This window comes from Petromyzon marinus, unplaced genomic scaffold, assembly GCF_048934315.1.
Source record: "Petromyzon marinus isolate PM22_M1 ecotype Great Lakes invasive population unplaced genomic scaffold, UKy_Petmar_22M1.pri1.0 PM_Scaffold_162, whole genome shotgun sequence".
NCBI classification, from domain to species: domain Eukaryota; kingdom Metazoa; phylum Chordata; class Hyperoartia; order Petromyzontiformes; family Petromyzontidae; genus Petromyzon; species Petromyzon marinus.
This window is the reverse complement of record NW_027423127.1, coordinates 132,772-203,285: the sequence shown is the minus strand read 5'-3', so window position 1 is coordinate 203,285 and position 70,514 is coordinate 132,772. Positions and strand designations below refer to the sequence as shown.

The 70,514-nt window shown below is 48.6% G+C and overlaps 4 protein-coding genes and 1 long non-coding RNA gene across 5 annotated transcripts in view; 4 read left to right on the top strand and 1 right to left on the bottom strand.

Annotated features, from left to right (window-relative positions):
* LOC116958497 (zona pellucida sperm-binding protein 4-like) overlaps positions 1-6,222 on the top strand; it is a 10,491-nt gene extending 4,269 nt beyond the window's left edge. Inside the window, exons 6-13 of the mRNA XM_032981119.2 lie at positions 378-512; positions 705-883; positions 2,941-3,038; positions 3,425-3,552; positions 4,562-4,751; positions 5,234-5,369; positions 5,509-5,602; positions 5,891-6,222. Coding sequence (XP_032837010.2) covers positions 378-512; positions 705-883; positions 2,941-3,038; positions 3,425-3,552; positions 4,562-4,751; positions 5,234-5,369; positions 5,509-5,602; positions 5,891-6,150 — 1,220 coding nt within the window. The 3' untranslated portion in view covers positions 6,151-6,222. The remainder of the gene's footprint in view (positions 1-377; positions 513-704; positions 884-2,940; positions 3,039-3,424; positions 3,553-4,561; positions 4,752-5,233; positions 5,370-5,508; positions 5,603-5,890) is intronic.
* A 12,998-nt stretch (positions 6,223-19,220) lies between these two features.
* On the top strand, positions 19,221-21,145 carry LOC142922754 (uncharacterized). Its single transcript, XR_012940270.1, has 2 exons — positions 19,221-19,541; positions 20,095-21,145. It is a non-coding gene; the product is annotated as an uncharacterized LOC142922754 (long non-coding RNA).
* An 11,380-nt stretch (positions 21,146-32,525) lies between these two features.
* On the bottom strand, positions 32,526-39,037 carry LOC142922760 (zona pellucida sperm-binding protein 3-like). Its single transcript, XM_076063607.1, has 10 exons — positions 38,917-39,037; positions 38,227-38,438; positions 37,683-37,799; positions 36,999-37,098; positions 36,313-36,490; positions 35,789-35,924; positions 35,597-35,691; positions 34,848-34,942; positions 33,603-33,731; positions 32,526-32,699 (listed from the first exon to the last, which is right to left on the bottom strand). Exons 1-10 carry the CDS (start codon positions 38,969-38,971, stop codon positions 32,569-32,571), a joined length of 1,248 nt encoding a protein of 415 aa, XP_075919722.1. The 5' UTR covers positions 38,972-39,037; the 3' UTR covers positions 32,526-32,568.
* A 365-nt stretch (positions 39,038-39,402) lies between these two features.
* On the top strand, positions 39,403-49,198 carry LOC142922761 (zona pellucida sperm-binding protein 4-like). Its single transcript, XM_076063608.1, has 10 exons — positions 39,403-39,500; positions 40,619-40,692; positions 41,548-41,637; positions 42,461-42,582; positions 43,989-44,103; positions 44,695-44,829; positions 45,148-45,326; positions 47,517-47,614; positions 47,979-48,106; positions 49,086-49,198. The coding sequence occupies exons 1-10, from the start codon at positions 39,463-39,465 to the stop codon at positions 49,130-49,132; spliced, it is 1,026 nt and encodes a 341-aa protein (XP_075919723.1). The 5' UTR covers positions 39,403-39,462; the 3' UTR covers positions 49,133-49,198.
* A 13,568-nt stretch (positions 49,199-62,766) lies between these two features.
* Positions 62,767-66,062, top strand: LOC142922752 (zona pellucida sperm-binding protein 2-like). The gene is made up of 6 exons (XM_076063600.1): positions 62,767-62,869; positions 63,257-63,384; positions 64,397-64,586; positions 65,073-65,208; positions 65,350-65,443; positions 65,733-66,062. Exons 2-6 carry the CDS (start codon positions 63,258-63,260, stop codon positions 65,990-65,992), a joined length of 807 nt encoding a protein of 268 aa, XP_075919715.1. The 5' UTR covers positions 62,767-62,869; position 63,257; the 3' UTR covers positions 65,993-66,062.
* The last annotated feature ends 4,452 nt before the right edge of the window (positions 66,063-70,514 follow it).

The following is a 70,514-nucleotide window of genomic DNA, read 5'->3' as shown; positions in this document are numbered from 1 at the left end:
AATGGGTAATTGCAATGGTTACACCATAGGAACGCGTTTGCCTAATGCACTGCTGGTTGGTACTGCCCCTGGGTCTTGAGGGTTAATTTGGCCATGCTTCACGACGCTGCTCCTCGTTGGCAAAAGTTGAGTGGCACTGACCTGCAATGCAACAAACTGTGCTGCACTGCTATAACCTTTACAGCCAGTGAGCACGGTCTTTGCCTATCTTTGCTGTACACTCAACCCTGCTCTGCTTCCGAGATTGGGTGCATTGCCCGAGTGATTTGGTCATGTACCAAGTAACCCTCATTCACATACTTGACACGTGGCTCAAACGATGACTTATTTAAGTACGTGGGTTTTTGTACGATCACCTGTTGTGCTCCTGCTGTTAGAGATCGCCACGTGCTCTGGTCAGAGCAGGAACTTCCCATGCAACGCTGTGCAGAGTGTCCCGAGCGCGGACGTCTGTGCACAGAGTGGCTGCTGCTACGACACCACTCTACGCCGCTGCTTCTACAGTGAAGCTGGTACGTAGCCGACTCGACGGAGGTTCCAGAATTCACTACATGAATTAGGCTCTTGCTGTGAGGTTCTATGTTGGTGCACAGTAGCATCCTGCTGTGCTGGTTCCCTGAACTTGTTGCATCACCACGGGCTACATGGGGCATCTTTCGTGATTCACCGAACTCTCACATACCCTCCCACTATGCACCACCCAGTGTGCACCACAGATGGGCGCTTTGTGGTGCCTGTGTCTCGGAACCTAACGTCTCCACCGCTGGACTTGAGCACCGTGCACCTGACTGGCGGGAGCGGTGCGCAGTGCAGCCCTGTGCTGGTGTCTGCAGACCTTGCAGTCTTTGACGTACCCATGGCAGCGTGTGGTGCCACTGTGCAGGTACTGCGCTCCTGTACTCTGCTTTGCCCTGCCCCCATCCTGATGTAGTTAAATGGGTAACTTGTGGTGCAGTGACCATGATGAAACCCAGCGACTGGTTCAGTATACTCCTAAATCGTGAAAGCAATTGACGTACCTTCATGCCAATTGGAAAATGGGATTAAATGCACCACAGGGGAACGTGTACAGTATCACTGGCGTGTGCCAATTTTGTGCAGTCATTAAGGTTGCTCTTTAACGCAATTTATTTCATGACTATGGGATCCGGAAATCGATTCGGACACTTGCGGTTGACAATCCCAACGCCTTCACTCGTAGTCGAGTGGACTTGGGCCTGGTGCAGTAGTGTACTCGCTGCCATATTTCCTTCGTCGTGGCTTGCACATTTTGCTAATTGCATAGGATTTGACTTGCGTAAATGAGGTAACAATCAATTCTTGCACAGACATAATTTGTTCTGGTTGATGGTCGTGCTTATGGTAGCCACGGGAGAACATCGCAAAAGACCATAAATTAATCGAATATAACTTCACCTATTAACCGATAGGCACTACACCACGACAAGCACTGGACGGATTTGGTTGGATTTTGCAGTACCATAACGACACGTACCAAAGCGTTTTGTACATTTTGCAGCGTGTTACTGTTTCTACCAGATGACCTGTAAGATGGATAATTGCAATAGTCATGCCTTGTCGATACGATGCTATATGCCACTTGGCTGTGACGACTCAATGATGGTCTACTATCTTGTAGAGCCCTGATATGCAAATGTCAGGCACTAACTATGTTTTGCATAAGGTGGTCGATTGAACTATTCGGGTTGTGTGGTGCCCGAGCCTCTAAAAGAGTAGCAAACAATCTTGGAGTTTGCGAGTGCCACGCCTGATCATACCACAAATGGTTTTCCTATGCCAACCAGCAGAACCTCCGATAGTTTTCTAGATTCATCTGTTTCGTGCACGGCAAGTGTATCTACGATGTTCCTGAGGCTCCGTCATCAAATATTGACTTCACTGCAGTATATCGTCGGCATATTGATGGCACTTTGTCATGCGATAATATGATATTGGAACACAAAAACCTATGCTTTAAAATGGGAGGGGCCTGAGGATGGATTTTTGTAGTACGCCAACTAGGTGATGGCCGTCATCCAGCTTGATGAATTGATCGACCATAGAGGTATGAGACGATCCACCCCAGTGCCGTACTGGATAAACCGAACCTTGGCTGCCCGATTTTGGTAGTCCTCGTTCAATGGTGTCAAAATATCGTGTGTGATCCAGTCATACAAGCTCTTGGAGCGCTAACTGGGGTTCTTTATTTAAGCTCCCTCTGTTCTATAGAACTTCGGGCAGATCAAAACTGCAATGGGTTGACTGCCTGTTGCAGCAACATTGCCAAGTAACCGCTTCACAGGCACTCTGACCCTCTACGCTATTAACCTGTGGGATGTGGCAATAGTTAGTGGGATCACTATGGCTCAAGCCAACATTTAAGGGGTGTTGCCTTCATCATTTTAAACTGGTCTGGGAAACGGCCCTCGCCGAACGCAATATTTTCCAGGTGGACAATCCGTTGCACTAGTGCGTCCACTTTCGATTTGGGAATGGACATGTCGAGATGGTTTTTGGCAAATTTACAAAAAATATCGAAACCTCTACCACCATAACGTTGGTCTGGTTTTGCGTTGTCCAGGTTCCTCAAACTCGGATGTCGGACCAGGAAAATGTGGTCCGTTCAAGTTAAATGCAGCCATCAATCATAGCTATTTTATTGTTAAACTCTCGCAAGTACTTTGCATAGGTCTTGGTGAAGTGCAGCATCAGCCCCTTCGCGATGATCAACTCCTTGATGTGCTTGGCACAATCATGCACGAGTTTATAAAGAACAGCAGGGTCCCTTTTATTATTGAGTGTCAAATGAATCGAGCGCCAAAGCAGAATTTAAGGGGATCATAATATCAAATTTTGAGCCATCTTGGCTAGTACCAGGTATCATTCTTCTGCTTGATCACTCGATGGCATTATCGTGTGTGACCTACTTGGTGTGTCCAGTGGAGTGGGCAAGAGCTCGTGTACGAGTTACTGTTGGCCTCTGAGCGGGAGCTCTGCGTCGATGGAAACGTCGCAATCACCAAGTCGTCCACATACAAGTAAGCACTGCCACCACCCCTCAGCAAGTGCTCTGCTCATGAGGGTCAAGCACGAGTCTTGCAGAGGAGACCCACCCCAATCAATGGCCACTGTCCCTGCGACATTAAATATTTGCAGCATTCGCCTGCAGAACCATGGCCAATCTGCTTCCATAATCTACGATTTAATTTTCAAATTGGGACATTCAACGCACAAGGGAGACTTATCTTCGTCTCACGTGATTTTAACATCTCCTGAAGTAGTATAAATATGATTTATAGCTAATGTAAACACGGTGTTAATCAAGGTGGTCCCTTGACTGGTACGTCTGCAAAACACCCTGCAAGCTCTTTCTGCCGTGAGGGCGTGGTGCATACCTTTATGGCGGGTGGTGTCTGTTTACCAGGATGGTTCTTCAATGCCGCTTCCTTGGAAGTGGCGACCTGCAGCTTGGAGTGCAGGTGAGCACTCTCCCACCGCCACCTCCAGCCACGGCCACTGGACCCCTCTCCCTGCTGCTCCAGGTCTTCACTGGTGAGTACTGCCCTCCTACAACGTGCACATCTGAGTGGCCAAATGCCACCTTAGGGGAACACAGGTTGTGGTGTCGCTCTACCCAGGGAAGACTTGGGTCTGTATTCTCCGTATTACCTCTGGCTGGATGCCAGCTGTAAGTCGTGCTTATTTTATCCAGCACTGAGATAGAGCTCAACCCTGCTTTAATTTCCACTTATTCGGGCTGCATGAGATTTTGATGCATCTGCAGCATTAATCGGCATGGCTGCTGGACTTGAACTGCAAACCACTGCAACAAACGGACAACGTGCTAGGCTGTGCTGCCAGAGTATTGTGAACCTGCAAACATAGTTCTTAGTTAGCCATAAGTTAACTAGACCGACTTGCACATTCTCCATTGTACGACGTTTAACTTCAAATGCTAATTTCTGCTGAGATCTTGAATCTATCAGCTACCAGCTGAAACCATATTGTTAGTGTGGGGCAATCATTGATCGGGATGACAATACCCCGAATTCCCATGGCTCTACCAAATGGGTCTTTGCACACCCTATCAACCAAAACGGTCTCCTTGACGGCATTATTTAAAGGAAAATGGGACTGCTTTCTTGGCCTCATTTGTCTAGGTCACCTTTGCTTAAACGAATGGGTGTCAATAGCTTCATTGGTTACTAATTGGCTAAATGGGACTAGAGCTTGGCCAACTTTTAGCACCTGATTCCCACCCCTCCGTGTGAAACCGTGCCCCTTACAACATCTACAGACATTTAGAGATGCTGTTGTATAAACCCTATTTTGCCAACCATGCTAAACGGAGGTGAGGGTGACGATGTATTCTGAAAATACAAATGACATATCAACCACGGTTTCTATGCCAGGAAAATGTTGACCTTGTGCCCTGGTTCAATTCAAAAGTAATACACACGTTTTGGAGGATTTGTACTTTGCCTTGTCCAATGTGCTTTCTAAACAGGACTTTTACGCCTCTAATCCAAATTCCTTGTGAACCATGTCCGCACTCTGCCAGACAACTCCTACACCACGCCGTACCAGCCCTGGCAGTACCCGCTGGTAACGCTTCTGGGAACGCCGCTCTACGTGCAGGCATCACTGCTGCACCGCTCTGACCCCACACTGGTGCTCTTCCTGAAGGACTGCTGGGCCACGCCCACGGCAGTTGACACCGACCCCACGCAGTGGAAGCTTGTGACGAATGGGTGAGGCTGGGCGGGGTAGTTCGCGCTAAACCCTCACTGCCACAGCAGGGCCTGCAGAGGTAACCTGGTTCGAGGCATTGGTTGTCTTTTTTATTCCCCCACGTAAGCACAGTTGTGCTAATTACGTCCTTTTTTAAATGACAGGTTTGTGGACTGGCGTCGTTTAAACAAGATTGCAGTGCCATCCCCAAATGTCGATAGCCACAATGCTCCTTGGGTTGATGTTCTGGATGTTAACACAGCCACCCTCTGCCTCCTCAGAGCTGGTGGTTTGTACAAGGCCGACTACATGCAGTGATGGTTGCATCGCACAGATGCACAGAAAATTGGCATTTGGGCTGCCTGGCTCATCGTGAACATGTCTTGACTGTAAAGCTGACCTTAATCCTCGCGTGCAGATTTAAATGAAGATGTGTGCATTCAATCCAATGCATGACACTTGCGTTGGCTTAAGGGTAAACGGCACTTTTTTGCATGTGCAGCTGCCCCGTGCAGTCTCCTTGTTGCAGTGTGTTCTTCCCTGGTGTCGCTGACCTGCCACTGCCTTCTCACTACAAGCGTCTGGCACTCCAGGCCTTCGCCTTCATGAACTCTGACCGCAGCACCACCCGTGACCTCGTGAGTGCCTGATTATTTCCACTTTAAAACCAGGTTCTCATGGAGGGATGACGTGCTTTGTACAACTGAAGAGGGCAGAAGGACTACCTAATACATGTGAAACTTTACTTACTGGCGCGATGCATTCTGTCTGCCACAGGTGTACCTACACTGCTCTATCCTGGTGTGCGACAGCTCCAGCCCCAACTTCGTCACCGAGTGCAATCGGCAGTGTGGACAGACCAGGCGCTACAGTGAGCACCACCACAACCTCTATTTAATATCTTGCGCTTGTTTTCCTAGAAAAGACTCGCAGAGTAACCCTTTGCCAAGATGACAAAGGGGTTTTCATTGTTGGTCGTAATGTTGCTATGTTTTCCTTATTTAGATCACGTTCACTGACTTTGAAGACTGGTTTTTGACAAGCTGTGGCATGCCAATAATAACCTACTCGTTTGATTTTCTGAGGAACTTGATCTGAAGCAAATGGTGTCCTTTTGTATGGGCCAGTGGTCATCAACCGATTGTTCTTGTTTCTCCAGAGCGCAACGCTGTCTCTGACGCTTCCAGCGTGGTAGGAAAGCACGTGGTGTCGCTGCAGGGCCCCGTGCTCTTTGAAGAAGCTCCTGTTAACGACGCTGCTCTGCTTTTGCTGGAGACTCCCTCCTCATCGTGGGCCAACGCTGGGACTCTGTCCGTTCTCCTCGTCATTGGCACGGCAGTCGTTGCGCTCCTGTCTGCTGCCATTGCCGTCAGGAGGCGCAGGAGCCGGGCTGTGGTGCTCGACGGGAGTGGCTATTGATGACGGCTTGTGATTGCTGGAACTTGCATAGCTTGCTGACCATTGTCAAAAATAAAATTCTGACATACGCTACTGCTGTTCTGACCATTTACTAGGATTGAATGCATGCAATATGTAGGAAGTATTAGTGCTGCATTTGACCACATTTCTTCCCAAAGGAAAGTCCCTCAATGGCAGCAACTTGTACTAACGTTTCGGCCATTGGCTTCTTTAAACAAGAGCACCTTGCGATGCATAAATAATCTGAATGTAGATTTATTTTATTTAATATGTAATAAAAAAAATTCCCTTAACATACAAATGTGAACATTATGTTCCAGGGACCTTTCCCATCACATTAACAAACTATATCAAAGGTCAATCAATGTGGGGCAAGGGGGGGGAAACGAAATCTTAACTTTAACTAGCATCAAGATAAGGTTAGGTTGTGACATTACAAAGCATGTCCACATTGTCACAAGTGCTCGCCTCCTGGAAAAGACGACCACCCCACCACGCTATGGAGGCTTGACTAGATATTCTTTGTGGCCTTGTGCACGCGTGGCTTGGTGCTTCAGACCCCTGGGTGCTGATGCAGTGGCGACACGTCCATCTCTAGCAGCATTAGGGTAATTGCTGGAGAAACTCTGCCTCAACGCGGTTCCTCATGGTTAATTCCTTGGGCATGGCCACCACAAATGCTAATAGCCAGGAGTCTCCCGTCTACACCTGCTTGAACTCTGGGACCTGTGTTAAACCATCTGCCTGGAAAACTCGGCTGTTAGGAAGACCGTTTGCATCCAAACAGCCTGGAAATCGGACCCCCTCACAGAACATGGTCTCCCTTCCTGAAAAGTAAACCTGAATAGCGTTTCTCCAAAACTCCTTCGCACTGTATGAAGAACGGACAACCTGTGAAGACCATTTCTCATGGACTCAATCCTGCATAATAACAGACGTATGATGACGCATGAACCAGTACTCTATTTTGTCGGGAAGATTTGAATGTTCCTTCTCGGTCATACCTGTTACTATAAAAAATGCAGTAACTACTTCACCTATTCTTGGTTCTTTCGGTAAAGTCACGTTGAAGGGAACTAATAAAATGTATATATAAAATTCTCACGACGTTTCGACTAACACACAGTTTGCTATAGTCGAAACGTCGTGAAAATTGTATTGTTTTATACATTTTATTTCCCTTCAACGTGACTTTACCGAAAGAACCAAGAATATGAATTACTGCAGTCACGAAAGCTTTAAATCAAAATACTTGACCTATAGCTTTAAATATCTTAGTATAAAATTACTTTATCCTGAACTGATAACATTTGTAATATTAATGCCTGGCACACACATACGCACTGCTCTGCCTATGAACGTCATTTTGTCTGCCTTGTAACGCTTTAAAATGAAACTGGGTTTACATTGCAATAAGGTACACTAAGCCAACAAATTAAGCCCCCGAATGAACACTCGCTGTTAGTTTGTATTGGACCAAGGATATAAACAAACTTAATTCAAAATACAATGTACGCTGATCTTGATAACTGAGCCACGACGCATCCGCACATGTGTGATTTCCTCGAGCAATGCAAACGGTTGTTTAGTGTTGACGGGAGGTTCTGGCGCTAAAGACTCGGTGGTCATTTTGTTAACAAAAAAAAATGCCAAGAAATAAACTCGACAAACGAGTGGAACCATTGTGACGTGCAAAACAAAGGGAGGATCTGCCGCGCTCAACAGCAAAAAAACAATGAAAGCATTTTGGCAGCACGCGCTTTGTAAATAGCAGAGCAGCCTGCATCAAGACAAGTCAGAGACTGCACCATTAATGTTGCAAGAGCACGCGCTGAGGATAATCCTGGACGGCGTGCATGGAGACAAGCCAGACTGCACAATCTTCTGCAGCACAGGCTAAAAAACCACTTTAGCTCGTTGGAAGGCTTTTTGCTGCTGTGTGCATCGCCTGTCGCCCCCACTGATGTCCTCTTCCCACCCCCACTCCCCCCGTTGAAATGTGTAGTTACTGCTATCGTCGGTAGAAACTACTATAGTTACTAGACCTCTCTCTTGGCTGTCCATCGAAAAAGACGACGATTGCTCCTCTTGTGGGTGGGTTAGCACTTTCGGCGTTTGTGCCACGTCATGTGGCTGTGGATGCCGATGCGACAACCGCACTCTGCTGCAGATCGGACACGTGTGTTAGATCTCGAATGGCCTTGTCCCAGTTTTGCGTTGGTGTCTGGGGGTGTCTCTGGGTGCATCTCTCGCATCTCCACAGTGAGATGGCATCTTCCATGTGCTGAACCCCTTTGGCACAGGTGGACCACCAAGTGAACCTGTACAGCGCCAGGGGTTCCAGGCTGGAGGGATTGATGTTACAGCGCTTCAGCAGGTGTGGTCCTCGAAGCACTTTTTCTGTCCTTTAGTTGAGCGTTTGGCTGAGGTGAGTTGGCGTTAGAGAACTCGACGGGGGAGCAGGTGATCAGGCATGCGGATCACATGGTCAAGCCAGTGGAGATGTCATGCAGCCATGCTTACCTCAATGCAGGAAGACTTGGTGCACGTAGGGGAGAGGACAGAACCGAGATAGGTGAAATGGGGTAACCAATTTGATGTGAACACCACCGATATTGAAGATAGGCAGTGAGGCGCATGTGTATGAGAGTTGAGCAATTATTTCTGTCTTCTAAGTATTGATTTGGAGGCCCACAGAGTGGTCGGAGGAGACACGGTTGAGGGCGTGTTGCATGGATTCTGGGGTATGAAGCATGGGTGCACAGTCATCTGCATATTGCAGTTCAAATAACTGTTGGCGTCTGGTTTTTGTTTGGGCTTGGAGGCGTTTTAGGTTGAAGAGATTTCCATCCAGATGGTACTGTAGCTGGATTCTGTCGATTGAGTTGAGGGAGTTGTGTGCAAGGTTTGTGATGGCAGCAAGGAGCATGTTAAATATTACCCGAGCCAGAACACAGCCTTGCTTGACCTCGACCTCCACGTTGAAGGGCCCTAATTGAAGTCCATTAAGCACCACTCTGGCAGGCATTCGTTTATTGAACCGTTTTAGAATGCTTTGACACTTGCAAAGCACCCCAAGTTTGATTAGCTGCTGCAAAAGTATCTCGCTGTTTATGGTGTCGGATGCTTTGGTGAGGTCGATGAAAGCTATTAAAGTCTTTGTTTTGATCCTGACATTTTTCCTGCAGTTGATGTGGCACAAAGATCTGCCTTTCCTGAAGCCCCACTGGGATTCTGGTAAGATGTTTTCGGATAGCTGCTCTGCGAGCCAGTAGTGCATTTTCCTGGCAAGGACCTTCCCGTCGACTGAAATAAGTGAGATACCTCTGCTGTTGCCGCAGCCTCTTTGTCACCTTCTTCTTGTAGATAACTACAATATTCACGTCCTTCAATTCCTGTGGGATGGTTTTGGACAGCCAGATGAACTTGATGAGAAGTTGCAAGCAGTGATGGAGGAGTTATCCCCGTGCTTCAGCATCTCAGCTTGGAGGCCGTTGGGTCCAGCACTTGTATTGTTTTCCAGGCCTTTGACTGCCTGGTCGACCTCAGAAAATCGTGGTGGAGTGTCGAGTTCATGAATGGGCGGGATATCATGCAGTCTCGAGGATGAGCGGGTCTGTGGAGTTTATGTTGTTGAGGAGATTATAAAAGTGCTCTGCCATCTCTCCAAGATCTCTTGGTGGTCCTTGAAAAGCGCGTTGCCATCAGCAGACCTGACCGGGGTGATTACTTGTGTTGAGGAGTTCCAGACGCCTCACTCGGAGGCTAAGGTAAGGTAGGGGCTTCCGCCAAGGTTTTATTACAAATCTTTAACAATACACAGGGGTGAACAACTCCCCAGGGGTTAGGGGTTCCGGGCTAGGTCCCGACACAGCCGGCTGCCCTGTGCTGTCTCCTCTGCCCCGGCCGTGGGATAAACCAACACGGCCGATCGAGGAGCACAGCCACGTCTAGCCTGGCGCTGTGCTCTCCCCTATCCCTACCCTCTTGCCCCTTGCTCCCCGTTTCACCCTTCTCAGACCCTACTCTCCCGCTACGACCCCTCTTACGTCACGGGGTCCCCTTTTTATCCTTCAGGAGCCGTGACGTCACTCTGTTGCACCGAGCGCATGACGTCACGTCATCGCCCTGGACAGCACAAGTGATGCCACTTCCCCATCCTACTCTTCTACTTTACCCCCCCTGTGAAAAAAAAACAGCCGACCCGGCTGCAAGAAAACCCCAACCTTAAGGCAGCACGGCATCCCAGGCATCACAATAACAACAACCAAATGAACGGGAAAAAAAAAGTAAGACGGCTTCTTCCGGCCGGCAGTGCCGAGCGGGCGCTGGGGCTGGGTCCGACGAACGGCCGCCCAGACCATCACCGGAGCCGCATCCCCCTTGAACGGGTATGCGCTGCCGGCCCGCTTCCCCGTGTGGCGTCCGCCGCCGGTGCAGGTGGGCTGTCCGCAGGCAACAGGCCCACCGCCGTAGCCTCCGGTGGCCGGGGGGTCCCCGCCGGCGCTACTTGGAAGGGCCCTGGGGGCACACAAACAGGGCGAACGCTGCCCCCGTCAACAGGACCCGGCCGGACAGGCACGACGGACGCATCACCCGCCGGCCGCCCCGGAGTTGGGGATGGATCCCCCAGGGTAGATGGAATATAGCGTTTGAGCCGGGATGGGTGCACTATCCACCGCCGGCGTCCGAACCGAATCCGGACGCACTGCGGCCGGGGGACTTCCACGACCTCAACGGAACCCTGCCAAGGGCGGCGCAATTTGGCAGATGTGCCAACAGGGACCTGGAGACAATACAGCCACGCTTTCTGGCCCGCTACCCACGGGAGGCCCGCTGCCTGGTGTTTGGGCAGCTGCTCATTAGCCGCCTGCCGGCCAGCGGAATTCTCGACAGCGGCCTGCCATGCCTCGCGCAGCCGGTCAAGCGCGACTTTCAAAGGGACCAGCACAGCCGACCCCTTCCTGGAGGACCCCACGTCCAGTTGGACGTGCACCGGGGGCTCCGGCTCCCTCCCGTACATTAAATAAAAAGGCGAAAATCCCATTGAGGCATGAGGAGCCAACCGATACGCTGCCAAGACCCCCGGGACGAACAGGTCCCAGTCCGATTGAGACGTGTTCACATGGTGGCACAGCATGGAAGTGAGGGTGCGGTTCAAGCGCTCTACCATCCCGTCCGTTTGGGGGTGGTAGGGCGAGGTGCGGATTTTCTTGGTGCCACGGAGGTCACACACCTCCTTGAGCAGCTTAGACAAGAAATTCCGCCCCTGATCCGTCAACAATTGTTCCGGCGCACCCTTGTCCAACACGTACCCCTGGACGAACGCCTCGGTGATAGAAGAGGCCAACTGATCGACCAAAGGCCACGCCACAGGCCAACGTGTGAGGTACTCAACGCCCACCAAGAGGTATTTATGGCCCCGTTGGGATGCAGGGAATGGGCCCAAGATGTCGAGCACCACGAGTTCATTAACGCGAGAAACCCGGATGGACTGCAGCGGGCCCGATCCTGGACAACTGGGGCCTTCCTCCGCGCGCAGTCGTGGCAACCCTTCAAAATCAGTGCCACGTCACCCTCCACACCTGGCCAGTAATAGTCCCGCTTAAGGGTCAATAGGGTCTTGTGGTAGCCAAGGTGCATAAGCCTCTCGTGAATGGCTCGGGTTAATTGACCACGTAGGCTAGTGGGCACAACCACGCAATAGCGTTCCAATTGGGCATCCCAACGCATGAGGAGTCCGTCATGCACGGCGATCGCTGGGGCCGCCGACGAAGCTGAACCCCGGGCTGTACGTCCGACGCATCGCTGTTGCTTCAGCAGGGAAGAATCATCCATCTGCAAGCTGGACCATACCTCCCGGGGGAGTCCCAGGCCGAAATCTGTGGATGTCGCCGCACCCGGGGGGGTGGCCGTCGCTGCCGATGCGACCAACTGGGCCGCGACGTCCCCTGGGGCCTTGCTACGGCTAGAGCCCAGGGCGCAAGCACACCCGCCGCCTGCCGGCAATCTGGACAAACCGTCCGCATTTCCATGCAGTGCCCCCTTTCTGTGGATTACGTCAAAGGGGTAATCCTGGAGCACCTCGAGCCAGCGGGACAGCTGACCCGAGGGCTGACCAATCCTCAGCGAATATTGCAGGGCCGCGTGGTCGGTTCAGACTGTAAACCGCCTACCGTACAAATAGGGCCTATACAATTGAACAAAAAAAACTATGGCCAAAAGCTCCCTCCGAGTCACGCAGTATCGCTGTTCCGTCGCAGACAGAACCCGACTGCCGTAGGCTACCACCCTCTCCACCCCGTCGACCACCTTGGCCAGGACTGCCCCAATGCCCATGTCGCTGGCATCGGTGTCAAGCAGAAAGGGCTTCGAGAAATCGGGGTACCCCAAGGGCGGCGCATCCGCCAAGCCCGTGCGAAGCGTCGCAAAAGCAGCCTCCTTGCCCCAGTAAAACCTTTGGCCTTTGGCGGAGAGCGTGTGCAGCGGCTTCGCAATCGTCGCAAAATCGCGGACAAACCGGCGATAGTACGATGTGAAGCCGACGAAGCTACGCACCTCCGTGACAGATGTGGGAGTCGGCCACGTCCGGACACAAGCCGTTTTCTCCGGGTCCGTGGCGACACCTGACGCACTAACAATGTGTCCCAAATATTTCACCGATGGTTGTAGCAAATGGCATTTCTGGGGTTTAAATTTCAAGCCCGCAGTGCGCACTTTAACGAACACAGCCTCGAGGCGTTGCAAATGCTCGTCAAACGTACGCCCAAAAACAATAACGTCGTCCAAGTAGATTAAACTAGACTCCCACTGCAGCCCCGCCAAAACCATCTCCATGAGACGCTGGAAGGTGGCTGGGGCCGAATGAAGACCCATAGGAAGCCGATTGAACTCGAACAGCCCCTGGGGCGTGAGGAACGCTGTCTTGGGTCTAGAGGCTTCGTCCAGCGGCAATTGCCAGAAGCCGGAGAGCAAATCTAGAGTCGAAAAGAACCACGCGCCCAAGAGGCCGTCCAGGGAATCATCCATGCGAGGCAATGGATATGCGTCAGCCACCGAGATCTTGTTAAATTTACGGAAATCAACGCATAACCGGAGACTCCCGTCCCGTTTCTTGACTAGCACAATAGGGGCACCCCAAGGGTTAGTGGAAGGGGAGACGATATCCGCCGCCAACATTTCGTCGACAGCCAAGCGGACATGCTCCTTTTCCGCAGGGCTAAAGCGGTGGGAATTAAGCCGAATAGGGGCTGAGTCGCCCGTATCTATGTGGTGTTCTAAAAGAGTAGTGCGACCCAGATCAAACTTACTTTGGCTAAACACATCCGTTAAGCTCTCGATGAGTTCGCGGAGTTGCTGACGCTCCCCGGTGGACAACGAGGCATTCTCGTCACACAACGTGGCGATCCACGATGCGTCGGAGTCCCTCGCACGCATCACGCCCGCCACGACTCCTCCATCCGGGGTAGCGCTCTCGGGTGGGGGAGCCGGGGTCACGTGTGCCAGGACGGCACCGGCCGGGATTAGGATTGGCGTGGGCCCCGAATTGAGGACCTGTAGAAAAAGGTCCTGGCCCCCCGACACGGCCGTCAAGGTGCCCACCAATCCCATCGTCCTTGAAAAGTAACTCGACGGGGACAGGAGGTTACCTGTCTCCGTGGAGCCCCCCTTCGAGCGGTCTGCACAACCTAAGGGGTAGCAAGATTTGTGATGCCGGCGGCATGGTCACCGCCGCCCTATTCAAGGCCCGCACACTGGCAACCAAGGGAGACAGGATGGTAGGCGATTGTAGGAATTGCAGCCGCCTCCCTGACGGCAATTCCACACAGCCCTGGTCAACGAGAATTCGAATGGGCATTCTAGACAAAAAGTCGGTCCCCAAGAGGCATGGAACTGCCAAGGTCTTGGAGACCAAAATAGGCCCGGCCAACTCAATCTCGTTCACCCGAACCGACGCTATAACTTGGCCCAATATGCCCAAACTGCTGCCGTTCGCGGCGCCACAAGCCCCACAAACCGGCCCTAACGGACCGACGCTGCGGGGTAGGAGCATGAAAATGGCCTCTGAAATAATGGTGGCAGACGCCCCCGTATTCACCAAGAGGCGAACTCGCACCCCCTGCACGCAACCCGCCAACGCTGAGGAGCCAGCAGCTGCCGCCACCATCCGATGCGCCAGCGCGTTCCAATGGCGGGTCAGCCTGGGCCATCCAGTGGGTGACAATGGTGGTGCACCCGACCCCTCGAGGACAACCAACTGATGATGAACCCTAGCCCCGCTAGATGCATGAGGTGAGGGGGGCGGCCGCGCGGGTGATGCGTCGCGACTCGCCTGGGGCCCTGGGCTCGATGCTGATGAAGGTCCGGCAGGAGTTGGAGCCCCCTTGCTGAAGGCCCCCGGGGCATTCCTACAACCCCGCTCAATGTGGCCCTGCTGACCACAGCGGAAGCAGGTCACCGTGGCAGTGTCCTGCTGCCGGGAAGGTCCCGGCTGCCCCCGCTGCTCCGGACAGCGACCACCCGCCCCCCTCCCGCGACGACCGGGCATCACCAGGGCCGCGAGGGTGTCCATCCCCTGAGAGGCGGCCTCCTCTTCTGGCGCCGGGATCCCCGCACACGCCGCCATCCAGGGCTGTTGGCGGAGGGAGAGGTGCGCCTGGATGTTTTCGGCCACCGCCAACGACGTGATCTGGCGATCGCTATTTATGGATAAAGCGATCCCCAGCTCACATGCCAGGTCGAGTAGCCGTTCCAGGGCCATCGAGTCCAGCGCCCTGCCCTGTATATCAGGGTATGTGGCCTGTGCCAAGGCCAGGAGCGAGCAGCGGAAAACCAATGGAGATTCCCCCTCCTCCTGCCGCCGTAGTGAAAACTTCTGGCGTGCCCTGGACGGCGGCTCGAGTACATCGGCCATCCGGAGGTACACTGTCGGAAGCGTAGCTTTATCGGCCGGGGGAATGGACTTGAAGACCTGCATCGTCTTCTCGTCCAGGTAGGTCGGAAGGGCCCCCAATGCCTCCTCCATGGACCAGCCGACCGACATATAGGCCGCATCGAACCGGTCCTGAAAGGCCAACCAGTCGCCCACTTTCGTGACAAACGGCGCGATGTGGGGTAACCGGCGCAGCCCCTGGCCACGCGGTGCGGCGAGGTATGGAAGCCCCCCGACTCCCGCGGGCCACCCTGCAACCACGGCGTGGTGTGGCAGCGTTGCGGCTCCCATAGGTCACGCCAAAGACGCGGTGGGTGGCGGCGGAGTTGCGGCCCCCGTAGGCCACGCCGGAGACGCAGCGGTATAACATGGCCCCGCGGTGGCCCCTGCGGGTCACCCCGCAGGCGCGGCGACGGATCGATCTGCAGCCGCAGCCACAGCAACCTCCCGCGATGCGGCGAGGGGCGGCGGCGTTGTGGCCTCCCCGGGCCACGCCATAGACGCGGCGAGGTGTGGAGGCGCCACAGCACCCGCAACCCAGCTGTCCGCGGCGCCGTACGGAGCCGCGGTGCCGGCGTGCGTGCCTGCCGCGGCCTCCGCATTTGCGGCATCCTCCCGCGTCGCGGCGTGGTTGCGGCAGCGTTGCGGCCCCCGTGGGCCACGCCGGAGATGCGGCAAGGTGAGGAGGCGCAGTAGCTCCTGGGAGCCACCTCGCAAATGCGGCGGCATATAGATCCGCGACCCCTCCCGCAATTGCGGCGGAATCCGCGGCCCGGCTCGCCGGTACGGCGAGGTGCGGAGCCGCGGCAGCGACATCCGCGGCAGCGACATCTGCGGCAGCCTCCGCGGCTAAGCTCGCAGCCACGGTGAGGTGCGAGTCCGCGGCCGCTACGGCCGCAACAATGGCTGCCGCTTCCGGCGTCGCAGCGGAAATAACGTCCGCTTGCGGCTCCCCCACCAACATGGCCGCCACCTCCAGCGGCGCATGAAAAATGGCGCCAACTTCCAAATTGGCGGGTGGCAAAGCGGCGGGAATCCGCCGGTGCCACGCGGAGTGTGGGCTGGGTGGGTGCGTCTGCGCTCCCACCTCTGTAAGGGCGGCGGTGAGCTGCTCGATCGCCCGCAGGAGCAGCTGCGACTGCTCCTCGGCATCGCCCCCCACCACTGGCGGTGGTGCGCTGGGACCCCCAGCCGCCGACACCACCTGCCCCGCCGAGTCCATCTCCATGGCGACGGACTGCCCCCGGGTTGCAGCCGGAGCCTCCCCGACGTCGTCAGCACTCTCCCGGCGTCCCGCCGGTGGATTCTTACGCCGCCTGCCCGATTTAGGCATAGCGACGGCAGCGTAACCACTCCTGACACCAGTTGTTGAGGAGTTCCCGACGACTCACTCGGAGGCTAAGGTAAGTTAGGGGCTTCCGCCAAGGTTTTATTACAAATCTTTAACAATACACAGGGGTGAACAACTCCCCAGGGGTTAGGGGTCCCGTTCTAGGTCCCGACACAGCCGGCTGCCCTGTGCTGTCTCCTCTGCCCCGGCCGTGGGATCAACCAACACGGCCGAGCGAGGAGCACAGCCACGTCTCGCCTGGCACTGTGCTCTCCCCTATCCCTACCCTCTTGCCCCTCGCTCCCCGTTTCACCCTTCTTAGACCCTACTCTCCGGCTACAACCCCTCTTAGATTACGGGGTCCCCTTTTTATCCTTTAGGAGCCGTGACGTCACTCTGCTGCCCCGAGCACATGACGTCACGTCATCGCCCTGGACAGCACAAGTGATGCCACTTCCCCATCCTACTCATCTACACTTGTTTTGGTGGCATCATAAACCCCTTGGGTGTTGTTTGCGTCTGCGAGGTGTCTTTGGATCTAATCTGCTGTTTGGGCCGACCAGGTGTCCTCCAAGGCATGGAGAGCACACTGGCACTCTGCATTGACCTTAGAGAGGGAGGATTGGAGAGTGGCAGAGTCTTGGTCGGAAAGGACGGCTTTGTGGACTTGGAATTTGGTCTGTAGTAGTGTGTGGATGTTGGAAACATTCTCCTCAAATCAGTCTATGTGATGCTTTTTTGTGTTCCCGGTCTGAGTCGGAGGCCGCCTCTAGGATGAATGAATTCAACTCAGTCCATGTGTTGTTTGGGTCGAGGACGTTTGGGGGGAGTTTTTTTGTGACAACTGGATGCTTGAGAGCATTGCAAGTTCAGTCTCTTATTTGGGGCCTTCCTTGGATGGCTTGAACGGATCTCAACGCAAACTTGGCTCTGATCATACGGTGATCAGTCCAATATTCCACCACGCATGGCTCGGGTTACTAGCACCTCCTTATTGTCGCATTGACGGATGATGATGTCATCAAGCAGGTGCCAGTGTTTATAGCGGGAGTATTGCAATGGGTTCTTGTGTTTGTGCTTCAACTGGAACAGGATGTTGTTCGGAGCATAGGGAGAGTAGCCACAGCCCGTTGCTGTTCTGCTTACCCAGCCCATGTCGGGCTAGTACATGGTCACAGATCTCGTGTTCCGAGCCCACCCTGGCATTAAAGTCTCCCATGAGGAGTAGCTTGTCGGTTCGCAGTGTGTTTTTAATGGCAGTGACGAGAGCTTTATTGAAAGCCTCCTTGGCACCATTGTCTGCGTCCAGTGTAGGCCTATAAGCACTGATGAGTGTGGCAGAGCGCCGCCCGGCCAAGGGAATGCGCCACCTCCTCAGCCACTCACTAATACCAACAGTGAATTCAGCGACGCATTGGATGATTGAGGTTTGCATAGCAAAACCCACACCTGGGAGGTGGCGAGCATCTTCTGGATCACCCTTACAGAAGAAGGTGTAGCCCTCACAAGCATCTGTCAGAGTCTTCTCCATGTAAGAGGGTTTCATTAAGCGCTACAATGTCAATGTTGAATTATCTGAATTAATGGGCCATGAGGGCTGTCCTTCTGTGTGGTCTGTCGTTTTTTTTCGTCAGAGTCCAGGATTGTGCTGACGTTCCATGAAGCATCTTTAAGGGGTAAACAAGTCTTGGATTTCCTTGAGTTTCAGACACTGAATGGAATGCTCTGGTGGTAGTGGATAACCACCCGGAGTGAGTGGAACAGATAATTTTAGATCACCTTTTTTCGGTCCTTCCCCATCAGGGATGAGCAGTGCGGGGCTGTTCAGAAACGATGGAAGTTGTCAAGGAGACATGCTGGCCCTCCCCGCATCTGTGCAGAGTTTGGATAGATATTCCAGTCACATCCTTGACCTGCATCTTCCGCTATTTGCTGTCACCACAGCGCTTAAAAAAACGGGGTGGGGGGGATCAAGAAGCCTGCACTAGAAGTGGATTAAGGTGAGGGGAGGGGAGCGAAGTCCCGACGCCCACCACCTTCAGTCAAGCCAAACAGACTCAGGTGGCCTGAGGAACTCACGACGATATTCATCTGGCCAGAGCTATAGGGGACAATCGGACATTTGATTTGCTGAATACCGCCGTTGCAGGTCCCCACCACAGATTTGGAGTCAGAGTTTTTTACACTAGCCAAAGCTTACCCCATAAGGCAGTGGGGCAGTGCTTCGCAAGTTATAGATGCCTCTTGGGACCACTGCAGCTCCACGATCCCCTACTGGTTTGGCCTGGTGTCGTGGGACACCAGTTTCCATGAGCTGCCAATGTGGAGGCATAGTAGGAGTCTTGGTGATGGAAAGGCTCTGTACTGGCAGGGAAAACTTACGCACTTGGTTTCCTGTTTCACTATGATGGCTAGCCATCGGCAGCATTTTACAGCATGGGTAGAAAACACAGCAAGCAAGCGAGCATGCAAGCAAGCAAGTGGGCGTGCACCTACACTCATGATTACTGCACGAGGTGCATCACATCACCCTGGTGTTTTAGACAACCACCAACCCAAAGGCAGTAGATACGACTGTAGAGTAAGTAGATACTGCTGTGGAATCAGTAGATACCAATATATTCAGTAGATACTACTGTAGAGTCAGGAAATACGACTCTAGAGTCAGTAGATGCTACTATAGAGTCAAGGAGTTACTACTATAGAGTCATTAAATAGTACTGATCCTACTGATCCTATTGCATCTTTTTACCCCCACTTTCTATAACTTTTTTCATTCAGGCCTTGTGGAAGGCTCTCATAGTTTTGTTGACGGACAAATGTCCAGATAAACTGAACACTTTCATATTAGCTTAGTGTTTGCATGTATATGTTATGTTTTTTGAGAGACGACAAGTTTTCAAATATATTTTCTATTTTCCCAAGGCAAAGAAGGAGTACTTAATACTAGTATAAAATAAAGACGTTTGAAACCGGCTCCTGGAAGATGGCGCCTCGCTTGCGTTTTTCAGGCGAGGTCGGGCTTCCATTTGGCGTCAGGCCGCAGCTCCCGCCCAGCTGCAGCCAGCCCAGCGTCGCACTCCTCGAGTGCACTGCGGTACCGGCAGCACGTGACGAGGGTGGATTGAGGTGCCTGCCCTTTGACATTAAATTTGTGACTACCACGCGGGCGTGCCACACTGCCAGAAAACCCATCTCTATCATTCCTGTAGTCTTGTTAAAACTGCAGAAAAAGTAATAAGCTTTTGTTTGCTTATGTTTTTGTGCTAACTGACCAAGAATGGGCAAAATGTAGGCCCATCGTTTGACCTAAGCAAGTTGAGACCCCAGATTGAGTGTTTCTGATGCAACATTAAACGTAACAATAATATATTTTGGAATCATAGTTAAGAGACAAACTACATATATATGAATAAAAATAATTAACATGTTTTCAAACGTAAAATGCTATCAATGGTCTTTAACAGCGGGCAATCAGGCTGCTTAAAATACTACGTGCAGTGAGGAAAAGTATCGCAATTAAAAGTAGTACTTGAACTTCATCAAGCTGGAGGAGTACAGAATGTATTTTTTGACTCATGATAATTTAGAACACATTTTTATCGTGTTAAATCTTGTGTGTAAACAGGATGTTTACTTTGTCTTCGATCTGTTGAGATTTTATATATTGTGCTTTTTTAAGGTGCTTTGGTGGAGTGAAGTACCTGGCATCTGAGATGAAATGGAGGCAATAAAATGTAACATCAAGACTGCAAGGTCCTCACTGCGTTGCATTGATATAATTTATTGGAATAGTCAAAGATGGGGAGTATCACTGCCTTAAATCAATTATGCATCGCTGTACGTTTTATTGCCAACTTGTGATTATATCAAATACCCAGATACTGCCTTCACTTAAGATGAATGCGTTCAATGCGGCTTAAAATGTACCTTCTCATCAATCCATAGACCAAGGAATTTAAATGCATTAACGATGTAATTCTTAAGCAAAGTTTGAACACGTTCATATTATCATGCCAATTAGAAAAAAAATATGTATACTGCTTGTATAGCGTTCTATATCAGTTTGACAATTAAACCAATCGTTAAATGAGGAAAAAATGACTGAAGGCATGCTCTACACTCGGCTTTGCAATCTGCAATGATAGCCTGATTCACGAGCCTTGAAGTCCTCAAACAAATGTCATGCCTCTTGCCTGGATCACCAGTAAACTGCATAATGTGGTGCCTGATTTTAATCGGTTATCCACTGATAAAGGGCAGTCAATATCTACCTCTGCAAAAGCGGCATACAACTTCTAATTTGGTTTGCAAAGTGATCACCTTACTACACTTCTTGGCGATTGAAGCAGAAGCAAAACATTTTGGTCATTTAGCACTCGTTATGATGCAGTGAAAAAATACGTTTGCAAATTAAAACAAAGACAGCATACAAAGAACATATGAGGGTATGCCCCGACGTACACGATCATCACACGTATTGTATTGTGCCGCTCAGCCAAGCATCTCAATAAATCGGGGACTTACCATACATTATGCTTGCATACACTGCGAACGGAAGGAGCATTGCCTCGCAACGCTCCTGCTGGCAGTGACGTTATAGCGATACCTCGCGATGTTAAATGTATGGCGACATTGTGCATGACACTGGCATTTGATGCCCGAGGACTCTGCAGAGGTGCGTTGAATATTTCAGTTTCCACCTGGCTGAGAATAAAGTGCCTCTGTTTGGGTTCATGTGTCGTGCTGTAATTGGGCTGCGGGCACTTACCTGCTGTGGCATAAAGGGCCCATCAGGGGCAGTACCTTGCACCGGCAGCGTGGCGACAGACGGACACACCTGGAAGGTGTAATAAAGCCGGACCTCTCAACGGGTCCTGGCCAATTCCAAGACAGAAGCCAGAAGACCAGCTAGCCAGGGCCCTGGGACCCTTAGCCCCGCTGTCTATGTAAGGAACGGGATTCTGTGGGCCAGTGGCGAGACCCTGGGAACCCCAGGCCCGACGTTCTTGGAAGGGCCGGGTCCGAGTGGGCCAGTGGTTGGGACCCGTACCTTGGCTGGGTCGGGTCAGAATAGCCTCACCTAGGTGACTCATAGCCGGAGGACCTGAGAGCGGTAGCCCGGTTTTAATATGCGCTAGTCCGGATGCTGTACCTCCCCAGGTAATAAATAAAAAGGGCTGTAGCCTTAGTGAAGGCTGAGACTGTTGCTGTTAAGCGTTTATTGAATAAACGCGTTGCCTCTACAAGTCGTCTCCGAGAACTCAACACCAATGTGCCAGGTAAACAAACGAATTCATAAATAACGAGAGAAAAAAAATTACGCAAATGTGTTTTTTTCAGATGAATTTAATAAAATAAATCCAATCAGTCTCCATACCCCAGGCCACAATCCCCCGATTTTGGATAACTTTCATTGGAGGGGTGGTCGAGAGGCCAAAATGTTACAAGCCATTTGGATCATGTAAATTCTTATATTCCAGCATATGCCACGACAAATAGGACTTTTGATTTAAAGCTTTCGTGACTGCAGGGATTCATATTCTTGTTTTTTTAATGCTCGTCTAGCAATTGACTTGTTTAAGTTGTGGGGTGGACAGCAAACATAGTGAAGCAGAGTGGAGAACCCGACGTGGGGAATAAACTAAAATGCGATGTGAATTAAGATTATTTAAAAACAGTAAGTGCAATCTTAAAATGTATTTTGGACTGAATAGGTAGTCAGTGGCGGGATCGTAAGATGGGTGTAATATAATGACGAATACGGATATGAGCAAGTACTCTTACAGCTGCATTCTGCACATATATGTGTAATGAGTTCAACTGAGTCGCAGACGTCCTCTTGGAGCCAACACATTTATTTAACACCAACACACGGTCACCAAAAAAAATCCTTCATGGAACCCAGCTTTCATGGGTGCTCCGCCAGGCCTCAAGTTGGTTCAGTGAAGGTCCGAGGTGGTATCTCGGGCGACACATATTCATCCGGGATTGCTGTTGGGCGTAGCTCCTGCATAGGCGAGGTGATCAAGGTCCGCGATGCAGCTTGTAGAAGCGGCCAGAAAGATCGGTCGATTCCTGCATGATGTGCTGCGAGCAGGAGCGGTAGCTGCATCCCCGGTGCTCTAGCTGACTGTGTATCAAGTGGCGGCAGCGGCTGTTGCTCTGGTGTCTCTGTCCACTGCGTCCGATGGAAGACAATGGCTCCATCCTCGGAGCTCCAGCTCTCCACATGGCGAGTGCAGGTGGTGGCTCTGTCTATGCGAGCTACACTTCCCGTGTGCCAAGGAGAATCGACAGCTCCGTCTCCAGGCCAACGCTGTCGACTCGGCACTCCACGTGAAATTGCGGTTGTTCTGGCTTGTCCACCTCGGCTCCTAGAACTGCGGGGATCGGCAGCTGCTCAAGTTGCACAGTATCTACTCTTTCCCCTCTCTCTCCTCGACGATCGCCGTCAGAAACCAATCAATGGCGGAGGTATGGCGGTCCAGTCTCTTAATTATGTGTTGCCATTATTTTTGTATTGGCGATACTGCTTCTCTGGTTCGTGGCGGGGCCTCCACCTCTTTCGGGAATTTAGCTATCATCGGGTTCCGGTTCCTGATGAATTCCAGTTTTCGGGTACCCGGGGCACTTCGGGATGACACCTCTTCCTCTAAGGGAGCTCACCTCCGGGTCTTCATTCTGGATACCCTAGACTGAATCCCACCTCTGCCACAAGTGTAAAGAAGCTCTTTGGATCTTTCGGTAAAGTCACGTAGAATGAGACTAAAGTAATACATTGATAAAATAAAATAACACAATAATATTCTCACGACGTTTCGGCCACAACACAAGCGGCCTTCATCAGGTGAAGTGGACGAGCCTGTCTGGAGGACAGCGCTGGATTGACAAAGCCATGCTGAGATCACGACCTTTAAAATGTGTGAGAAGAAACAAAGCACCTTGACAAAGGAATTAGCATATAATTTAGCATTGAAGTGGCTGAGTGATTAGCTTGTGACTGGTCACAGAAAAGGCTATGTTAAAGTTAAAGCATAAACATTCGCAAAAGTACCCCTTGACAAAGGAATTAGCATAGAATTTAGCATTTAAATAGCTAAGTTAAAGTATACACATCCGCAGAGGCACTTCTTGACAAAGGAATTAGCATAGAATTTAGCATTGAAATAGCTGAGTGATTAGCTTGTAACTGGTCACAGAAATAGCTATGTTAAAGTCAGAGCATATACATTCACCGAGGCAACTAGTACAAATAAAACAGGAGAATTTAGCATTGGAATAACTAGGCGAATTTAGCATTGAAATAACTGAGTGATTAGCTTGTGACTGGTCACAGAAATGTCTTTGTTGAAGTTAAGGCAAACTACCCTTTTTGGATGTCTTAATTAAAATTAATTAAAAGGAGACATGATGAATTTTTTAATGATCTATATGGCACAAACATCTCGTCCGTAGGAGACACCCTTGGGGGGTCTAAACGTGGCACGGTAACGAGACCTCAACATTCCCTCCTCCAGACTTTCACATCATAGCACGAAATACTGCAAAGTGACAAAGAACACTCCAAGCACATGCAGTCTCTCCAGTGTTGCCGCTTGTTCGAAGTGGAGAGAAAAAGTACTAGGAAAGCACTTGCAAATGGAAACATCACACCTCGCACTTTCTTGTTTTATCGCCAGTCAGCCCAGGCCTCCCAGCATACTCGAGCTGGCTTCTCATTATTGCTGAGGATGTCGAATTGAATCCAGGCCCGTTTTCCCTTGTGGTGGCTGCGGCAAAAAACGTCAATGCAAATTCTATACAATGCAACGGTTGTAAAGTTTGGTACCACAAACACTGCGCTACTTTAGCCCGCATCCCCAGTTCAGATTCCGGCTGGTTCTGCAAATGTTGTACATCATCCACTTCAACAACTTCACCTTGCACAACCACACTCGCACCACCACCTCAACCACAACAAAACGTCCACAACTTAAACGACCTAAAAATCCATTAACTAAACATTAACGGCATCAACAACAAATCTCTTGAACTTAGCACCTTCCGACAACAAAATTCCATTAATATAAGCCGCCATCCAAGAAACAAAATGAAAATCCACTTCTCGCCCACCCAACTTTCAAAATTTAACTCTCCTCGGTCGAGACTGACAAACAGCTGGTGGCGGTCTAGCTTTCCTCATCCATAACTGCATTCAATTTTAAGAAATTAAAATCCCAATGCCTCCTTCTGATATCACCACAGAAGTCTTAAGCGTCCGTATCAAAACCCATCTAGGCCCATTCACTATAATCAATGTCTACATTCCACCGACCGGTTCTTGCCCTCGCAACTATCAGTTCAATATAAATCAACTTTTACCAAACAACGACCCAATTGTTATTGGAGATTTCAACGCCCACAACAAACTTTGGCATTCTCCCCATTCAGATACACGTGGCGACCTCATTGCCAATATCTTGAACGGCTCCCTCTATGGGGTACTCAATGAAAAGAACCAAACCATAACTCCGTCATCTGGCCCTTCATCCTCACCAGATATCTCAATTGCGTTAGGAAACCTCCTTTTATCAATCGACTGGCAAGTCTTTACTTCCCTTGGATCCGACCACCTACCTATTGTGTTGATCCTCAATGTCACCAAGCCTTTGCAAACTATTAAAAACCGCTTGTATTACAACTTTTAAAAAGCCAACTGGCTATTTATTACATCAGAAATCAGAAGCATTAATCGCCCAAAATATCAACCATATCTACAGATCCGCACATAACTCTGAAAAATTTTCAGAAACATCATCGCAACTACCATCAAGCACACCATCCCGGCGGGTTGCTACAAGCAACACCTTCCTTGCCTCCCTAAAGAAGCCTCAACGCTAATAAGCCAACGAAACACTTTTGCTATGTATTGCAGCGTGATGATTTTGATTGGAGTTTCAGGTGGTTGTTTCTGTATAGTGGGAGAAACAGCTTTGCGGATAGTATGGTCTGAGTATCCGTTCATCTTGAGGGTCAGATGTACATGTTTCAATTCACTGGCCAAGTGGTTTTGGTCAGATATGCAATGAGTCCTATGGTATAGTGTTTTGATGAGATAATTATTTTGAGCCGGGTGGTGGTGGGAATCAGGTTTCAAGTAGGAATCTGTGTGGGTGACCTTCCTGTAAACAGAATGTCCCAAAGAGCCATCAGGCCTCCTCTTAAAAAGAACATCCAAGAATGGCAACTTGCCATCTTTCTCCACTTCCATGGTGAATTTGATGGATGGGTGTCTGGAATTGATGTGGTCTAGGAAATGGTTCAATGCTGGGAGGCCATGTGGCCAAATGACAAAAGTATCATCCACATATCTCTTCCACAGGGAAGGACGAAGGGTGGATGTCTGGATGGCGTCTGATTCAAAATTCTCCATGAAAACATTGGCTATCACTGGTGATAAGGGGGGACCCATAGGGGTACCCTCATTTTGTTTGTAGAAGGTACCATTCCAGGTAAAGTAAGTGTTGGTGAGGCAGTGCCTAACCAGCGAAGGTACATCAGGGTTCAGTCCATGTTGGACCAAATCTTCAATTATTGTTATGGTGTCAGGCACGGGGACCTTGGTGACCAGAGAGACCACATCAAAGCTGACGAGGATATTGCCAGGAGACAGTACAATACCCTTGATCATAGAAACCAATTGGGTTGAGTTAAGTACTGCTGAGGTGGTCTTTCCAGTGAAGGGAAGCAGAGCATCCAATAAAAAAAAACCAAGCTGGCTTGTAGGTAGGAAAGTTGATCGTGGACACGATGGGCCGTAGTGGGGTACCTTCTTCAGGGAATTTGGGAAGATCATATAATCTGGCAGGTCTTGCAGCCGAGGGTTTTAGGGAGGGACGTTTGGTTGGTTCGATTAGAGAAGTCGAACTAGTGATGATTTTGTTGTTTTTGTCTATAGGCTGTAGTAGGATCACTTTGAATTTTAGTGTAACTGCCATCATTGAGTTTGACTAGTTTTTGTTGTTGCTGTATGACTTTTTATCCATGATAACAGTAGCATTGCCCTTGTCGGCCGAGAGGATGACTATATCTTCCCTCTTTTTCAAATTCGCGAGTTCAGAGCGTTTGTTTTTGCTAATTTTGCAAATGGGTGTCTTAGCATTCTTGAGAAAAGTAGCTATTTCAGCTCTCGCAACGTCCGCTTGGATGTGTCCTATGCCCTTGAGGGCTAGAGATCACATCCTCTACTGGAGAGATCACATCCTCTACTGGTATATGTTTAGGGGTGACAGTGAAATTTATCCCTTTAGCCAGCACCGTTTTCTAATTACGATCTTGTTAACATCCAGCTTTTTGATGTGTGGTTCTGGCTTCTTCTTTGATAGGAGGTTGAATTTAGCGATCAGGTTAGCTTTGCAATTGGCTGACAGTGAATCAGCAGAGGCAGCAGTCATGTTGTCAACATGATGCTTCTGTGGACAAGATGGCGCCGATGATGGCAGCCTCGGCCGGTTGGTGCGCCCTGTTTTGTCCAGTTTTGTCTTGAGAGGGGCCTACTGTTCAGCACACCCGTGCTGGTGAGAGTGTTGTATATGTGGGTGTGTGAAAATTGATGAAAAAGGATTAAAATTAAATGAAATTCGAAATTTGCATAATTAATCCAAAATTATGTTAATTCGTGTAATTATGCGTATAACTATGCTAATTAGAGAGGTGATCGTTTTAATTTATACGAGTGGGTGTGGTTGTGTTAATGATAGCCTTTATGATAATCAGGCCCCGCCTCGTTGACGAGGTGGGGTTATCAATCAGTATAACGCAATCAATCGTGTGCAGTTACGCTAGTGTCAATTCGGCCTCGTTGTCTAACTTCGTATTATTGATCAGCTTAATACAGTGATTCTCGCTTTAACACTCCCCGAGTGTTCATATTTTAGGTCCCAAGTTCATATCATTCGCTTTAAAGTTTAATGAGTGTGGATTGGTGTGTTTATAGTTTAGGTTCCCGAGTTCATATCTCGTCGCAGGATACAGATCTTACGCAAAAATTTCAGGAAAGAATCACACGACCACTTCTGTATTAATCAATTTATTTCTAATTAAACCTTAACTATAATATGTATGTGAACTCTCAATCTCGGAACTTCAACACGGTATCCACACGGTATCAAGACAGTATCATCAACGACTGTACGATTTCACTTTGATAGCACATGCACCCCGCATAAAGCGATTGTTGTTAGAGAAGGAGAGAGTTATTAGAACATGCAAATGCTATCTAAACAAAAACCGTAACTTATAATGAATGATTATACTTGAATTATTCCCGCAGTATCGCACTCGTTATTGATCATCGATCATATGCAACCCTTATCACGTTGTTAGCACACTGGGTCTCAGAACAGGTGATTATTCTGTAGAGTACGCGAGTACGTGCGGCGATTACGAACGAAAGGTACTTTAAAGATTATACGACGATAAGAAAAACAATAAAACAGTTATTATTCTTAAAGGCACAAATCTCAACAGATACATCGGCAGATTATCTGACTACATAATGGCTTGGAGTAAGGGCATGCGATGGGGTGCTCCTTTCTCCTGAGGACCTCGCCTGATACCAAGTTTTAATTAATTGTGGACCAGATCGCCTGATGAGGATCTGGTGGGACACACCCTTCCCCACAAGAGCGTGGCTCTACGGGAGAAGGTGTCAAAGGTAAATTCGTATTGATGGATCTGTTGAATATTTATGCGATTAAGAGTACAGCCCACTAAATAGTAAAGAGGACAACTATGGATACGCTTATAACGACATATGTATGATCACTCGGTCTCGTTGTGACGCCTTCACGGCCACTGATGACCGATAGACTTGAGTGTTGGCTTCTGGTTTAAGGACCCGTGTATGTTTGAGTGACATGAATTGTTTGAATAGTCAGTGTTCGGGGTCGAACTTGTGTCAAACAGACGCCTGCTTGTCGTGTGGTGAGGGGGCGGTGCGCGTCATACGTATAAGTCGATTCGGCGGTCACCGTGTTGAACGGATTCGGATGTCGTCGATACGCTGCTGCAGGTCAGGACGCGGTCGGTAGATGGCGCCACAGCTCGCTCGCAGCGTGCACGGTGGTTGAGTGTTGACCCGGGTGCGCACTCGGCTGGCGATGCACGGTGTGCACGCAGCCTCGTCGCCAAACAGCGACCCTCACCACCCCGGCGGCAGCAGAGACCTCCGCGTCAGCAGAGGCTGACCCACGCAGGGGCGAGTTGAGCTGTCAAGCGGGTCTTGCCCGCCTGCAGATGAGATGAGGAGCCGCTCCGATGAGTCGAGCCCCCGATGGCCGGCTCCGGTGAGCCGATCGAACTCAGCTGAGTTCCGATGAACTGCGGACGAGTCGAGCCGACCCGCTGGTCGCAGCTCGCTCCTGAGTCGACCCCCCGGTCGAACTGAGGTTTCAATGCTCAGGATCCTCTTTTTATGCCCAAAAATCCCTTCACTCGGATCCTGCCCACAAGGCGGGGTTTCTTTCGATTTTTGCTGTGTCAGGATTTGTCCGTATGTATCTGCGTCCGTGCGTGTGTCCGTACGTGTGTCAGTGTGTGTCCTTGTGCATCACCCACGGTATATTCCGTTGTCATACTCCTACCATAAAACCCACAAGTAAAACAATCAAATGTTATAAATTGTCTCGAAGGCGCCTCTCTGTCTGGGTGCACAACCTGGAGGGAGGGGCGATATTCCCTCCGACTTTCACCGACACACAAAGAAATGGTTAAAAAGTTTTAAGTTAACATTTCATTTCATCAGAGTTCCATAGTTATGATTCTGTATTAATCCAAGGTCTGAGTCAGCTTCTCGTTGTGGTGTTTGACTCGTGTTTCCCCAAGCGTATACACACTCCTACCCTGCGCTGCAGGGATACAAAGACGGCCGGGATTTCCCTTTCTCTCCGACCCTGGGTTTAACATCGCCCTTTGCTTACGTTGCAGTTTTGCTGTGCGCTTGCATTTCTTTTCCTCTCTAATCTTACTTTAACCCTGCTTATTATTTGCGTATGGGTGGAGGCTAGAGCATTTATGTTGACTTAGGAAAACCTGATTGTTATAGGCTTCGGGTCAAGTCGTATAGAAATGATTAAAATATGGAAATAATGTCATATTAAATTAATAGACGGGTGATGGTTACATTGACGTAGCTTGTGGCAGGGTTCAATTGAAGTGGGTGTGAAAATCAATAACTTTAGCCTACCCTGTCGTTGAATTCCGATTTTAAGTTACTTTAATAGTAATGTAGAACCAATCAGCTTTTTGACTGAACTATATCTAGGCTAATGCAAACTCCCAGTGACCCTGGCTTGGTGTGTTTACGTCAGCCCCTGGCAATTCGCTGTGCTCTGCTCTCTATCTGCTCCCTCTGACCCTGGGAGGGCTCTTAATGTCAAAATCGTGTTAGTGGGTCAAGGTAAATATGACCTCCACATGCCATGCTGAGGCATGGTTTGGTGTTTTCATTCATTATTAAAATTAAAAGAAACAATAGAAATATGCATCTATATGTATTGAAAAATTACTTGTTAATATTAAGATGGAAAGGGGGCATATACAACAAGAGAGGCCTGCTGTTGAGGGGCCTGCTGTTCAGCACACCCGTGCTGGTGAGAGGGGCCTGCTGTTCAGCACACCCATGCTGGTGAGAGGGGTCTGCTGTTCAGCACACCCGTGCTGGTGAGAGAGGCCTGCTGTTCAGCACACCCGTGTTGAGGGGCCTGCTGTTCAGCACACCCGTATTGGTGAGAAAGGCCTGCTGTTCGACACACCCGTGCTGGTGAGAGGGGCCTGCTGTTCAGCACACCCGTGCTAGTGAGAGAGGCCAACTGTTCATCACACCCGTGCTGGTGAGAGGGGCTTGCTGTTCAGCAAACCCGTGCTGGTGAGAGGGGCCTGCTGTTCATCACACCCGTGTTGGTGAGAGGGGCCTGCTGTTCAACACACCCGTGCTGGTGAGAGAGGCCTACTGTTCATCACACCCGTGCTGGTGAGAGAGGCCTGCTGTTCAGCACACCCGTGTTGAGGGGCCTGCTGTTCAGCACACCCGTGCTGGTGAGAGGGGCCTGCTGTTCATCACATCCGTGTTGGTGAGAGGGGCCTGCTGTTCAGCACACCCGTGCTGGTGAGAGAGGCCTGCTGTTCAGCACACCCATGCTGGTGAGAGAGGCCTGCTGTTCAGCACACCCGTGTGAGGGGCCTGCTGTTCAGCACACCCGTGCTGGTGAGAGGGGCCTGCTGTTGAGGGGCCTACTGTTCAGCATACCCATGTTGTTGAGAGAGGCCTGCTGCTCAGCACACCCGTGCTGGTGAGAGAGGCCTGCTGTTCAGCACACCCGTGTTGAGGGGCCTACTGTTCAGCACACCCGTGCTGGTGAGAGGGGCCTGCTGTTCAACACACCCGTGCTGGTGAGAGGGGCCTACTGTTCAGCACACCCGTGCTTGTGAGAGGGGCCTGCTGTTCAACACACCCGTGCTGGTGAGAGGGGCCTGCAGTTCAACACACCCGTGCTGGTGAGAGGGGCCTGCTGTTCAACACACCCGTGCTGGTGAGAGGGGCCTGCTGTTCATCACACCCGTGCTGGTGAGAGGGGCCTGCTGTTCAGCATACCCGTGCTGGTGAGAGAGGCCTACTATTCATCACACCCGTGCTGGTGAGAGGGGCGTGCTGTTCATCACACCCGTGTTGGTGAGAGGGGCCTGCTGTTCACTCCCATGCTGGTGAGAGAGGCCTACTGTTCATCACACCCGTGTTGGTGAGAGGGGCCTGCTGTTCAGCACACCCGTGCTGGTGAGAGTGGCCTGCTGTTCAGCACACCCGTGCTGGTGAGAGGGGCCTGCTGTTCAACACACCCGTGCTGGTGAGAGGGGCCTGCTGTTCAACACACCCGTGCTGGTGAGAGGGGCCTGCTGTTCATCACACCCGTGCTGGCGAGAGGGGCCTGCTGTTCAGCATACCCGTGCTGGTGAGAGAGGCCTACTATTCATCACACCCGTGCTGGTGAGAGGGGCGTGCTGTTCATCACACCCGTGTTTTTTCAAGTAGTGGTACCCCAAACTTTCGCAGCTCTTATAAATTCCCTTTTCACACCATCAATAAGTAAACTCCCCCTCCCCCCAGCGCCAAACGACAAGTCCACCGGCACGTACACTACCGCTTTCCTAAAAATCTGCCAATCAAATGCTCATTTTTACGTTAATTTCTTCGTCAGAACACCTTGTTTGCTCACACACAGTTTAAAGGTCCGCTGTCTGAGCATGGTTGTGTTTTGCTAATTTCTCCTGTTTGATTAGTACTAGGTGCCTCGGTGAATGTATATGTTCTGACTTTAACATAGCTATTTCTGTGACCAGTTATAAGCTAATCACTCAGCTATTTCAATGCTAAATTCTATGCCTATTCCTTTGTCAAGGGGTACCTCTGCGGATGTGTATACTTTAACTTAGCTATTTTAATGAGCCATTTCAATGCTAAATTATATGCCAATTCCTTTGTCAAGGCGCTTTGTTTTCATCTCACACAGCTTAAAGGTCGTGATCCAAGCGTGGCTTCTCTCACTCCAGCTCTGTCCTCCAGACAGTCTCGTCCCTTCACCTGATGAAGGCCGCTTGTGTTGTGGCCAAAACGTCGTGATTTTTTGTTATTTTATTTTCACCTACGTGACTTCACCCAATAGAACCAAGGAGTATGGATCCTAGCAGTCACGAAAGCTTGGAATATAGAATTAAATACTACTGTTTTTGCATCTTACACATTGCCCATTTTTGTAATGAACTAACAATGCTCAATTACTGCCACGGTTGTGAACTTCTGGGTCCATTTTAATGGCAGATTACAGTGGCATAGAAATGCATTTTTTCATGACATTGTTCAACTGCTCCATTGTACATGCCAAAGAATTCCTGCCAGTTAGGACAATTGGGTAAGTCAAAAAATATTTGCCTATATTAGGTACATTCCACTAGTCCTGGCACGCATGAATTGGAGACCACCTAATCGTTTCCATACTCGCCCTCATGAACTGGGGTATGATGTAGTTACACGAACTGCTCGCAACACCAAGCAAAGACCCCACAAGGCCAGAAAAGTAATGCACCAGAGTTTTATTGTCATAGGTTAAGCAAAGGAAGATCACAAGTTCGTTTTCAATCCCTTTGAAGGAGTCACGTGACGCCTCTTCGAAACAAACAAAGCCACCGTGGCGCTTGCCGCGACAGCCATCACCAGCGCAGCCACTCCCAGACCAAGGACGGGAGCAGCACCTGTAAAACAATTGAGAGAAAGGGCTGGTGGGCAACTGCGGAGCTGTTAAGCTAGGGTTTCCACATGCCAGAGGTTGTGGGGCATTTGACCCATCCAAGTATTTGGTCAAGGTGTATTGTTCAAAAATGGTCACATCACTCACCAAGGTTTGCCATTTAACACTGGTGGATGGGCTTAGTTCAGCATGTCACACATCTTATGTTATTAAAAACAATCAAATAGTATTCGGTCTGTTAAAACATCTTGCCATCTTAAAACATATTTACATCTGACGACCAAAGTACATTTAAGGAGGATCATTGCAATGTCTGTTGGGCATAGCTTTAGGGCACTGCTACAATATCCGTGTTTTTTACCTTTTCAACTAGTTTTTGGGGAAGGGGTTGTAGTTGGATGTCAGCCTTTTCAAAAACGGAGAAAGAAACAGACCTTCCAAATTGCATAAAGTTCTGTATAGAGATTAAGTATTACAGACTGCTAATCCAAGAGGTCAACCAGAGTCATTGCCTCATGGACGTCCTGGTTTAGCCTTAATTTAATCAGCTCGAACGAAAAGAGGTTCTCCTTTCCGGCAATAAAACAAGTGTTGATATATTCCTTTCACAAGGAATCAAGTCTGTATTAACCACACGTACTTTTAGTGAACATGCGCCTTTTATATAGATATCGTCTATGAAACGGATTGGTCTACACCAGAGACAACCTTCTTTATGGCCTAGTCCGAGTAAAACCAGAAAACGTCAAACGGTGAACAGTACACAGATAATCCATGCATCGGAGCATTTTTATCCCTGGGTGAGCGGATACATCATGGGACTGTTTTGCCAGTATCAAAGTACGGAAAATAAGCTTTTACCCTGAGACGGGACAAAATGCGCCAAGAAAGAATCGGGCAGCTTTACCGTGGGTTGCAGATGTAGAAACCCGTGGCTGCTGCCGTTTTGCAGGGCTGCTTGGCTCGGCACCATTTGAGAAGGGCTTGGCAATCACGATGGGGCCCAGCATCACATCTTCCACCGCATACGACGGTCCTGAGTGAGTGGACCACATTTGGAATGTGGCGAATGCCTAGGCTTAAGAGCTTGATCTTTTGTAGCCCATATTACCAGGTATCATTAAATGCATTACTGCATATACATTGTCCCAAAGAAGCGATTCTGCCTACATCATGATTTAATGGGGATGTAGCGCTGAGGCACAGAAATGGTGAGTCACCCCCCCCCCCCCCCCCCCGCCTCCCCCACAGACTAATTGCTGCTGAAAGTTGTGAAAATATAATTATTTTTGGGCAATTTAAAGCATACGTTTCCACAGATGGCTGGAGGAATGGGGGGGGGGGGGGGGAAATGCCAGGCCTTTGTGCTTTAGGAAATTACTAAAAAAAAATCGAAGACACACCGAACGGTCACAATGGCTGGCCGAAAAATGGAAATCCAATCTGTGAGAAGACGAGCCGAGGTGGGAGAATTTCGGATATAATTAAAAAGCGAAACTAGCAAATCAGTCTGCCAACGGCAAGATCCCGTGTATGGCCCGCAAAATCAACCAAGGATTGAGAGTCTTGCAGAAGACGGGCGAATGTGTTGCCAAGTGCCGAGTTCGGCTTTGACAGTATCACTCAAAGTTTAATTTTACATTCATCGTGATGTTTTGAGTTGCAGACTGCCATAAGTTGTATTGCACCAAGTTAGAGTTGCGAGAAACTAAGGTGGTGGTCAAATACATGTTAGAAGTTTGAGAATTGAGCGAGGAGCTGTGACGAGCAGCTGACCGCGGCAGGAACCCTCCTGAAGCCCAGGTGCCACCAAGGGTAGTTGTGCATGCCAGCTGCTACTCAGAGGACCAGCAGCGCAGCAGGTAATTATTCACCACGAGCGCGTGGACTCGGAAACCCGAGCAGACTACAGCAAAGATCGCGTCTACAAGGATACAGTGGCTATTTAGTTTACTTGCCATATGACAGTACTTATTTCAATCGTGATGCATCCATTTTTGATTGCCACATACCCAACACCATTATTTAGGTAAGGTTTACATGGTGAATGTCGCAGTTTGGATTTTCTGACAATTTCCTAGAACGTAACACCCTTGATATTCAAGGGTCTTCTGTACATGACTAAATGGCCGATTACGACGGCTGTACTCACCAGTCACTGCTGCCACATCCCTGCGCCTTCTTCCACTGGGGCACGTGGACTCGCAGCAGCTGCACACCGAGTCCGAGCCATCAGCAGAGACCCACCTGCATTGCACACAAATGTCGTCTGTAGTGGCACAGGCAATGCTCACGCGTATCCGTTCACATTTAAGGAAAGTGCCGATTGAGCAAACGTTTAGGGCAAGCAACGTACAGTGGTGTACCATTTGGCCAGCACCACTCGACCAGACTGATGGCGAGAAAACCGCACTCGATGGGAGCCGTGGCCAGGAATACAACTCTGGGCGTAGTTTTGTTTAACTGTATGACATCACCCGACCTGTAAAGTCAGAGCCTTCAAAGAAAAGTATTGCAAGTATTTGTAGCATCAAGGGGCAGTCTGTGGCCAGCCCTAGTGATCAGCTTGAGAAAAATCTACGAAGGCGCGGCTCAGTTGATGCTCCTGACATTAGCCACGAGTGAGACTTGAAGTCTGGCTACCAGGCAGAGATTTTTCAAAATGAGCTCAAACCAATTACAGACGTCGTATGCAGGCTTCGACCAATAACCACCTGAATACATCTTAACAAGAGCAGTCCCGTGGGACTGCACAATAATTGTTATAATACCAATTGCAGGTAGAAACCGAAGTTTGGTCTCAGGGATTTTAGTTAAGCACACATGCAAGGCATGGATTAAGCTATTGGATGGAAGACACTGAAAAACAAATTTCTGGGCAATGCAAGGAAGAAGACCAACCTGTATGCAGCCGAGGGGCTGTAGGTGCAAGCTTTATTGACAGCTGTTGGAGATGTTGCAACATCTGCAACCTTCAGCTGGCAGAAGACAAAAACCTGGACCGAGAAGAGGAAGAGAGTTTCTCACTCAACCACACTGCCTACTACGTGGCTAAAGGTGGTGTCTGTAGAAGCATGCATTACAGTAGATCACCTGATCGCCATTGTTGGTCAACGTCGCAAGGAAGTGGAAGGCATCTATGAAGAAGCGAAGGACGTTGTCGCTTTGCCGGAGCAGGAAGCCAGAAGTAAGGCGCGCATAATACGAGACTTTGCCATCCACCAGACACCTGCACAGACACCGTAGACGTATGACATGTGGCTTTACATAGGGCAGGCTAGCAGAAAGCCAGCGCTAGGAGATGTCGTACGCCTCTTCTACTATATAATGATGCATTGAGGGTGCGCCAAGCCCACTTCTTAAGGGGCAAGGGGCTCCTCCCACCCAAACAAACCAAAGCAGTCACCAATGGCACACATTGACCACATCTCTCATCAGTAGTGTGACCGACACCACATGACAAAAGCATTCACCATGCACCTGGGCAGGTTTAACCATCAGAGCGTGATTCAGCGGCATTCCAAGGTCAGGCTCTGTTATATGCTCAAGCAGTGGAATGCCACCTTTACGACAAGGAGCATAAACATTCAGACAGGATTAGGAGAGAGAAATCTCACCCAGAGTTAGAAATTATTTGGTAGCTGAGGGGAGAGTTCCTGTCTGGAACCGGTGTTGCAAAGCAGCTGACCACGAAGATCCTGAGTGGAACGTGGTTCACCGTCTGCACGCTCGCCTCGACATTCAGAGTCTGGCCCAGCTGGTATACGGTGGAAGGTCGCGCCACACTCCAGTCGTCTTCATAAAAACAAACAATTAGACAACATCAAAACACAATTACCAAGGCCGAGTGCAGACTCAAAGCGCAGCTCGGAAAGTGCTTGCTCACGCCACTGCTTGTGGAAGAATCCCAGAAAAATCATGGGACCTTTTGCCAGTACCAAAATATGAGAATAGGTTTCCATTTTTTGGCAACAGGTGTTAAGATGTTGAAACACCAAACTGAAACCTTTTGCAAGGAATGATGTGTCTGCATTAACCACAAAATGTGTGGTCAGAAGGAATCATGCAGACACGATTGCTTGTAAAAGGCTTCAATTTGGCGTTTTAACATCTTTACATCTGTTTTGTTGTCAGAAACATGGGGAAAACCTATTCTTAAACATGATATAAAGTTTAAGAACCTCGGTTATACATCTGGCGTATTCTTAAATACCAAGTAAACATCTTGAATGGCAGTTTAGACTAAACCATCCTGGTAGCAGCCATGTACATAATAGGCAATCAATGTCCTCACACCACTGACCAGTCATGAGCCTCAGCTTGAAGCTCAGCTGCTGCTGCATAACCTTGGCGCTGCTGAAGGGGATCCATGTGGGTTTGATAGCATTGCTGGACACGTTCCCCTTCCTGCAGCGAGGAGATCAGGCACAGATTCGCTACAATGAGCAGAGGTTGGCGATTCTCAACAGCACAAATTGTGACCAGATTATTATTGCAATGCCGTTAACATCTTGCAAATAATAGACAAGCAAATATATACAGAACCATATTTTCAGAGTATATTTAACATCGCAAAGTGCAAGACTTACAACCGACGAGGACCAAATAAGAGTAAGTATGAGACTTGGTGCATTGAATGCTATCCAATGGAGTACAATTAAGAGGACCGTGGTTCACACAGTATGCAATGCATGAACCACTTCAGACGTGGACATTTGTAAGGCAGGATGTTTGAGGCAGGCCATAATACAGCCGCTTGATGTGAACCCATCAGTAAAGTTGGCACCAAAAACCTCCACGACACAGTACAGGGAGACTTTCCATGCGTGGATTAAATCGCTGTCATTTTGGCTTTATTGCAATTCAGGCCTCGCAAAGCTAAAGCACACGAAACGGAACGTAATTTTTATAGCCAGTGGTAGAACTACAAGCAGTTTAGCTGGACTTCAAAAATGAAGCAAATGTCAACAAGAGACTGCTGGTCAACTCGCCTGGGATAGCGGCAAACGACCGGCACGGCGACGTAGTTTGTGCGGATAATGCCCGTGTTGGACGTGGGGCGGTAGTAGAGGTAGTTCTCGTAAGACAGCAGCTCTGCACTCATCTAAGACGGGAGGAAGACATGGGGTTTATTACCCAGTGGGATACTAGTGGAATTGAAAAAAAAAAAGCTCAAACACCTTGGTGAAAGACCCAATGCAGCAGTTCCTCGGTTTAAATAATTTACCTAGCTCATGTCCACCATATAAACCACATCCACACAAACCAATGCAGATGCAGAATCCTGATGTATTATTGGAGAAGAAAAACGTTCAAATTTACGACTGGTCATCCAGAACAGACCTTAACATAATAATGCAATGACCGATATACAAATACCAAGGGGACTTCAACAGCAATACACCCCGCTGTTATTGAAGAAGTCTGGCTCGAATCGAATGCGGAATTGTAGTTCTTATGCATCTACACTCGGCTAAAAAATAAAGCAGTTGGATTGCGAAGATTATGTTACAGCATTAGCAGCCAGTTACCTGGAGGCTACTGCCACAGCTTTCCAGTGCGTAGAGGAAGGTCACCGTCCCAGCAAGGGCGTCGCTCCCAGTGACGGGGCAGGCTGGCACCCCCAGGGACAGGTCACTCGCCTGGGCCAGGTGACCCGTGCCGAACAGGTCCCTGCTCACGGTCAGCGTGAGCGTCGCCTCGTCACACACCACACTCACCGTGGCGGAGGTGGCCACTACAGCTGGCGGTGCCACACGGGACGAGGCGCGAGAGTTACCCAAACAGTGACACAGGTGGTCAGTGAAGCCGTAGAAAGTCTCAGAAACTCGCAGTCACAATCATCCACACGGAGCTGCGAATACTTGGGTTCGAATTCTCCAGTAGCACCTCAGTAACTTAATACACGCGTTAAGACAGGTTAAGAATACGTTTTGGCAATCCACTATTGGATCAAGTCTTGCACACTGCTGTCGTCAGTTTGACCATACAGATCAGTACGGGCTGAATTAGGGCAAAGCCCACACTTGTAGCCAATGTTAACATTACTGGGACGCAAATTGGTGTTCAGGTATATAGAACAGTGAATCAACCACCACGCAACATTAGCAAACCCATCGTTAGTACGGGTATATTATGGTGTTCTCACCAGGCAACACGGTAGTTGCATAGAACGACAAAAAAAAGATTGAAAATGCATGTTTCAACCAAACTCCACTTACCAGAGGCAAGACATAACAACCCCAAGACCGCGAACAAAGCCCTCGGGGTCTCCATCGCAAGGACAACAAAAACCGAGACTTAGCACGACACCAGCAGAGCCAATGCACCTCTCGTCCCGACTCGGGGCTTTTATCTGCGCGCGGGCTCATTCGGTTTCAGTAATGTGCCAATTAACGCCTCCTGTGTACGTGCAGCGTGATTGCGGTGCAGCTCCCACCCATGCACTTGTGCCGACATCGAGCAAACCTCTACCGATGAGACAATAAGTGAGTGGATCTGCTCTGATAAAAATCTCGCCGATGAGACAATGCGTGAGTGGATCTGCTCTGATAAAATCTCGCTGATGAGACAATGAGTGAGTGGATCTGCACTGATAAAATCTCGCTGATGAGACAATGCGTGGGTGGATCTGCTCTGATAAAATCTCGCTGATGAGACAATGCGTGGGTGGATCTGATCTAATCTGGATCGGGATCGCTGAGGGCTCTCCATATAAAAGGGGGTGCCGTGGGCGATGGAAGGCGACGCAGCCGATTTATTTAACGATGGCAAACCTGCGAGTTCTTCTACTGCTCCTGACCAGGTGAGGAGGCCGGAGGAGCGTGGTGGTGGGTTTTAGTGGTGGTGGGTTTTAGTGGTGGTGGGTTTTAGTGGTGGTGGGTTTTAGTGGTGGTGGGTTTTAGTGGTGGTGGGTTTTAGTGGTGGTGGGTTTTAGTGGTGGTGGGTTTTAGTGGTGGTGGGTTTTAGTGGTGGTGGGTTTTAGTGGTGGTGGGTTTTAGTGGTGGTGGGTTGTAGTGGTGGTGGGTTGTAGTGGTGGTGGGTTGTAGTGGTGGTGGGTTGTAGTGGTGGTGGGTTGTAGTGGTGGTGGGTTGTAGTGGTGGTGGGTTGTAGTGGTGGTGGGTTGTAGTGGTGGTGGGTTGTAGTGGTGGTGGGTTGTAGTGGTGGTGGGTTGTAGTGGTGGTGGGTTGTAGTGGTGGTGGGTTGTAGTGGTGGTGGGTTGTAGTGGTGGTGGGTTTTAGTGGTGGTGGGTTTTAGTGGTGGTGGGTTTTAGTGGTGGTGGGTTTTAGTGGTGGTGGGTTTTAGTGGTGGTGGGTTTTAGTGGTGGTGGGTTTTAGTGGTGGTGGGTTTTAGTGGTGGTGGGTTTTAGTGGTGGTGGGTTTTAGTGGTGGTGGGTTTTAGTGGTGGTGGGTTTTAGTGGTGGTGGGTTTTAGTGGTGGTGGGTTTTAGTGGTGGTGGGTTTTAGTGGTGGTGGGTTTTAGTGGTGGTGGGTTTTAGTGGTGTCTCAACAGCTCTGGTTAATGAAGTATTGTGTAGGTTTGTAAGAGAGGGCCAAGAGCGTAATTGTAATATATATTTGGGGGAACACATCTCCCCCCAATATTCAAATATGCTGAAAGTATCCCCAATATATTGCTGTAAAATAGATTTGTTTATGATTGTGGTTATGTATGTGCTTTATTAATCCCTAATCTCTGCTATTACATACACTTAAACAAGAAATAGTAAAACAAAGCAAAGAGCAATACACTATTAGACAGTATTGTAAATAAATATAAAGTCCATCCAATGTGTTAGTGAATTTTTATATTTAAGGCAGGAAATTCATTTTCAAGTTTAGATTTTTTTTTTCTAGAGGGGAAACCCCCCGCCCAACCCCCTTGAAGATTTGTTTCCACACCCCCCCCCCCCCCCCCCCGACAGCTTCCTCTGCCTGGGCTCCGTCCTCGCGAGGCTTCGCCAGTCGCTGGGACCGCGGACGCTGGGGGAGCCGAGTGGTAAGGGGGCGCTGCTGTTGCCGTAGTCACGTGACACCCACATCGCCCATTCTCTCAATACCGCCTCGTGTGCACAGACACCGCCGTGTGCAAGACTAGAATGGCGGCGTCTCTCGGTGAACTGGAAGTTGTTACTGGCGACATGAGTTGTCCACGAGAGCGCTGCCAGGACGAGGTGGGGGGGGGGGTGAATTTGTTGTGCGCTGCAGCAGTCACGTGACGCGACGTCACTGCTGCTGCTGGGCACGAGACCGGCACGTGGATGATTAATAGTCCCCCAGTGCATTGGAAAGGGGTTGTTCGGGGACATTAACGCTCCCTTTGCCCGTTCCTTTTAACGATAATAACGTTTTCGAAAAATGTGGCTTGTGACTGATTGGCACAACTCTTGCAACTTTACTTAAAATAGTGAATTGTACAACATTTGACCGCACACGACCTATACGTTTCACACACGTGGCAAAATCATCATGGCCTGTTCCTTTCCATTATAGTAACGGCGAACTGTGCACGCGCGTTAATAATTTGCATATATCAGGATCTACAGTGAATACTTTCCACTACAATTTCAAGAGTCTAATGCGGGGGTCTACGAACAAAACATCAAGAGCAATGTTTCAACCTGCGGCTTCGAAGCTGCAGGTTGACGATCTCTTGTGTGAGCTTCATACTGTCGAATCGTGCACGTGACCTTTTGGAATTTGTGCCAAATTAGAACAACGCAACACCTTACAGACTTGTGTGCACAGAACAATGAATGCACTGTGCCCAGCCAGCAACTGGCACGGGCTGTTTTTATTTTTATTTTTCCATAAGGTGTCGTTGATGTGTCAACTTCTGAACTGTCTCCCCCAGGTCTGCTGAAGCAATGCCTCTCCTCCACTCTGGGTTTCTCTGTGGGATGGAGCAGCTCCTCTGACAGCGATTACCGTGTTTTTGTACGGAGTGAGTCCATGAGCTTTCACTTCAAGCGTGATGACATAATTAACCATATTGATCCATTGTATGATGACTCTATATACGATGAAATTGATTGATTCGGGGCTGAGATTCTCTGGCCCCTTGTTTGGTCCCAACTCCTTTTTTCGATGCCTTCTGACCTGCAGTTTTTTTTCTTATACGTTATCGCTTTTTAGGTTTCTTAGTTCGCTCTGCGTTGTGACATGTAATTCACATGAACAATGGAACATTTAAGAATCTGGGATTCGAAGCATGGTAATGATTTGGCTTCGGGGTTCATTTCAACTAGTCTAATGCAACACGACGATTATTAAAACCGTATTCTTCCATTGGCTAACTGCATGTGTTTACAAGATGGGTGAATCCTTTATTAAGCAATGCCTTATTTTGCTTGCCTGTGCAATGCGTGCTCCTTTCCTTTAATTGGACAATTTCATGCAAGGTGGTGCCTTCCGTTGTAAACTGAACCTGGTGACTCCTGTCAGACTCTTGTTCTCTACTCGCATCATCTGCATTTCCCACATGAGTCCTCGGTTGACGACTTGGAAGATCTTGTCGCCAAATCTGACACGCAGTCTTATTACTAGCAACTATTATACGAGTTCGTTGTGCTGGTTTTGTGAGTACCGTAATTCCAGCAGCGTATTGAGGTTCCTGTTTCCTAGACACGTTCCTGGGACTGGACACTTCCTACTCGAGCTGACACTGACGCCATCCTTTGTTGCCCTTGCAGTCACGCTGCCTACATTAACTTGTGGTGTACAAGCCATCCAAACGCAGGTTTTTCTAACTTTGTTCTTGTGTCCAGCGGTGCGGAATGAGGCCGTGGATGTGGAGTCTTTGCAGGGGGCGTGCGGCTTCTCCATCGCGAGGGATGGTGCTGGGCTCCACTTCACCGCTGCTGGTGATGCCTGCCACGTGCGCGTGGAGGTGAACACGAGGAGACCATTGTGACTTGCGTCGATACTAGTACCCGCTGGGGCTGATGTGATAGTAGCGAATTTGATGTTTTGCAATCCATAACCGTTCAGCTATCACGTGCCAACGATGTTGTCTGGCCTTAATCAAATTGGATTTTGCCTACCGTGGTATTTTCCTTTTGCTTGGCTCGTGCATTTATAAAATTTGTTTCCAAGATTTAATCTTTGATTTAGCTCTTACCATCCACTCTGGAATTTGTTTTCAGGTGGGTTTTATTGCCTTTCTATTTATTCCTACAAGTTGTTATGATTTCGATCATCGCTCGGTGGTAGCTACTTTGTTTCTAGTTTATACAGAAGCTCTTTCTCTTGACTGGTATTCCCGTACAATCGATGCCATGCTAATTCCATCTGTCTTGCCATCCTTGTCTTACCAGTTTACCTTGGTTTGTCGTCTTGCTCATTGTATTATGCCATGCCGCTACACTACTCTCTCAACCATTCATAAGTCTCTTCTTGCTCATGGCCTTGCCTCATTGCATTTCTTTTTTTGTCTTTAGTCTCCGCCTCATCAGTCTTATCTCTAGCATAATTGTTCTCCCCCTGTGCATAACAGTAAAAGATTTGCCATCTAGACATCCATGTCACCAAGTGGCCGCCTTGATAGAGGGAATATGTGAAAGGTTAACTGTTTACGTCACAAAGCACGGCAAAACAGGCTTTCAGTTTATGTAATTCACGCCTGCCAATGGATGCAGCTTTCGCAATACTACTCAATGCAAAGATTAGCATCAAACTGCTTTGATTCCAGGTATAGAATAAACGGCACTGTTACTACAGAAGGTCACTATCCAAGCTGGCCTCTAAGAGACCAACGTAGATGTAAGAAAAGTATTGCATTCAGGGCGAATTAGGACATGGATGGTGTATACCAGCAAAATGTAAGTGGAAGACCTAACCAACATACGAGCTTTGTGCCAGAAAGATGTACAAGTAACCTCAAGTAGTGCACAAAACATGAAAGTGAAACCAAATAACAAATGTGTAGTTGACACCTAATGGGCTGTCTGCCCAGGGATCGTGATGCCCGTGTGAAGGTGTTTGTGGCAAGAATAATGGAGGTTTTGTGGTATGGTGAATATGGAAAATGTATTACACGTAGAGAGCAGGGCAGCGTCCGTTTCTACAATAACAACGGTTAACCTGGGAAAGTGATTTCGGACCCAGGAATGCAACCCCCGTGTGGTCTGCCTATCTTAGTTTGGCTGGCAGGTGGCGATGGGTTTCCTATTGAGTCTTCCTTGTCGTTGGCCTGGCCTGACCCAAACAATTAGAATACACTAAATCTATTGATTTGTTTGAGCCTTCCTGGAGTACTGGCCCCAATTCCGATTTGAGGACTGCTGATTTCACCAGGACGGCAGGAGGAAGGTCCAGGTGGAGCTGCAGGAGATGCGGCAGGGGCTGAATGGACTCGTCTGGGCTTTCACCATCGACTGCCCTGAGAACCTAAGATCGGCGAGGGCCGGAGGTGAGTATCATTGACTCTGCTAATCGGACGTACAGACTGCACTACCTATGACTTGGTGCTATAAAATGGGTCTGCTGGCTCAACGGCTGCCTTTTGTATCGACCTAGATCATCTCTCCTGGTGCTTTTGCGTTTCTAGCAAGTGCGTTTCATGTCCTTGGATTTTACTGTACCAACTTGCTGTTTGAATCATTTTCCGATGCAATTTCCCCCAATGGCTGATTGCAATAGTTGCACCATATGAACGCGTATTCCTAATGCACTGCTGATTGGTGCTGCCCCTGGGTCTTGAGGGTTAATTTGACCATGCTTCACCACGCTGCTCCTCGTTGGCAAATGTTGAGTGGCACTGACCTGCAATGCAACAAACTGTGCAGCACTGCCATAGCCTTTTACATCCAGTGAGCACGGTCTTTGCCTATCTTTGCTGTACACTCAACCCTGCTCCGCTTCCGAGAATGGGTGCATTGCCTGGGTAATTTGGTCATGTGCCAAGTAACACTCATTCACATACTTGACACGTAGCTCAAACGATGACTTATTTAAGTACGTGGGGTTTTTGTACGATCACCTGTTGTGCTCCTGCTGTTAGAGATCGCCACGTGCTCTGGTCAGAGCAGGAACTTCCCATGCAATGCTGTGCAGAGTGTCCTGAGCGCGGACGTCTGTGCACAGAGTGGCTGCTGCTACGACACCACTCTACGCCGCTGCTTCTACAGTGAAGCTGGTACGTAGCTGACTCAAAACGGAGGTTTAATAATTTGCTACCTGAACTAGGCTCTATTTATTCTTCGGTCTTTTATTATATATTTTACTTGTTTCCCTTCTACATGACTTAACCGAAAGAACCAAGAATATGAATCCCTGCAGTCACGAAAGCTTCAAATCAAAATATAGGCTCTTGCTGTGAGTGTCTATGTTGGTGCACAGTAGCATCCTGCTATGCTGGTTTCTTGAACTTGTTGCATCACCACGGGCTACATGGGGCATCTTTCGTGATTGACTGAACTCTCCCATACCCTTCTTCCCAACATGCTCCACCCAGTGTGCACCACAGATGGGCGCTTTGTGGTGCCTGTGTCTCGGAACCTGACGTCTCCACCGCTGGACCTGAGCACCGTGCACCTGACTGGCAGTAGCGGCGCGCAGTGCAGTCCCGTCCTGGTGTCTGCAGACCTTGCAGTCTTTGACGTGCCCATGGCAGCGTGTGGTGCCACTGTGCAGGTACTGGGCTCCTGGACTCTGCTTTGCCCTGCCCCCATCCTGATGTAGTTAAATGGGTAACTTGTGGTGCGGTGACCATGCTGAAACCCAGCGACCAGTTCACCGCACTCCTAAATCTCTATAGCAATTGACGTACCTTTACGTCAACTGGAGTGGGATTAAATGCATCGCATGGGAGTGCTGATGTGCAGTATCACTGGCATGTTCCGAATTGTGCAGTCATTAAGGTTGCTCTTTGAAGCAATGTGCTTTGACTCCGGGATACGGGAGTCGATTCTGACACTTTCGTTAAACAATCCCAACGCGTTCACTCGTGGGCGAGTGGACTTATGCCTGGTGCAGTTATCTGCTGCCGTATTTGCCTTCATCGTGGCTTGCACATAGTTTGCTTATTGCATAGGATTTGACTTGAGCAAATGAGGTAACGATCAATTCTTGCACAGAAATTATAATTTGAGTTCTGGTTGATGGTCATGCTTCTGGAAGACACAGGTGAACATCGCAATGGAGCATAAATTAATCGAATGACTTCACCTATTAGCCAAAAGGCAATGCACCTCGGCAAGCACTGGACGGACTTGGTTGGATTTTGCAGTACCCATGACCACACGTGCCAAAGCGCTTCGTACACTTTGCAGCTTGTTAATGTTTCTACCGGATGACCTGTAGGATGGAGAATTGCAATAGTCACGCTTTGTCGATACGATGCTGTATGCCACTTGGCTGTGACGACTCAATGATGGTCTAGTATGGTGTAGAGCCCTGATATGCAAATGTTTTTAAGCCCTGACTATATTTTGCGTAAGGTGGTCGATGGAACTATTCGAGTTGTATGGTGCCCAAGGCTCTAAAAGAGTAGGCAACAATCTTGGAATCGGCGACTGCCATGCCTGATCATCCCACATGTGCTTTCCTATGCCAACCAGCAGAACCTCCGATAGTTTTCTCGATTCATCTGTTTCGTGCACTGCTAGTGTATCTACGATTTTCCTGAGACTCTGTAATTAAAAATATTGACTTCACTGCAATGTATCGTCGGCATACTGATGGCCATGTCATGCGATAATATAATATTGGCAAACAAAGACCTACGATTAAAAATAGGAGGGTCCCGAGGATGGATCCTTGTCGTACACCAACTAGGTGTGGCATAGGTGATGGCCATCCAGCTTGATGAATTGATCGACCATATAGTTATGAGACGATCCACCCCAGTGCCGTACTGGATAAACCTAACCTTGAGCTGCCCGATTTTAGTAGCTCTCGGTCAATGGTGTCAAAACATCGCGTGTGATCCAGTAATATATGATCTTGTAGAGAACTGGGGCATCTTTAAATTTTGATTTAAAGCTTTCGTGACTGCAGGGATTCATATTCTTGGTTCTTTCGGTAAAGTCACGTAGAAGGGAAACACTAAAATAATAAATTAATGCTTCATCTTAGTATTTTATTGTGTTCCTTCTACGTGGCTTCACCGAAAGAACCAAAAATATGGGGATCTTTAGTTGAGCTACCTCCCGTTCTCTAGAACTTTGGGTAGATAACTGCAATGGGTTGGATCTGCCTGTTGCAGCAACATTGCCAAGTAACCGCTTCACAAACGCTCTGACCATCGACTCTATTCACCTGTGGGATGGGGCAATAGTTGGTGGGATCACTATGGCTCCAAGCCAGCATTTGAGTGGTGTTACCTTAATTATTTTAAACTGCTCTGGGAAACGTTCCTCACCAAACAAGCTTTTCCGTTGCACTAGTGCGTCCACTTATTTGGGAATCGACATGGCGGTGGTGGTTTTTTTTTGGCATATTAACGGAGAACATCGAAACCTCTCCCAACGTTCGTCTCGTTTTGCGTTTTTAGGTTAATCAAACTCTGATAGACCAGGTAAATGTGGTCCCTTCACGTTAGATGCTGCCATCAATCATGGCTATTTTATTGCTGAATACTGTCGCAAGTACTTTGCATAGGACTTGAAGTGCTGCAGCGGACCCTTCACGATGCACAACTCCTTGATGTGCAGACCACAATAATGCACGAGTTTCTAAAGAACAGCAGGGTCCCTCTATGATTGAGTGCCAAAGCAGAATTTATGGGGATCATAATATCTAATTTTGAGCCATCTCGACTCTTGGCCAGTTATTATTCTTATGCTTGATCACTCGGTGGAATTATCGTTTTGGTGTGTCCAGTGGAGTGGGCAGGAGCTCGTGTACGAGTTACTGTTGGCCTCCGATCGGGAGCTCTGCGTCGATGGAAACGTCGCAATCACCAAGTCGTCCACATACAAGTAAGCACTGCCACCACCCCTCAGCAAGTGCTCTGCTCATGAGGGTCAAGCACGAGTCTTGCAGAGGAGACCCACCCCCGCCACTGTCCCTGCGACATTAAATATTTGCAGTACCATGACCAATCTGAGCTTCCATATTGCACAATTTAATTTTCAAATTGGGACATTCAACGCGCAAGGTCATCTTGTCTTTGTCACAGGATCTTTATCGTCTCCCGAAATAGTAGAAATGTGGTTAATGGCTAATGTAAACAGGGTGTTAACCAAGGTGGGTCCCTTCACTGGTACGTCTGCAATACGCCCTGCAATCTTTCTGCCGTGAGGGCGTGGTGCATGCCTTTGGCGGGTGGTGTCTGTTTACCAGGATGGTTCTTCAATGCCGCTTCCTTGGAAGTGGAGACCTGCAGCTTGGAGTGCAGGTGAGCACTCTCCCACCACCACCTCCAGCCACTGCCACTGGACCCCTCTCCCTGCTGCTCCAGGTCTTCACTGGTGAGTGCTGCCCTCTCCCACACCACTCACCTCGGAGCAAACAAATGCCACGTTAGGGAACACGGGTTCTGATGTTGCTCTACCCAGGGAAGACTTGGGTTCGTATTCTCCATATTAGCTCTGGCTCGAGCTTATTTTATCCAGTGCTGAGATGGAGCTCAACGCTGGTTTAATGTCCACCGATTGCAGGCTGCATGAGATTTTTGGATGCATCGGCAGGGCTGCTTTAATTGCAAACCACTGCAACAAACGGATGACATGCTGTGCTGCCAGAGTATTGTGAACCTGCCAACAGAGTTCATAGCCACACGTGAACTAGAACGCCTTGCACATTCTCCATGGTACGACGTGCAACTTTAAATGCTAATTTCTGCTGAGGTTTTAAATCTAGCAGCTACCAGCTGAAACCATTTTGTTAGTGTGGGGCCGACATTGAAAGGGATGACGATTCCCTTAATTGCCATAGCGCTACCAAATGCGTCTTTACCACAACCCATCAACCAAAATGGTCTCCTTGAGGGAACTTTGAAAGAAAATTGGACTGCTTTCTTGGCCTCATTTGTCCAGGTCACCTTTGTTTGTTCGAATGCTTTTCAATAGCTTAATTAGTTACCAATTGGCTAAAAATGGGACTTGGAGCTTGGCCATCTGTTGCCACCCGATTCCCACCACTTCCGTGTGAAACCACGTGCCCCTTTAAAACATCTACAGACGTTGAGAGATGCTGTTGTATACACAGCATGTAGCCAACCATGCTAATCGGAGGTGAGGGTGACAGAATTTATTCTGAAAATACAAATGAAATGTTAACCACTTTCTATACCAGGAAAATGTTGCGATAATGTGTGCCCGAGTCACAATTCAAAGTTATGCACACGTTTTAGAGGGCTTTGTGCTTTTGCCTTGTCCATGTGCTGTAAACATGACCTTTTACACCACTAATCCACATGCCTTGTGAACCGTCTCCGCATGCTGCCAGACAACTCCTACACCATGCCGTACAGCCCTGGCAGTACCCGCTGGTGACGCTTCTGGGCACGCCGCTCTACGTGCAGGCGTCACTGCTGCACCGCTCTGACCCCACGCTGGCACTCTTCCTGAAGGACTGCTGGGCCACGCCCACGGCAGATGACGCCGACCCCACGCAGTGGAAGCTTGTGGCGGATGGGTAAGGCTGGGGGCGGGGTAGTGCTCTCTAAACCCTCTCTCACTGCCACAGCAGGGCCTGCAGAGGCAACCTCGTTCAAGGCATTGGTTAGCTGTTTCCCCCACGTAAGCAGAGTTGTGCTAATTACGGCCCTTTTTCAATGACAACAGTTCGTGTAATGGTGACCAATTACTGGTGTCGTTTTAAACAAGATTACAGTGCCATCCCCAAATGTCGATGCCCACAATGCTCCTTGGGTTGATGTTCGGGATGTTAACACAGCCACCATCTGCCTCCCAAAGATGGTGGTTTGTACAAGGCCGACCACATGCAGTGATGGTTGCATCGGACATGGTGCACTGATATTGCCATTTGGGCTGCCTTGCTGGTCGTGAGCACGTCCTGACTTTAAAGCTGGTCTTCATCCTCGCGTGCAGATTTTAAATAAAGATGCGTGCATTCAATCCGATGCATGACACTCGCTTGGACTTGATGGTTTAACGGCACTGTTTCTTGTGCAGCTGCCCCGTGCAGTCTCCTTGTTGCAGTGTGTCCTTCCCTGGTGTTGCTGACCTGCCGCTGCCTTCTCACTACAAGCGCCTCGCGCTCCAGGCCTTCGCCTTCATGAACTCTGACCGCAGCACCACCCGTGACCTCGTGAGTGCCCGATTCTTTCCATCCATTAGAAACCAGGTCCCCATGGAGGGATGAAGTCAGGGGCGGAGCCAGGATTTCAGGCCGGGGTGACATTCAACATAGTTTCAAGAATGATCAGTCGGCTGAACTAGACGCCATCGGTTGGTGACACTCTGACAATGCAGTTGCACGGAGTACGCCAGACCGAGTGTCGTACACTTATACGCAGAATGTCACCCCTGGCTCTGCCCCTGGATGAAGTGTACTTTTAATTTCGGTTTTTTAAAGCTTTTCATAACTGCAGGGATGCATATTCGATGTTATTTCAGTAAATTCGCGTAGAAGGGGAATAATAAAAATAAAACAAATTCTCACGACGTTTCGATTGCAACACAAGCAATCGGTCTGAAAACAACAGCAAGAAAGTTTGGCTAAAACTGACGCTTTTTTCAAAATTCTTACTGATTTCACACCTAATTGCTTGTGGTGCAATCGAAACGTAACTTTATTTTACTTCTATTATTTCCCTTCTACGTGACTTTACTGAACAAACCCAGACTATGACGTGTACTTTGTACAATTGGACAGCCAGAAGGACTACCTAAAACATGGGACCCTTTACATACTGGCGCGATGCATTCTGTCTGCCACAGGTTTATCTACACTGCTCTATCGTGGTGTGCGACAGCTCCAGCCCCAACTTTGTCACCGAGTGCAATCGTCAGTGTGGGCAGACCAGGCGCTACAGTGAGTACCACCGTGACCTCTATTAAATATCTAGCGCTTATTTACCCAGCAACGACTCGCAGAGTAGCGATTTGTCAAGAGGACAAAGGGGTTTTCATGTTTGGGATAATGTTGCTATGTTATCGTTCCTATTTAGATCACATTAGCTGTGACTTTGCAGACTAGTTCTCGACAAGCCGTGGCATGCCATTAATGACCTACTCATTTGAGGAACTTGACCTGAAGCATATGGCGTCCTTTTGTATGGGCCAGTGGTCATCAACCAATTTCTGTTTTTGTTCCAGAGCGCAACACCGTCTCTGACACTTCCAGCGTGGTAGGCAAGCACGTGGTGTCGCTGCAGGGCCCCGTGCTCTTTGAAGAAGCTCCTGTTAACGATGCTGTTCTGCTGTTGCTGGAGGCTCCCTCCTCATCGTGGGCCTCGGCTGGGACTCTGTCCTTTCTCCTCGTCATTGCCACAGCCGTCGTTGCTCTCCTGTCTGCTGCCATTGCCGTCAGGAGGCGTAGGAGCCGGGCTGTGGCGCTCCACGGCAGTGGCTATTGATGACGACTAATTGTGATTTGCTGGAACTTGCATGTCTTGCTGACCATTGTGGTCAAAATAAAATGCTGAAATTCGCTACTGCTGTTCTGACCTTTCACAAGGATTGTATGTGTGCAGAATTAGTGCCGCATTTGGCCAAGTCCCTCAATAGCGGCAACTTGTACCAACGTTTAGGCCATTGCCTTCTTCAAACAAGAGCACCTTGCCATGCTTAAATAATCTGAATCCAGATGTATTTCATTAATTATTGAATCGTTCTCCCCTAAAACGTGCAAATGTGGACATGTTATAGAGATTTCTATCACACAAACTATATCAAAGGTACATCAAGCATGTGGGGCAAGGGGAGAGAAATGGCATGCTAACTTTAACTAGCTTTAATTAAAGGTTAGGTTGTGGCATTACAAAGCATCTGTCCACATTGTCAAAAGTGCTTTTCCCCTGGAAAAGACAACCACCCCACCATGCTATGGAGGCTTGACTAGACATTCTTTGTGGCCTTGTGCACGCGTGGCTTGGTGCTTCAGACCCCTGGGTGCTGATGCAGTGGCGACGCGTCCGTCTCTAGCTACATTAGGGTGATTGCTGGAGAAACGCTGCCTCAACTCGGTTCCTCAATGGTTAATTCCTTGTGCATGGCCACCACAAATGCTGATAGCCAGGATTCTCATGTCTACAACTGCCTGAACTGTGTTAAACCATCTGCCTGGAAAACTCCGCTGTTATGAAGGCCGCTGCATCAAACACGGCCTGGAAATCATTTGTCCATCTCCCTGGACATGGCCTCCCTTCCTGAAAAGTAAACCTGAACGGCGTTTCTCCTAAACGCCCTCGCACTGTATGAAGGACGGACAACCTGAAAATACCATTTCTCCTGGCCTTGCTCAATCTTGCATAATAACTGACATGATGACGAATGAACCAGTACTCTATTTTCATCGGTAATTTCCTGCCAAGTCCTACCTGGTAATATTAGAAAATACACGAACCACAACTTCTTGACCTATAACCTGAAATATCATGGTATAAAATAACGTTGTCCTGAACTGAACGTTTGCAATATAAATGCCTAATGGCACCCATATACACACACCCTCTTTGCCTAATGAACATGATTGTCTTCCATTTTGACGCTTTAAACAAACTATTGGGTTTACAAAGCCAACAAACTAAAGCCCCCGAATGAACTCGCTATTTGTTTGTATCCTTGGTCCAAGATGAACTAAATACATCAAACTGCAATGTATGCTGATTTTAATGATAACTGAGCCACAGGATGCATCTTGTTGTATATGAGCCTTTTCCAAAATTGATATTAACAATAATATTTACCGTTATATACATATTTTTTTAACAAACGAAAAAAAATAATAAAACCCGTAAGCCAGGCACACGAAAAATCAGATGTCAGTCATAAACAGGCCATTAATAAATAAAAAAATAATAAAACTCTCGAGGCGAGGATGTTAGCAGCTATCTGCGAAGATCTCCAGATGAACAAGCGTTTGTTGTGCCCTAAGGGAGGTCACGCAGAGGGAAGCCTTCCGCAAACCAGAAATGAGGACGCCCACGGGTTAAACCATTTTTTTTAAACAACGGTTAAAATTTAAAATGCAATAACAAGAATAAGCTAAAGTTAACGGTACTCGCGCTCACTCCAATTAAGACCAGGCCACCAGATACATCAGTGAATTATTATCCAATAATTAATTCGCTAGCAAATGATTTTCACCTTTAATACTTTGACTGTTAAAACAAAGCTTGGAGACAAAATACAGTCACATCAAAGGTTTTCGTGAAGGAATGAGGCAAACGGGCAAACTTACGAAAGAGTTTAAACAATATCCCAAGCAACCCCGACCACCTTTGTCTCTCCCGAAGAGCGCAAGAGAGGAATTTCACGCCAGGGCAAACAGATCGTTATTGCAGGAGCCATCTGTACACACACGAACTCGCACACACAGACCCTGCCCCACCTTTTCCACTGCGCAGAGATAATTGTCTTTGAATATAACGGTCAGCCGCATTTTCAAAAGTCAGTGAAGTTAAGTCAAGAGTCAAGACAGATCAGCGAGTCAAGACGTCCACAGGACGAGCAGTCGCATGGAGCGGCTGGCTCCGAGCCTCGCTGAGTAGCGGGATCGCTGAGTCGCGATGTATCAACAAAAGTGAGTCATACAGCAGTGGAGGAAACCTGCTGTCAGCGAACCAGCACGGGCGCATTCGCGCACTTCAACAGAGAGCACGTGCGACTCAACTCACTCAACTGAAGAAAAAGCTTGGCCAGCCGCCAACAAAGAATCAGCGCTGAGAGCGCTCGAGCATCTCCACAAAGAAAGCACGTGCAACGTGGCTCAACCAGCAGCGGAAAAGCACGAGCAGCCGCCAACAACTTCAGCAAACCAGTGACCAAGCGCGTGCGACTTGAGTCATACAGCAGTGGAGGAAACCTGCTGTCAGAGAGCCGACAACAACCTCAACAAAGAGAGCGCGTGCGACTCGGCTCACTCAGCAGAAGAAAAACTTGACCTGTCGCCCGCGAGCGCAGCGTCAGATACTACAGCAGCGGAAAGAGCGCGCACCGGCGCAGCTCATCCAGCAGTGGAGGAAACTGCTGTCAGCGAATCAGCACGGGCGCGTTCGCGCATCTTCAAGGAGAGGGAGCGCGCGCCAACAGCGCGCCACCAGCGCGCCACCAGCGTGCCACCAGCACCAGCGCGTGCCAACAGCGTGCCACCAGCGTGCTACAGCGCGCAACTTCGCGTCACCAGGGCTGAGAGGGAAGCGGCCCCGCACTCAACACCCATCGGCGCGACGACGGCGAGCGTCGTGCTGACTCATCCAGCCAGCGGTGGACAGAAACTGGCATTCGTTCGTATGCCCCTCCCCCACACTCCCTCCTCACTCCCCCACCGCTACAGAACGAACAAACATTTTTTTTGACAAGGGAATCAACCTAGGCGTTTGCTCAACGCAAGAAATCAACAACCCTCCCATTAAACATACAAGACTTATGATAACTGCGTCAACTATTAGCTGATAACGAAAAACATCGCAACCCATTGAGTTACGTTGATGAGGCAATCAGAATTATTTCAGTCGAACGCTTTAATTGCATACTCCTTGATGAATCAATGAACGAACATCGCCGTGGTACTGTACTGACGATTTCAAGCATAAAAATTTCGCATATCAGAATGTGTTAAGGATTGGATACGAATCAAAGACCGAGTGCCGTGTTTTGTAATCATTCAAGAATACGAGTTTGCATATTATAAGGTTAAGGTTTTGATAGAATAGTTCGCTTGTTTTTAATTTCTCTCTCAACAACCGATCGATTGCGTTACGCGTCGGGAATTAACCACAGGTGCCGCTATCGAGGTGAAACAACGCAATCGTGATGGTATCATGTTAACGCTGTGTTGAAATTCCAACATCCCGAGATTGAGTTTTCATATTATCCAAAAATTAAAGTTAGCTAGAAAATAAAATTGATCAAAGCAGAAGGTTTGTATGTGATTCTTCCTGAAATTCTGCTTAATATTGTTCTGCGTATGAGATCTGAATACTGGGGACCTATCATAAGCACACTATCACCACACATAATCCATAACACACATAATTCGTAATGTTCAATCGAGAGTAATCGTATCCTTATCGATAATACGGAATTAAAGAGCAGAGTCGAATCGACTCTCTCTCATTCACGCTCCCAACGCCTGCGTCACTGCATACGATTAATTGCGTTATTCCAATTCATAACACAATCCTCGTCACCGAGGCTCGACCTTATAATCCATAACGACCTGCATTATTATAACCACACCCACTCGCATAAATTAATACGATTATCTCTCGAATCAGCATAATTTATGTGCATAATTACATTGATTAACATAATTTCGGATAAATTATGCAAATCTCAAATTTCATTTAATTTTCATTATTTTCATCAATTTTCATAACACCTATATATACAACAATCTGCACATGCGTGGTTGCCTCGAGCAATACAAACGGTTGCTTGGTGTTGACGGGAGGTTCTGTGGCGCTAAAGACTCGATGGCCATTTTGTTTACAAAAAATGACTAAAAAAACCTCCCAAACAAAAAGTGGCAGCGTTGTGGCGTGAAAAACAAAAGGAGGAGCTGCGGCTCTCAACAGCAACCAAACAATGAAGTTTGGCAGCACGGGCTGAGTGTAAACTGCAGAGCAGCCTGCATCAAGACAAGCCGGAGATAGCACCATTAATTTTGCAAGAGCACAGGCTTAGGACAATCCTGGACAGCATGCATGGAGACAAGCCAGACTGCACAATTGCCTAAGGAGCACGGGCTAAGAAAACACTTTCTAGCTCATTCTTGGTTCTTTCAGTAAAGTCACGTAGAAGGGAAACAATAAAAATATTGTCATTTTATTTTTTTATTATTTTAATGTTTCCTTTCTACATGACTTTACTGAAAGAACCAAGAATATGAATCCCTGCACTCACGGAAGCTTTATATCAACTTTTTAGCTCGTTTGGAAGGCTTTTTGGTGCATGGTACCTCGCCTGTCGCTTTCCAACACTTACTTTACTTGGAATGACACCTTTTACAAACAAAATGAGGGTACCCCCATGGGTTCCCCCTTGTCGCCAGTGATACCCAATGTTTTCATGGAGATATTTGAATTGGACGGCATCCTCAAACCTTCCCTGTGGAAGAGATATGTAGACGACACTTTCGTCATTTGGCCACATGGCCTCCCAGCTTTGAACCTTTTCCTAGACCACATTAATTCCAGACGCCCTGCCATCAAATTCACCATGGAAGTGGAGAAAGATGGCAAGCAACCATTCTTGGATGTTGTGTTTGAGAGGAGACCTGATGGCTCATTGGGGCATTCTGTTTACAGGAAACCCACCCACACAGATTCCTACAAGAAACCTGATTCCCACCACCACCCGACTCAAAATAATTATTTCATCAAAACGTTATACCACATGGCTCATTGCATTTCGGACCAACACCACCTCGCCAGTGAATTAAAACATGTACATCTGGCCCTCAAGAGGAACGGATACTCTGACCATACCATCCGCCAAGCTGTTTCTCCCTCCATACAGAAACAACCACTTGATACTCCGATCAAAACCATCACACTACCATATATAGCAGGCGTTACTAAAAAGATTTCCAAAATTCTAAACAAACACAAGATCCAGTTCCGGTTCAATAAGTACACAAAATACGTGATCGGATCCCATCCGTGAAGGATGTCATTCCTGACTTACAGTACCCCGGGGTTTACAAATTGAGTTGTACCTGCGGTTATTGCTATATCGCAGAGATGAAGCGACATGTCTCTGACCGAATTCGCGAGCACAAATCAGATTTAAAACACAGCAGAACGAATTCTTCTGCCGTAGCTGATCACTGTTACAACACTGTGGGTCATCACGATATAATTTTCTCCGATACCAAGGTTCTTTGCAAACCCACGGGTTTTTATCAGAGATTTGTTCACGAGGCAATTCAGATTTACAAACAGACACAATTTCAACCGAGAAGATGGTTTCAAATTAAGCAACCATTGGAAAGATGTTCTAAATCGAACCAAATATTAAACTAATTTTCAATGGTACAGTATTTTTTCAAGTGGTACCCCAAACTTTCGCAGCTTCCCTTTTCTTCCCTTTTCACACCTCCCCCCCTCGCCGGTCTGCACATGTTCACCCCCTCTACACCGTTCATCATGCTAAGTCCGCCAATTAAATGCTAATTTTTATGCTAATTCCTTTGTCAAGGCACCTTGATTCCTCTCACACAGCTTTAAGGTCGCGGTCTGAGCTTAGCTGTGTTCACTCTAGCTCTGTCCTCGAGACAGTCTGGTCCCTTCACCTGATGAAGGCTGCTTGTGTTGTGGCCGAAACGTCGTGATTTTTATTTAGTTATGTTTTTACCTACGTGACTTTACCGAATAGAACCAAAGAGTATACCACTTCTATTTTGGTTTGCAAAGTGATCACCTTCCTACACTTCTTGGCGATTGAAGCAGAAGCAGAACTTTTTGGTCATTTACCTCTCGTTGTGATGCAGTGAAAAAATAATTCTGCAAATTAAAACAAAGACAGCATACAAAGAACATATGAGGGTATGCCCCTACGTACACGATCATCACACGTATTGTATCGTGCCGCTCAGCCACGCATCTCAATAAATCGAGGACTTACCATACATTATGTCCGCATACACTGCGAACGGAAGGAGCATTGCCTCGCAACGCTCATGTTGGCAGTGACGTTATAGCGATACTTTGCGATGTTAAATTTATGGCGACTCTTTGCATGACACTGGCATTTGATGGCCGAGGACTCTGCAGAGGTGCGTTGAATATTTCAGTTTCCACCTGGCTGAGAAGAAGTGCCTCTGTTTGGGTTCACGTGTCGTGCTGTAATTGGGCTGTGGGCACTTACCTGCAGTGGCATAAAGGGCCCAACAGGAGCAGTACCTTGCACCGGCAGAGTGGTCGCTACGTTCTCCAGCCTAATAGCAGGATGGGGCTGCGGGGTGTTCTGGGATTCCCCGAGACCCCCACCCCCTGGAACTCTCTGGAAGGAAGGCGTGGCCAGAGACGGACACACCTGGGAGGTGTATAAAAGCGGACCTCTCAACGAGTCCTGGGCCAGTCCAAGACAAAAGCCAGAAGAGCAGCTAGCCAGGACCCTGGGACCCCTAGCCTCGCTGTCTATGTAAGGGCCGGTACTCTGTGGGCCAGTGGTGAGACCCTGGGAACCCCCGGCCCAATGTCCTTGTAAGGGCCGGGTCCGAGTGGGCCAGTGATCGGGACCTGTACCTTGGCTGGGTCGGGTCAGAATAGCCTCCCCTAGGTGACTCATAGCCGGAGGACCTGAGAGCGGTAGCCCGGTTTTAATACGCGCTAGTCCGGAGGCTGTACCTCCACAGGTAATACATAAAAAGGGCTGAGACTGTTGCTGTTAAGCGTTTATTGAATAAACTCGTTGCCTCTACAAGTCGTCTCTGAGAACTCACTACACATGTACCAGGTGAACAAACGAATACATAAATAATGATAGAAAAAAAATACGCAAGTGTGTTTTTTTTTTGCAGATGAAGTTAATTTAGTAAATCTAATCAGTCTCTATACCCCAGACCACGATCCCCCAATTTTGGATAATCTTCATTGTAGGGATGGTCGAGAGGCCAAAATGTTACAAGCCATTTGGATCATGTAAATTCTTATACTCCAGCATATGCCACGACAAATAGGACTTTTTGATTTAAAGCTTCCGTGATTGCAGGACTTCATATTATTGGTTCTACGTGACTTTACCGAAAGATCCAAGAACATAGGACTTTAGTTCAGATTTTTGTAAGTTGATTGAATTGATTTGTCAGATGTGGAGCCGATGAGTGTTTCTGGACTGTGGGGGCTGCACATTTGAATGCTTGTCCAGCAATTTATTTGTTTAAGCTGTGGGGTGGACAGCAAACATAGTGAAGCAGAGTGGAGAACCCAACGTGGGGAATAAACTGAAATGCGATGTGAAAGATAGATATTTAAAAACAGTAAGTGCAATCTTAAAATGTATTCTGGACTGAATAGGTAGTCAGTGGAGGGACCGTAAGATGGGTGTAATATAATGACGCTTACGGGTATGAGCGAGTACTCTTGCAGCTGCATTCTGCACATATATGTGTAGTGAGTTCAACTGAGTCGCAGACGTCCTCTTGGAGGCAACACAATTATTTAACACCAACACATGGTCACCAAAAAAATGCCTTCATGGAACCCAGCTTTCATGTGTGCTCCGCCAGGGCTCAAGTTGGTTCAGTGAAGGTCCGAGGTGGTATCTCTGGCGGCACATCTTCATCCGGGATTGCTGTTGGGCGTAGCTCCTGCATAGGCGAGGTGGTCAAGGTCCGCGATGCAGCTTGTAGCAGCGGCCAGAAAGGTCGGTCGGCTCCCGCCTGATGTGCTGCGAGGGGGAGCGGTGGCTGCATCCCTGGGGCTCTAGCTCACTGCGTATCAAGTGGCGGCAGCGGCTGTGGCTCCTGGGTCTCTGTCCGCTGCGTGGCGATAGATGACGAAATTTAGCAGTCTTTTGAAATACGTGGTCAACCAGGTTAATGTCTAACTGTGTTGTTGGCCTATTGGTTTTGCGTAACCTTTTGTTTGTAAGGTTTGTTGAGTTCTCGTCTCTCATCTTCTTGTTGTATTTACCTCCGTGCAGTTTACCGTTCTCTATGTGCTATGTGCGTGATGTCCACCCTATTTGTTCCCTCGCTATGTGTTTTACCCCATGTCCACCTGATGTTGATCGCTTGTGTTGCATTCGAAACGTAGTGATTATTTAAAATTTAATTTTATTTAGTTACATTTTTTATTTGATTTCTACATATGTGACTTTACCGAAAAAACCAATGAGTATAGGAATTTGGTGTTGTTCTGGCTTGTCGACCTCGGCTCCTAGAACTGCGGGGATCGGCGGCTGCTCAAGTTGCACAGTATCTACTCCTTTCCCCTCTCTCTCCTCAACGATCGCTGTCAGAAACCAATCAATGGCCGAGGTATGGCGGTCCAGTCTGTTAACTATGTGTTGCTAGTCTTTTTGTCTTAGCGATACTGGTTCCCTAGTCCGTGGCGGGGCCTCCGCCTCTTTCGGGAATTTAGCTATCAGAGGGTTCCGGTTCTCGATGGGTTCCAGTTCTCGGGGACCTTTGGCACTTAGGGATGACACCTCTTCCTCTAAGGGAGCTCCCCTCCCAGTCTTTATTCGGGATACGCTAGACTGAATTCCACCACTGCCACCATTTTTTTTTTAAAGTAGAACCTTTATTTCTATTGAAACGTATGTAGTGCCGAGTGTAATAACCGCCACACTCGTAATTATTATGACTATCTTCAGCCCCGATGGTTTCCACCAAATTGTTTCATGAACAGTCAGTGCCAATGATTTTCATTCAGTTGTTTCTCGAACAGTCAGTCCCAACGGTTCAATTCAGTTGTTCTCGAACAGCCGGCCTCAATGTCGTCCACCTTGGCCGTCGATTAGTCCCTGAACAAGTGCCCCGTCGGCGGGCCTCGCTCCTCCTCATATACTTGCTCAGCCCCGCCCCTATCGGACAATGGCCCCTCCACTCGACTGCAACACGTATATTCTTTATTGAATGAGTACAGTGCCTTCCGGCCACCTGTTCCCAAATATCTTAACGTGTGCTTTCTAGCACTTTCTTTGTAATCGTAATGTCTTCTACACATCGATAGGTGTGTGTACACATACCCATGTATGTGGACAAGGTTTATGTATATGTGTGTGTATTTTTGGATAAGTGCACGTGTGTGTGCGTGTGAGTATATGCATATATTGTGAGCGTTGTCCACGTAGAGGAGGAGGGTGGTGGAGGGCAGTGGTAACATCTCGTGTGGCCTCACAGCAAGAAGGGGCCTGGGTTCGATTCCCGAATCGTCACACGCAGGGATGGGTGGTCAGCACCACGCCCGGCCGCCTTTGTCTCCCCATTGACGAAGTTTAGACAGCACTTGAGGCTAAGTAGATCTAGGGGACGGCTAGGACCGGTTAATATAATCGTGCTAACTGCCCAGGCTATGGTACAGTTACACAACGAAAACGCAACAAGCAAAAAGTGACAGAATAAGAGCATAGGTAAGGCACCAGAGTTTTATTATAAGTTTAGCAATGCAAATGTGCAGATCAGAAGTTCGTTTCCAATTCCCTTGAAGAAGTTGTGCAGCGCCTCTTCGAAACAAACAAAGCCACCGTGGCACTTACTGCGACAGCCATCCCCAGCGCAGCCACTCCCAGAACAAGGACTGGAACAGCACTTACCACATAACCACAGAAGACGTGAAGAGAAAGGGAGCGAGTGACTGAATCCATTAAACTACGGCTTCCACGTACCGTGTAGGTCATGGGGGGCATTTTCCTTGCCTCCTATTTCGTAAACGGGTGCAACAGGCTGTATTCAAAAAGGCTGCTCACCACCAAGGTTAGCCGTTGCCAGGAATATACCTCTGGTGGCTGGGTTTGGAGCTCGGGATGGAAACCACTGCATTCCCAAATTTAACTTCCCAAAGCAGGGGAATGCCGAGAGTTGGGAGAAAGAATCGGTTAAGCGTGCTCCTCTGCAGGGGTTCACCCTGGCTACAAGTAATAGACCACGAGGAATACAGTCACTGTGGACGGTCTCATCACTCGCAAGCTGTAAAGATGGCAAAAACCCTCCTCCAAACTCCGCTACACAAAGGATCGACGCTATGGGGAAACAGGACACTGAAATTGGGGGCTAAGTCATACGATGGACTGCACTTGTTCATCGATTATCTGGCGAGTGATTATCTGCCGGTCCTGGGCCTTTCTGGCGAAACCGGCATGCAATTGAGAAATCACCAGAAAACGTCTCCAAAGGCTCTACCAGTCTGGCGATCGGCACCAATTGCGTGACAAAAAAGTAGCTACGCTTGATTTCAGTGTCAAATATTAGTGTATCTACAATATTCCTGAGGCTCCATATAAAAAATATTGACTTCACTGCGGTCTATCGTCGGCATATTGATGGCACTTTGTCATGCGATAATATGATATTGGCAAACAAAGACCTATGCTTTAAAATGGGAAGGGCCCGAGGATTGATTCTTGTGATGGCCGTCATCCAGCTTGATGAATTGATCGACCATATAGTTATGAGACGATCCACCCCAGTGCCGTACTGGATAAACCGAACCTTGGCTGCCAGATTTTAGTAGCCCTCGTTCAATGGTGTCAAATATCGTGTGATCCAGTCATATAAGTTCTTGGAGACCTAACTGGGGCTCTTTAGTTAAGCTACCTCCGTTCTATAAAACTTCGGGTAGATCAATACTGCAATGGGTTGAATCTGCCTGTTGCAGCACCATTGCCAAGTAACTACTTCACATGCACTCTGACCTTCGACTTATCACCTGTGGGATGGGGCACTAGTTGGTGGGATCACTATGGCTCAAGCCAACATTTTAAAGTGGTGTTGCATTCATTATTTTACACTGGTCTGGGAAACAGCCCTCGCCGAACGAAATATTTTCCAGGTGGACAATCCGTTGCACTAGTGCGTCCACTTTCGATTTGGGAATGGACATGTCGAGATGGTTTTTTTGGCAAGTTTACGAAAAATATCGAAACTTCTACCACTAACGTTGGTCTGGTTTTGCGTTGTGTCCAGGTTCATCAAACTCTGTCGGACCAGGAAAATGTGGTCCCTTCAAGTTAGATGCGGCCATATCAATCATAGCTAATTTATTGCTGAAGACAATCGCAAGTACTTTGCATAGGTCTTGGTGACGTTCTGCATCAGACCCTTCACGATGCACAACTCCTTGATGTGCAGAGCAGAATAATGCACGAGTTTCTAAAGAACAGCAGGGTCCCTTTATGATTGAGTGTCAAATGAATCGAGTGCCAAAGCATAATTTATGGGGATCATAATATCTCATTTTGAGCCATCTCAACTCTTGGATAATACCAGGTATCATGCTTCTGCTTGATCACTCGATGGCATTATCGTTTTGTGTGACCTACTTTTTGTGTCCAGTGGAGTGGGCAAGAGCTCGTGTACGAGTTACAGTTGGCCTCTGAGCGGGAGCTCTGCGTCGATGGAAACGTCGCAATCACCAAGTCGTCCACATACAAGTAAGCACTGCCACCACCCCTCAGCAAGTGCTCTGCTCATGAGGGTCAAGCACGAGTCTTGCAGAGGAGACCCACCCCAATCAATGGCCACTGTCCCTGCGACATTAAATATTTGCAGCATTCGCCTGCAGAACCATGACCAATCTGCTTCCATAATCAACGATTTAATTTTCAAATTTGGGACATTCAACGCACAAGGGAGACTTATCTTCGTCTCGCATGATTTTAACATCTCCTGAAGTAGTAGGAATATGATTTATAGCTAATGTAAACACGGTGTTAACCAAGGTGGTCCCTTGAATGGTACGTCTGCAAAACACCCTGCAATCTATTTCTGCCGTGAGGGCGTGGTGCATACCTTTATGGCGGGTGGTGTCTGTTTACCAGGATGGTTCTTCAATGCCGCTTCCTTGGAAGTGGCGACCTGCAGCTTGGAGTGCAGGTGAGCACTCTGCCACCGCCACCTCCAGCCACGGCCACTGGACCCCTCTCCCTGCTGCTCCAGGTCTTCACTGGTGAGTGCTGCCTTCTCCCACACCGTGCACCTCTGAGCGGACAAATGCCACCTTAGGGGAACACAGGTTGTGGTGTCGCTCTACCCAGGGAAGACTTGGGTCTGTATTCTCCGTATTACCTCTGGCTGGATGCCAGCTGTAAGTTGTGCTTATTTTATCCAGTGCTGAGATGGAGCTCAACCCTGCTTTAATTTCCATTTATTCAGGCTGCATGAGATTTTGATGCATCTGCAGCATTAATCGGCATGGCTGCTGGACTTGAACTGCAAACCACTGCAACAAACGGACAACGTGCTAGGCTGTGCTGTCAGAGTATTGTAAACCTGCAAACATAGTTCTTAGTTAGCCATAAGTTAACTAGAACGACTTGCACATTCTCCATGGTACGACGTTTAACCTCAAATGCTAATTTCTGCTGAGATTTTGAATCTATCAGCTACCAGCTGAAACCATATTGTTAGTGTGGGGCCAACATTGATAGGGATGACAATACCCCTAATTCCCATGGCTCCACCAAATGGGTCTTTTTGCACACCCCATCAACCAAAACAGTCTCCTTGAAGGCATTATTTAAAGAAAAATGGGAACGCTTTCTTGGCCTCATTTGTCTAGGTCACCTTTGCTTGAACGAATGGGTGTCAATAGCTTCATTGGTTACTAATTGGCTAAATGGGACTAGAGCTTGGCCAACTTTTAGCACCTGATTCCACCCCTCCGTGTGAAACCGTGCCCCTTACAACATCTACAGACATTTAGAGATGCCGTTGTATACACCCTATTTTGCCAACCATGCTAAACGGAGGTGAGGGTGACGATGTATTCTGAAAATACAAATGAAATATCAACCACGGTTTCTATGCCAGGAAAATGTTGATCTTGTGCCCTGGTTCAATTCAAAAGTAATGCACACGTTTTGGAGGATTTGTGCTTTGCCTTGTCCAATGTGCTCTCTAAACAGGACTTTTACGCCTCTAATCCAAATTTCTTGTGAACCATGTCCGCACTCTGCCAGACAACTCCTACACCACGCCGTACCAGCCCTGGCAGTACCCGCTGGTAACGCTTCTGGGAACGCCGCTCTACGTGCAGACGTCACTGCTGCACCGCTCTGACCCCACACTGGTGCTCTTCCTGAAGGACTGCTGGGCCACGCCCACGGCAGTTGACACCGACCCCACGCAGTGGAAGCTTGTGACGAATGGGTGAGGCTGGGCGGGGTAGTGCTCTCTAAACCCTCTCACTGCCACAGCAGGGCCTGCAGAGGTAACCTGGTTCGAGGCATTGGTTGTCTTTTTTTTATTCCCCCACATAAGCAGAGTTATGCTAATTACGTCCTTTTTTAAATGACAACGGCTTGTGTACTGGCGTCGTTTAAACAAGATTGCAGTGCCATCCAAAATGTCGATGGCCACAATGCTCCTTGGTTTGATGTTCTGGATGTTAACACAGCCATCCTCTGCCTCCCAGAGCTGGTGGTTTGTACAAGGCCGGCTTCATGCAGTGATGGCTGCATCGCACAGATGCACTGCAAATTGGCATTTGGGCTGCCTGGCTCATCGTGAACATGTCTTGTCTGTAAAGCTGACCTTAATCCTCGCGTGCAGATTTAAATAAAGATGTGTGCATTCAATCCAATGCATGACACTTGCGTTGGCTTAAGGGTAAACGGCACTTTTTTGCATGTGCAGCTGCCCCGTGCAGTCTCCTTGTTGCAGTGTGTTCTTCCCTGGTGTTGCTGACCTGCCACTTCCTTCTCACTACAAGCGTCTGGCACTCCAGGCCTTCGCCTTCATGAACTCTGACCGCAGCACCACCCGTGACGTCGTGAGTGCCTGATAATTTCAACTTTAAAACCAGGTTCTCATGGAGGGATGACATGTGCTTTGTACAACTGAAGAGGGCAGAAGGACTACCTAATACATGTGAAACTTTACTTACTGGCGCGATGCATTCTGTCTACCACAGGTGTACCTACACTGCTCTATCCTGGTGTGCGACAGCTCCAGCCCCAACTTCGTCACCGAGTGCAATCGGCAGTGTGGACAGACCAGGCGCTACAGTGAGCACCACCGCAACCTCTATTTAATATCTTGCGCTTATTTTCCTAGAAAAGACTCGCAGAGTAACCCTTTGCCAAGATGACAAAGGGGTTTTCATTGTTGGTGGTAATGTTGCTATGTTTTTCTTATTTAGATCACGTTCACTGACTTTGCAGACTGGTTTTTGACAAGCCGTGGCATGCCATTAATAACCTACTCATTTGATTTTCTGATGAACTTGACCTGAAGCAAATGGTGTCCTTTTTGTATGGGCCAGTGGTCATCAACCGATTGTTCTTGTTTCTCCAGAGCGCAACGCTGTCTCTGACGCTTCCAGCGTGGTAGGAAAGCACGTGGTGTCGCTGCAGGGCCCCGTGCTCTTTGAAGAAGCTCCTGTTAACGACGCTACTCTGCTGCTGCTGGAGGATCCCTCCTCATCGTGGGCCTCGGCTGGGACTCTGTCCCTTCTCCTCGTCATTGGCACAGCAGTCGTTGCGCTCCTGTCTGCTGCCATTGCCGTCAGGAGGCGCAGGAGCCGGGCTGTGGTGCTCGACGGGAGTGGATATTGATGACGGCTTGTGATTGCTGGAACTTGCATAGCTTGCTGACCATTGTCAAAAATAAAATTCTGACATACGCTACTGCTGTCCTGACCATTTACTAGGATTGAATGCATGTAATATGTAGGAAGTATTAGTGCTGCATTTGGCCACATTTCTTCCCAAAGGAAAGTCCCTCGATGGCAGAAACTTTTACTAACGTTTCGGCCATTGGCTTCTTTAAACAAGAGCACCTTGCGATGCATAAATAATCTGAATCTAGATTTATTTTATTTAATATGTAATAAAAAAAATTCCCTTACCATGCAAATGTGGACATTATGTTCCAGGGACCTTTCCCATCACACTAACAAGCTATATCAAAGGTCGATCAATAATGTGGGGCAAGGGGGGAGAAACGAAATCTTAACTTTAACTAGCATCAAGGTAAGATTGGGTTGTGACATTACAAAGCATGTCCACATTGTCAAAAATGCTCGCCTTCTGGAAAAGACGACCACCCCACCACGCTATGGAGGCTTGACTAGATATTCTTTGTGGCCTTGTGCAAGCGTGCCTTGGTGCTTCACACCCCTGGGTGCTGATGCAGTGGCGACACGTCCGTCTCTAGCTGCATTAGGGTAATTGCTGGAGAAACTCTGCCTCAACGCGGTTCCTCATGGTTGATTCCTTGGGCATGGCCACCACAAATGCTAATAGCCAGGAGTCTCCCGTCTACACCTGCCTGAACTCTGGGACCTGTGTTAAACCATCTGCCTGGAAAACTCGGCTGTTAGGAAGACCGTTTGCATCCAAACAGCCTGGAAATCGGACCCCCTCACAGAACATGGCCTCCCTTCCTGAAAAATAAACCTGAATAGCGTTTCTCCAAAACTCCCTCGCACTGTATGAGGAACGGACAACCTGTGAAGACCATTTCGCATGGACTCAATTGTGCATAATAACAGACGTATGATGACGCATGAACTAGTACTCTATTGTCGAAGATTTGAATGTTCCTTCTAAGTCAAACCTGTTACTATAAAAATGCACGAACTACTTGACCTATTCTTGGTTCTTTCGGTAAAGTCACGTTGAAGGGAAATAATACAATATATATAAAATTCTCACGACGTTTCGACTAATACAGTTTGCTACAGTCGAAACGTCGTGAAAATTGTATTGTTTTATATATTTTATTTCCCTTCAACGTGACTTTACCGAAAGAACCAAGAATATGAATTACTGCAGTCACGAAAGCTTTAAATCAAAATACTTGACCTATAACTTGAAATATCATAGGATAAAATTACTTTATCCTGAACTGATAACATTTGTAATATTAATGCCTGGCACACACATACGCACTCTTCTGCCTATGAACGTCATTTTGCCTGCGTTGTAACGCTTTAACATGCAACTATTGGGTGTACATTGCAACAAGGTACACTAAGCCAACAAATTAAGCCCCCGAATGAACACTCGCTGTTAGTTTGTATTGGACCAAGGATATAAACAAAGTAATTCAAAATACAATGTACGCTGATCTTGATGATAACTGAGCCACGACGCATCAGCACATGCGTGGTTTCCTCGAGCAATGCAAACGGTTGTTTAGTGTTGACGGGAGGTTCTGGCGCTAAAGACTCGGTGGTCATTTTGTTAACAATAAAAAATGCCAAGAAAAAAAACTCGACAAACGAGTGGAAGCATTGTGACGTGCAAAACAAAGGGAGGAGTTGCCGCGCTCAACAGCAACCAAACAATGAAGGCATTTCGGCAGCACGCGCTTTGTAAACAGCAGAGCAGCCTGCATCAAGACAAGCCAGACTGCACCATTAATGTTGCAAGAGCACGCGCTGAGAATAATCCTGGACAGCGTGCATGGAGACAAGCCAGACTGCGCAAAATCTTCTGCAGCACAGGCTAAGAAAACACTTCAGCTCGTTGGAAAGCTTTTTGGTGCTGTGTGCCTCGCCTGTCGCCCCCACTGATGTCCTCTTCCCACCCCCACTCCCCCCGTTGAAATGTGTAGTTATTGCTATCGTCGGTAGAAACTACTATAGTTACCAGACCTCTCTCTTGGCTGTCCATAGAAAAAGACGACGATTGCTCCTCTTGTGGGTGGGTTAGCACTTTCGGCGTTTGTGCCACGTCAAGTGGCTGTGGATGCCGATGCGACAACCGCACACTCTGCTGCAGATCGGACACGTGTGTTGGATCTCGGATGGCCTTGTCCCAGTTGTGCGTTGGTGTCTGGGGGTGTCTCTGGGTGCATCTCTCGCATCTCCACAGTGAGATGGCATCTTCCATGTGCTGAACTTTTTTGGCCCAGGTGGACCACCAAGTGAACCTGTCCAGCGCCAGGGGTTCCAGGATGGAGGGATTGATGTTACAGCGCTTCAGCAGGTCCTTGCTGTGGTCCTCGAAGCACGTTTTCTGTCCTTTAGTTGAGCGTTTGGCTGAGGTGAGTTGGCGTTAGAGAACTCGACGGGGGAGCAGGTGATCAGGCATGCGGATCACATGGTCAAGCCAGTGGAGATGTCATGTAGCCATGCTTACCTCAATGCAGGAAGAATTGGTGCACGTAGGGGAGAGGACAGAACCGAGATAGGTGAAATGGGGTAACCAATTTGATGTGAACACCACCGATATTGAAGATAGGCAGTGAGGTGCATGTGTATGAGAGTTGAGCAATTATTTCTGTCTTCTAAGTATTGATTTGGAGGCCCACAGAGTGGTCGGAGGAGACACGGTTGAGGGCGTGTTGCATGGATTCTGGGGTATGAAGCATGGGTGCACAGTCGTCTGCATATTGCAGTTCAAATAACTGTTGGCGTCTGGTTTTTGTTTGGGCTTGGAGGCGTTTTAGGTTGAAGAGATTTCCATCCAGATAGTACTCTAGCTGGATTCTGTCGATTGAGTTGAGGGAGTTGTGTGCAAGGTTTGTGATGGCAGCAAGGAGCATGTTGAATATTACCGGAGCCAGAACGCAGCCTTGCTTGACCCCGACCTCCATTTTGAAGGGCCCTGATTGAAGTCCATTAAGCACCACTCTGGCAGGCATTCGTTTATTGAACCGTTTTAGAATGTTATATTCTTAGTTTTTTCGGTAAAGTCACGTTGAAGAGAAACAACACCCCAAGTTTGATTAGCTGCTGCCAGAGTATCTCGCTGTTTATGGTGTCGGATGCTTTGGTGAGGTCGATGAAAGCTATTAAAGTCTTTGTTTTGATCCTGACATTTTTCCTGCAGTTGTTGTGGCACAAAGATCTGCCTTTCCTGAAGCCCCACTAGGATTCTGGGAATATGTTTTCGGATAGCTGCTCTGCGAGCCAGTAGTGCATTTTCCTGGCAAGGACCTTCCCGTCGACTGAAATAAGTGAGATACCTCTGCTGTTGCCGCAAGCCTCTTTGTCACCTTCTTCTTGTAGATAACTACAATATTCACGTCCTTCCATTCCTGTGGGATGGTTTTGGACAGCCAGATGAACTTGATGAGAAGTTGCAAGCAGTGATGGAGGAGGTATCCCCGTGCTTCAGCATCTCAGCTTGGAGGCCGTTGGGTCCAGCACTTGTATTGTTTTCCAGGCCTTTGACTGCATGGTCGACCTCAGAAAATCGTGGTGGAGTGTCGAGTTCATGAATGGGCGGGATATCAGGCAGTCTCGAGGATGAGCGGGTCTGTGGGGTTTATGTTGTTGAGGAGATTATAAAAGTGCTCTGCCATCTCTCCAAGATCTCTTGGTGGTCCTTGAAAAGCGCGTTGCCATCAGCAGACCTGACCGGGGTGATTACTTGTGTTGAGGAGTCCCCGACGCCTCACTCGGAGGCTAAGGTAAGGTAGGGGCTTCCGCCAAGGTTTTATTACAAATCTTTAACAATACACAGGGGTGAACAACTCCCCAGGGGTTAGGGGTCCCGGGCTAGGTCCCGACACAGCCGGCTGCCCTGTGCTGTCTCCTCTGCCCCGGCCGTGGGATCAACCAACACGGCCGATCGAGGAGCACAGCCACGTCTAGCCTGGCACTGTGCTCTCCCCTATCCCTAACCTCTTGCACCTCGCTCCCCGTTTCACCCTTCTCAGACCCTACTCTCCTGCTACGACCCCTCTTACGTCACGGGGTCCCCTTTTTATCCTTCAGGAGCCGTGACGTCACTCTGTTGCCCCGAGCGCATGACGTCACGTCATCGCCCTGGACAGCACAAGTGATGCCACTTCCCCATCCTACTCCTCTACATTACCCCCCCTGTGAAAAAAAACAGCCGACCCGGCTGCAAGAAAACCCCAACCTGAAGGCAGCACGGCATCCCAGGCATCACAATAACAACAACCAAATGAACGGGAAAAAAAAAGTAAGACGGCTTCTTCCGGCCGGCAGTGCCGAGCGGGCGGTGGGGCTGAGTCCGACGAACGGCCGCCCAGGCCATCACCGGAGCCGCATCCCCCTTGAACGGGTATGCGCTGCTGGCCCGCTTCCCCGTGTGGCGTCCGCCGCCGGTGCAGGTGGGCTGTCCGCAGGCAACAGGCCCACCGCCGTAGCCTCTGGTG

Coding starts and splice junctions, on each gene's coding strand:
- LOC142922752 (XM_076063600.1), top strand. CDS start 63,258: ATGGTTCTTCAATGCCGCTTCCTTGGAAGTGGCGACCTGCAGCTTGGA. Junction 63,385..64,396: donor GCTGCTCCAGGTCTTCACTG/GTGAGTGCTGCC, acceptor GCACTCTGCCAG/ACAACTCCTACACCACGCCG. Junction 64,587..65,072: donor TGGAAGCTTGTGACGAATGG/GTGAGGCTGGGC, acceptor TTGCATGTGCAG/CTGCCCCGTGCAGTCTCCTT.
- LOC142922760 (XM_076063607.1), bottom strand. CDS start 38,971: ATGGAGACCCCGAGGGCTTTGTTCGCGGTCTTGGGGTTGTTATGTCTT. Junction 38,439..38,916: donor GTTGTTATGTCTTGCCTCTG/GTAAGTGGAGTT, acceptor TGGCACCGCCAG/CTGTAGTGGCCACCTCCGCC. Junction 35,925..36,312: donor CAAATAATTTCTAACTCTGG/GTGAGATTTCTC, acceptor GTGTCTGTGCAG/GTGTCTGGTGGATGGCAAAG.
- LOC142922761 (XM_076063608.1), top strand. CDS start 39,463: ATGGCAAACCTGCGAGTTCTTCTACTGCTCCTGACCAG. Junction 40,693..41,547: donor GACGCTGGGGGAGCCGAGTG/GTAAGGGGGCGC, acceptor TGTCTCCCCCAG/GTCTGCTGAAGCAATGCCTC. Junction 47,615..47,978: donor ACCAAGTCGTCCACATACAA/GTAAGCACTGCC, acceptor TCTGTTTACCAG/GATGGTTCTTCAATGCCGCT.